At 35.8% G+C, this 72,089-nt stretch overlaps 1 long non-coding RNA gene and 1 other non-coding gene across 3 annotated transcripts; one reads left to right on the top strand and one right to left on the bottom strand.

The window, feature by feature from the left end:
• Positions 1-16,626: 16,626 nt before the first annotated feature.
• LOC144241639 (uncharacterized) lies at positions 16,627-60,952 on the bottom strand. 2 transcript variants are annotated; one of them, XR_013338141.1, is made up of 4 exons: positions 60,630-60,952; positions 59,256-59,366; positions 56,812-56,874; positions 16,627-16,778 (listed from the first exon to the last, which is right to left on the bottom strand). It is a non-coding gene; the product is annotated as an uncharacterized LOC144241639 (long non-coding RNA). The 2 variants fall into 2 exon arrangements; XR_013338140.1 differs by lacking the exon at positions 16,627-16,778 and adding an exon at positions 56,584-56,731.
• LOC144241641 (U6 spliceosomal RNA) lies at positions 43,020-43,126 on the top strand. Its single transcript, XR_013338143.1, has one exon. It is a non-coding gene; the product is annotated as a U6 spliceosomal RNA (small nuclear RNA).
• Positions 60,953-72,089: the final 11,137 nt, after the last annotated feature.

Genomic DNA, 72,089 nt, shown 5'->3' with positions numbered 1-72,089 from the left:
TTAGTATCTTTCAGAGAAAAATTCCTAATGCTTCCATTAGAATTAGTAATCAGTACATGTCTATGATAATAACAATTGAGTTTGGTGACTTTTAATCTTTGGATACAAAACTCCTTTTGATAATTAAAAAAGTCTTGCAGAATTCTTGTACTTTAATTTCCATAATACTGTTTTTGATAATGTGTTAAAGAGAGTGATTAAGATTTTTTTCAATAAGTATAAAGGAAAAGTCAGAAACAAAGTTAGCCTCTAGACTAAAATACTTAGTTTTTGCTATTTATTAATATTTTTAGCTGATTCTCTAATTGCTTCTCTGCGTATGTCATACTTACCCAATTTAACTGTAAGACTGTGGGCAGACACTATATTTATAACTTTTTCTTTTTTTTGTTTTCTTTTGTCATTTTTTGTTTTTTGTTTTATTTCTTTTTGTTTTTGTTTTTGTTTTAATTGGTCATGTAACAGCACAATATCCTATACGTGAGGCACAATAGTAAACTGAATGTCTGTTGAATGGGCCCAAAAAAATTTTCTACATTTATATGTTCCTCTGTTTCTTTTCATTTTCTGTCATTAAACATAATTAGAGTCATCCCATCTCATTTATGAGGAAAAACTCATAAATAGACTTGTTATAAAAAGGATGCTTTCCATCATGTTATCAACAAAATAAATATTTTGAACTTAAAACCAGGGAAATTAGATAAAAATGGAACACTACAAGTTAGAACAAAATTTGATACAGAAGAAATGTATCCCACATAATAAAAGAATTAAAAGGTCAGAACATTGCAGAATAAGAGTGAGATATGAGAGCATGCTTTATTTTTTGTTTATTTTTCATAACTAACACATAACTCATTCTTTTTACCTCTGACAGTAACATTTGTGCAGAAAGGTCATTTTCATTAACCTTAGGTTTGTAATTTCCAGCCTCCCTGCCCAAAGGCATTGCTGTTATTTACAATTTTTCTTAGTCTATGCAAAACCAAACAACCATGAGTGTAAGGCTAATATATGTTAAGTGCCTTAGGCACATTTCAATTAAGTATTAACATAGATTGGAAAATGTCCAAAACATTTAGTGAATATTACTTTCAATCATTTTTATTAAAATTAATAGCAAGTGTTAAAAAGTTGTATACCAGGGAGCTGGGGAATTGAATTCTTAACTTATAAAGGGCGACTTGTACTAATGTAGAAATAATTTTAGTACAATTCAGCCTCATATTACTTTGTTCCATTAAATCCTGCAAAACATAGTAGTTACATGCAAATTAACTTTGTCTCAGTACTTTTATATAGTGACTTCTAATTTTAATGAGTATTTACTAGATACCAAAAAATACTGAACTGATACGTGAACAAGCTGGAAACTACATTCATCCATCATTAATGGAATTTTTTCAAAGATGATTTTTGAGAAAAATCAGTTTATAAAAGTAAGAAAAGAACTGTTCAAGTTAAAGATTATACAAATATAGAAACATTAAAATCAATATAAGATGAGCCAATGATACAGAACTGTGTCTGAGAATCTAAAAAAAGTACTGAATGAAATGGAATATATTATTGGAATATCAAAATAAGTCAGAAATTACAATGGCCCAAATTTACCTCTCAAAATAATATTATATAGAATATAAACTTTACGAGAAAACAAAAGCCATTGGCCTTCTCACTTAGTAACCCTTTATTTTATTTTAAAATAAAAGGTCTCTGGCTATGTACCAGCATACAAAACTGGTATTACGCACATTTAAAAAAGTGATACTTTATCTGATTTAGTCTATAATATCTATAATCTTATATATATCATATATGTATGTAATATATTGATATTATATATGTATAATTTTGAAGTTTAGGTACTAACTTTTCATCTTTTTTTAAATGTTTTATTTATTTTTGAGAGAGAGATAGAGACAGAGTGAGCAGGGGAGGGTCAGAAAAAGAGGGAGTCACAGAATCCGAAGGTAGCCTCCAGGCTCTGAGCTAGCTGTCAGCACAGAGCCCAACATGGGGCTCAAACCCACAAACTGTGAGATCATGACCTGAGCTGAAGTCGGACGCTTAACTGTCTGAGCCACGCACGTGCCCCTAATTCTTCATCTTTTTAAAGATATTACCCATAAACACTGATTTTCCTTCCATTCAACTTAATGCTATATAAAAAACAGACATGAACAAGTTAAGAATTTTGAATAGACTATTGCTGGAATAGTTGCAGCATTTTGTTGTTCTTTTTCCTTGCTTTATTTTTTTTTTTAATTTTAATTCCAGCATAGTCAACATACAGTGTTCTGTTCAAGTGTACAATATAGTGATTAAACAATTCTACTAAATCAGTGCTTGCCAAGACAAGTGTACTCTTAATACCTTTTACCTGTTTCATCCATTCCTCCACCATTTCCTATCTGATCGTCTGTTTGTTTTCTATAGTTAAGAGCCTGTTTCACATGAGTTAATGATAATGTATTTGTCTCCCTCTGACTGACTTATTTCACTCAGCAATACACTCTCTCACTCCACCCATGTTGCAAATAATTTCATTTGCAAATTTTTCTTTTTTATGGATGCATAATATTCCATTGTGTGTGTATGTATGTCTGTATCACTTCTTTATTTATTCATCTATGAATGGACACTTGGGCTACTTCCATAACTAGGCTATAGTAAATAATGCTGCAATAAACTTAGAGGTTCATATATCCCTTCGAATTAGTGTTTTTGTATTCTTTGGGTAAATATCCAGTAGTGTGATTACTGAATCAAAGAGTAGTTCTATTTTTAATTTTTTGAGGAACTTCAATACCATCCTCTACATTGGCTGCACCAGATTGCATTCCCACCAACAGAACAAGAGGGTCCCTATTTCTCCACATCCTTACCAATACTTGTTCTTTCCTGTGTTTTTGATTTTAGCCATTCAGAAATGTGTGAGGTGGTATCTCATTGTGGTTTTGATTTGCATTTCCCTGACGATGAGTGATGTTGAGCACCTTTTCATGTGACTGTTGGCCATTTGTTTGTCATCTTTGGAGAAATGTCTCTTCCTGCCTTCTTCCCACTTTTAAACTGGATTATATTTTTGGAGGGGGTGTTGAGTTCTTTATATACTTTGGATACTAATCCTTTTTTTTATGTTTTTAAAATTTATTTCTGAGAAAGAGAGAGAGAGAGAGAGACAGCATGAACAGGGAAGGGTCAGAGACAGAGGGAGACACAGAATTTGAAGCAGACTCCAGGCTCTGAGCTGTCAGCACAAAGCCTGACGTGGGGCTCGAACCCAAGTACCGTGAGATCATGACCTGAGCCAAAGTTGGCCGCTTAACTGACTGAGCCACCCAGGCACCCCTGGACACGAATTCTTTATCAGATATGTCATTTGCCACTATCTTCTCCCATTCAGTAGGTTGTCATTTGGTTTTGTTGATTGTTTCTTTTTCTCTGTGGGTGCTTTTTATTTTGATGTAGTCCCAGTGGTTTCATTTCTGCTTTCATTTCCCTGGCCTCAGGAGACTACTTAGAAAGGTGTTGGTATGGCTGATGTCAGAGAAATTATTGCGTGTGCTCTCTTCTAGGATGTTTACAGTTTCAGGTCTCACATTTAGGTCCTTAATCCATAATTTTGTATATTGTTTAATAAAATGGTCCAGTTTCATTCTTTTCCATGTTGCTGACCAGTTTTCCCAACACCATTTGTTGAAGAGACTGTCTTTTTCCCATTGGATATTCTTTTCTCCTTGATCAAAGATTTATTGACCATTAAATCAATGGATTTGTTTCTGGGCTTTCAGTCCTATTTCATTGATCTATATGTCCGTTTTTGTGCCAGTACCATACTGTTTTGATTACTACAACTTTGTAGTATAACTTAAAATCTGGAATTGTGATACCTCCAGCTTTGTTTTTCTTTTTCAAGAATGTTTTGGCTGTTTGAAGTTTTATGTGGTCCATATAATTTGTAAGATTGTTTGCTCTAGTTCTGTGAAAAATGCTATTGGCATCTAGTTAGGTATTACAACTACATATGTAGATTGCACAGGGTAGTATTTTTGATGTAATTGTAAATGGAACTTTTTTTCTTATTTTCTCTTTCTGTTGCTTCACTATTAGTGCATAGAGATGCAGTGGATTTGCGTATATTGATTTTGTATCCTGCAGCCTTACTACATTTATTTATCAGTTCTGGGAGTTTATTGGTGGAGTCTTTAGGGTTTTCAACTTATAATATTATATCATCTGTAAATAGTGAAAGTTTTACTTCTTCCTTACCAATGTGGATGCTTTTTATTCCTTTTTGTTGTCTGAATGTTGTAACTAGGACTTTCATTACCATGTTGAATAAAAGTGTTGAGAGTAGACATCTATGTCTAGTTCCTAACCTTAGGGAAAAAGCTCTCAGATTTTCCCCACTTAATATGTTGTTAGCTGTGCATTTTTCATATATGTCCTTAATTATGTTGAGGTACATTCCTGCTAAACATACTTTATTGAGGGATTTTATCATGACTGGATGTTATACTTTGTCAAATGCTTATTTTGCATCTATGGAAAGGATCACATGGATTTTATCCTTTCTTCTGTTGTTGTGATATATCACCTTGAGTTATTTGAGAATATCAAATCACCTTTGCATTTAGGGAATATATCGCACTTGACAATGGTGAATGATTTTTTTTAATGTGTTGTTGGATTTGGTTTGCTGACATTTTGTTGAGGTTTTTTGCATCTGTCTTCATCAGACATATTGGCTTGTCTTTCTTTCTCTCTCTCTTTCTCATTTTGTAGAAATTGATGGTTTTGACATCAGAGAAATACAGGCCTCACAGAATGGGTTTGGAATCTTTCCTTCCTCTTCTCTTTTTTTGGAATATTTTGAGAAGAATAGTTATTAACTTTAAATGTTTGGTAGAATTTACCTATGAAGCTATCTGTTCCTGGACTTTTGTCTGTTGAAAGCTTTTGATTACTAATTCAATATCATTGCTTGTAATTGGTCTGTCGAAATTTTCTATTTCTTATTGATTCAGTTTTGGGAAGTTATATGTTTCTAAGAATTTACCTGTTTCTTCTAGGGTATCCAATTTGTTGGCATGTAATTTCTCATAATATTCTCTTATAAGCCTTTGTATTTCTCTGGTGTTTGTTATTTCTTCTCTTTCATTTGTGATTTTGTTTATTTGGGCCCTCTCAATATCTCTCTTTTTCTTGATGAGTCTGGATAAAAGTTTATCAATTTTGTTGATCTTTTCAAACATCCAGCTCCTGGTCTCACTGATCTGTTCTATAGATATTTTCATTTGTCTTTCATTTATTTTTACTATAATATTTATTATTTACTACTTTCTGCTAGTTTTGGGTTTGTGTTTTTCTAGCTCCTTATGTTTAAGCTTAGGTTGTTTACTTGAAATTTTTCTTGCTTCTTGAGATAGGCCTGTATTGTTATAAACTTCACTCTTGAACCATTGTGTTGGTTTTCATTTGTATCCCTGTATTTTTAAAATTTATTCTTTGATTTCTTGGTTGACCTATTTATTGGTTAATAACATGTTATTTAACCTGTATGTATTTGTGCTCTTTCTAAGTTTTTTTTTTTTTTTTTTTGAGGTTTGTTTATACATTGTGGTCAGAAAGATGTATATTTTCTGAAAAGATGCAAATTCTTTCTGAGTTTGTTCAGACTTATTTTGTGGCCTAATATGTGATCCATTCTGGAGAATATTCCATGTGTACTTAACAAGAATGTATATTCTGCTGTTTTAGGTTGCCATGTTCAGAATATATCTGTTAGATCCATCTGGTACGATGTGTCATTCAAGGCCACCATTGTTGATTTTCTGTTTGGCAAATATAGATATTTACAATTGTATCTTCTTGTTGGATTGTTCCCTTTATGATTATATAGTATCCTTCTTTATTTCTTGTTACAGCCTTAGTTTTAAAGGCTGTTTTGCCAATATAAGTATTGCTACTCCAGCTTTCTTTTGACATCCATTTTCATGATAAATGGTTTTCCATCCCTTCACTTTTAATCTGCATGTGTCTTTAGGTCTGAAATAAATCTCTTGTAGGCAACATGTAGATGGGCCTTGTTTTTTTATCCATTCTGTCATTCTATGTCTTCTTTGGAAAATTTTAGGGGTGACTGGGTGGCTCAGTTGGTTAAGTAGCCAACTTTGGTCCAGGTCATGGTCTTACAGTTCATGAGTTCAAGCCCTGCATAGAGCTCTGTACTGACAGCTAAGAGCACCTGGAGCCTGCTTCAGATTCTGTGTCTCCCTCTCTCCCTGCCCCTCCCTTACTTGTACTGTCTCTCTCTCAAAAATAAATAAACATTTAAAAATGTTTTTAAATTTTAAATATTTATTTTTGAGGGAGAAAAAGAGTGAGTGTGAGTTAAGGAGGAGCTCAGAAAGAAGACAAAAGAGATTCTGAAGCAGGCCCTTTGCTGCCAGCACTGAACTCGATGCAGGGCTTGAATGTACAAACTGAGATCATGACCTGAGGTCATGTTGGATGTTTAACTGACTGAACAACACAGGCACTCCTTTTTTAAATGTTTATTTATTTATTTTGAGAGAGAGAGCGAGGGGGCATGCATGCATGTGAGCAGAAGAGGGGCAGAGAGAGAGAGAGGGAGAGAGAGAATCTAGAGCAGGCTCCATGCTGTCAGCACAGAGCCCAATGCAGGGCTTGTTCCCACACAGTGCAAGATGATGACCTGATCTGAAATCGAGAGTTAGATGCTCAAGCAACTGAGTCACTCAGGTGCCCCACCCTGTGTCTTTTAATCGAAGGATTTAATGTATTTACACTGAAAGTAATTATTGATAGATGTGCACTTATTTTGTTTTATGGTTGTTTTTGTAATTTTCTGTCATTTTCTTACTCTGTTCTCTCACGATTAGTTGGGTTTCTCTAGAAATATAATTGGATTCCCTTCTCCTTATTGTTTGCATATCTTTTATTGGTTTTTATTTGTTTTTACCATTCAGTTTGTATATAACATCTTCTGCATATAGCAGTCTATATTAAGTCGATGGTCATTTCAGTTTGAACCCAATCTTTACTCCTCTTCCCACACAAATTTAGGTATATGGTGTCATACTTTATATCCTCTGATTTTGTGAGTTTTTTGTTTACATATATAATTACTTTACTGTTTTTGTGTTTCCTACTTTTCTTACTTCTACATATTGTCTTTCCTTTCTACTCAGATAGTCCTCTTTAACATTTCTGTGGGGCTGATTTAGTTGTCATAAATTTCTTTAGTATTTGTTTGAGAAACTCTTTATCTCTCCTATTCTGAATGCTAGCCTTTCTGGATAGAATATTCTTGGCTGCAGATTTTTGACTTTCATCATTTTCAATATATCATGCCACTCCCTTCTAGCCTGCAAAATCTCTACTAGATCAGCTGATAGCCTTATAGAGTTTCCCTTGTATGTAACTGTCTTCTTTTCTCTTGCTGCTTTTAAATTTTACTTATTATCAGTATTTTTTGCCTGTTTAATTGCTATATGTCTTGAAGTGGACCTCCTTTGATTGATTTTGTAAACGACTCTTCTTGCATCCTGGACCTGAGTTTCTGTTTTCTTCTCCACATTCAGAAAGGTTTTGGCTATATCCTCAAGTAAACTTTCAGCCTTCTTTTTTCTCCCTTCTCCTTCTAGCATCCCTATAATGTGAATGTTATTATTCTTGATGATGTTGCTGAGTTTCTTAGGTCTGTTTTCATTTTGTATTATTATTATCTCTCTCTCCTTGTCAGCCTGATTGATTTCCACTACTCTATCCTCCAGGTTGCTGATCCATTCTTGTGCTGTTTCTTCTATTTGTTGTGTGTGTGTATGTGTGATTTATTGAGTTCTTTATCTCTATTTTTTATGCTTTCTATCTCTTTAAGGAGTTCACTGAGGTCCTCTACTCTTTTCTCAAGTGTAGTGAGTACTTTTATAATTACTAATTTAAATTCTCTATTAGCCATATGACTTTTAGGGTTTTTTTGTTGTTTGTTTTTGATTTTTGTTTTTTAGCTCTGTTATTTTATTCTGTGTTTTCATTTAGGACATATTGCTTTGTCTCATCATTTTGCCCAACCCTTCTTTTCTCTGTGTTAGGAAAGTGATCTCTGTCTCATCTCTTGAAGGTACTGGCCTTATGAAGAAGTCCTGCTGTGTCCTGCAGTTAAATGTTTCCTGTTCTCTAGAACCTGATGCTTCAGGGAATTCTTCTGTGTGTGTTGCATGTACCCTGCTATTGTGGCTTAGTCACTTTTCCCTTCAGTGCAGTTTTGTGCAATGGCTTTCTTTTCTTGTTTTGGGCAGTGTTTGGTCCCTGTACTTTATTAATGCGTCAGTCTGGGACAACCTTGGGCTTTAATTAAGCCAGACTATGCATTTGCCACAGAGGCGGTATCACTGGACTTCAGGGATCTTTCCCTTCGTTGTCCCCTGAGAAGTTTTTATTGGTGGGTGGGGCCTGCTTTCAATCCAGCAGTCTGCCCCCAGCCCACTGCTGGGCCATAGTATGAATGGTGTGTATGGTTATCATTCTCTTTCCTTGGGACAGGAGTCTCTTTAGGCATAATGCTAGCCCCTGCTGGGATTGCTTGCACACTTCAAAGCTTGTGGTACCACTTCGGATGGGCTCTAGCCAAGAGTATATTTGAGGGATTGAATCCACAAAGTGTGTGGGGATGGGACTCATAATATTAGCAAGCTAGGTGGAGAGTTTGGCCTGTGTTGGTTCCCACAGGTGGCCCTGTGTATAGGCTTGGGGGTAACAGGAGGGAAATGGCACTCACTAGCTATTTTATTACTGAAGAAGTGTCCCAATGATCTCTACTCCTCCAGCACATGTTCTGAGATTCATAAACAAATCTTCCAGTATCTCCCAGGGGTTTTTCAAGCTGCTGGTTTTTTGCTGTATCTCCTTGTGCTATGTGTTGTGCTGTCTCTTTAAGGGCAGAGACTCAGTTTCTTCTTGCCCTCCCTTTCAGAGCTGAGCCTGCTGATTTTTAAAGTTTCAGCTTTTAAGTCCTGCTGGTTTTAAGAACTCATGAAATTTGTCTTGTCTGGTTTTCAAAGCCAAACATTATAGGGATTTTTCTTCCCTGAGTGGACTCCCTGGTGTGAGCATCTGTTTGTCTCCTTTTTCCACTGCCACAGGGTCCCTTCCACTCATGGACAGTCCCATGGGTCTGTTTATCTCCTGATCATGTCTCCACCCAGCCTATGGAAGCCACTTTACATTTAGTGGTAAAGTTTGTTCTGCCAGTCTTTGGGTCATTTTCTTTGTTATGTACGCTGATGTGAGTGTTACCTAATTGGATTTTTGCAGCCAAATTAGCTTAGGGTCCTCCTACTCCACCATCTTCCCTGGAAATCTCTGGGAGTTGTTGTAACATTTCAAATATTAATATCATTAAAATTTTTTGATTTCTTTTTCTAAATTTCCTTCAAATTTTAGAGAAGAAAAAATGTCCTCAAATTTTAGAGAAGAAAAAATAAAAATACAAAGGACTCAATAAAAGAGCCTATAAATAAAACTCATTTCTTTATGATGAGGAATGCCTCAGATGAGGGTTTTCTAGATGTTCACCTTTCAAAAATATCCATTGCATACAATTAAACGGCCATTCCAAGAAGGCAGAACACTGACACCAGAAGAATAATTTGCTCAGAGAAAATGGTAAGGGTAATTATGGCATAACTCTTGAATGAGGTGTGGTAGTCATGGAGATGTACCACTGGCCATGAATCCAAAGAGTGAGTGTGACACCTGCTTTGTGGAATCAGAAGGGTCAGAAAGACCAGACAGTAGACTAGTAACTTATGGACAGTGAGGGTCTAAGAGTGTGAACTCTTAGGTCTTAGGAACATGTGGCTATAAGAAAACAACCTTGAGAAACTACTGAAAGTTATGACATGAGAAAAGCATCCAGGTTCATGTTTCCCACTGTTAATATTTCATAAGGAAACTAAAGCTAGTTATGTAGTGTGTATAGGAGAGACTCCCATAGAAAATGCCATTCCCCATGCCCGGAGTAACTTCTTTCATTCTTGTCCATTATAGAAGCTCATTTTCTTTTAAAATCTGGGGGAATGTGATTTAACTTCACCTTTTGATATTTCCCCTATTTTCAAGTACAGTTACTCCATCCTTTGCCTCTCATAGCATTTGCGCGCGTGCGCGCGCACACACACACACTCTCTTGGTCTTTTAACCATAGATTAAATCTTTCAAATGCTTTCAAAGAAAGCGTTCACAATATCTATTTATCTTTGTGTCTTTGTCCCTAGCACATGGACTGACATGTAATAGGCACTCAAAAATATTGAATAAATAAATTAGTAAGTTAAGTCATATAGACAAATAGAATAAGATTAAAGTATAGCAGGATCAGAACCAAGAGTTTTTAAGACAGTGGCTCTCATACTTGAAAGTGATTCGAAATACATTCCAACAGAACTTGAAACCTTTTGGATTCAGTATGTTTCAAGGATTATTACTGAAAACAGAAAAGATGACTGATTCATATGAGGCTAAGTGGGTAACTCTTAAAATTGGCATTTTGCCATATTTGCCATCATTCAATTAATCCTTAATAGGTGAGATTGGCAAATAAGTAGGAATAGATTTGCATTAAGTAGGTTACAATTAGTTTTAAAGATATATAAATTATAGTTTGATAGATCAGTATAGGAATCTTTCATAATAGTTTGTCCTCAATTAAGCTCTTTCCATAATTCCAAATTTAAAAATCAGAACTTTACAATTGTTTATCTAGTCATGAGCCTGAACTACTAATAAAGTCTACAGTCACTGAAACTTCTAGCATGATTTGGATCTCTATCGATAACTGACTAGAGGCAATTTTCAACTGAATTATCTCCAAAAAATCACACTTATATGGTATACTGTATTTTTTATTATTTTAAGTTAAGAAATGTATCTTTGACACATTAGATGGTTATTAATAAATAAACAACATAAATAGTATGAATTAAGTATCTTCCATCTTAGGTTACATATTGATAACAGATGATGTAAAATTCTTCTTCTTCATGTAAATAGACAGTGGGAACTTGAGCACTATTTGTTTTTTCTTCTGCTCTTGTCTCTAGTTTGATCTCTAGCCTTAGTCCCAATTCCCAAAAAAACTTTTTCCCCTGTGAATTAGGCAATTTTTACTGATGAAGAAAAGACCTCTGTGACATTTTTTCCTGGAAGCTAGCATCAAATTATTGACTTCTTTCTGTGACCTTCAAAGGATAATGATAATGCATAATTATTAATCTATATTGGAGTTGAACTTGTTACCTTTAGACCAAGAATTGTATATTTGACATCTATGTGCATGATTTATGTATTTTATTTCATTTTATTTTTATATTGCTTTATTATTTTCTTTGTGTCAAACTTATTGTACTTGAATGGTGCTTGTTTCCTAATAATTTTTGTACTTACCTCTTGGGTCATTTGTAAGCAGACATGGAGGATTCATATAAACAGTTGTAAGGTGGTTAGGAACTTTAGGATAAAAATTATATGCAATTCAACTACTTTAAAATTGATGATGGCCACAAGAAAGTGTGACACACATATTGTACCAGAACAGTCAATAGCTCTTTTAGTGAGCAATTATGGTGTATAGCCCAGGCAAGTAACTCTTCCTTGTATAAACTTCCAATTTTATCTTGATTCTTAGTAACTTAAAATCAATGAGGTACATATCCCTGGTTCACATGGAAAGGGTTAGCTATTCTTCACTTAGCAACAGATTTGAGTTACTATCAACTAAAAGGTTTAGAAATATAAAACAGATTTTATAGTCTTAGATTCTTAGATTTTTGCCTTTATAAATGAAACCCAGGTACTACGTGGATATACAACTGTGAAGTTATGTAGAAACCATACAGTGGTGAAACCAGTTCTCATTGCCAACCAGAGGAAGTCTTAGAACAGACCTGAAAGACACACACATAGATTTTTTTTAAATGACATCGATTCTTCCATTGAAACTGAACACATTATTCTGAGTCAGGTATACTTGGTTGCTGAATCTCTCATTACTACCTTTGGATAAATGAGCAAAGGAAATGTTTTCTTTCCTGCATTCCTGCAAAAATATGCTCTTATATCTCCAACACTTAGCAGGATGAACTGGCTAATTAATCCCAATTAAACAAAGACTTAAACCAAACATGACAGAAGATCATGTTCACATAAGTGGTTGTCTTTTCTCTCATCTCCAGACGTGAAACATGCAAGAGATTTATTAGAATATTCTTTGTCAAGATCTTCAGAACAGAGGGTTCTGAGAATGGACATGATTAATATATAGTAATCACATACTGTCTGTTTAACCAGCTTTTCTTTTTTCACTGAAAATAATGACTACTTAAACGAAATTAATAATTTTTCCCTATTCTCTAGGATAACCTTGGTTGGTTGGTTGGATTCAGTTACCTGCTATTATTATAGTTCTATTAAAGCACAGATGGTTTAGTGGCTTACAGAAATGCTGCTATAGCAGGAACTACCTTTTCTGAAGTCAAATAGAGCAATTGGTGGGGTTGTTCCCTCTGAAGTCTTTTATTTCCTTTGAAGTAGTAATGTGCTTTGTCATAAACATGCTAATGGCCAACCTATAAGGCTAATTTCATTATCAAATACAGTTTAACAAATATGGATATGTCAATTAGCAATCAGACTGCAAAGAAAGTAATATATTGTAATATTCAGTGTTTGAGAAGCATAAGAAATAACACTTGAATATTCTTCTTGGGGACCAACTTCTGTGGACATATCTTGATTGTGTATTCAACACATGTAAAAATATGTGAACCTTTTGACCCAATAACTTAACTTCACATATATTTATCCTAATGAACAAATAATGAGTGCATGAAAAGATATTTCTAAAACACTATATACCATATCTTTCTTTTTAATAGTGATAATATATAAAACAATGTGAAAGTCAATAGTATGACAATTATGATATCAATTATATATCATAAACAAATTAGTCTTAAAAATAATGTAGAAAAATATTAAAAACCATAATAAGACATTCATGATAGTTTCTATGAAAAGGGTGTGTTAGGAAGCCGTATTTCCAGTGTGATTTTTATTTAAACGGAAATTGCATGTTAAAGACTAAAACATATGCATGTTTCAGAATATTAATTGAAATTATCTCTGGGTCAAGGTTTATTGGGTAACTGTCACCATTGATATTTATTTTATAAATGTTTTCATGACATTTTAAATTAGAAAAAAAAAAGTCCTATTTCAAACCAAAAAAAATGTCATTCTGCAGATAAGTGGTACATTATTGATTGTGTAGAGCCCTGAAAAGTTGACATCACTTTATAAATGATGTGCTTAGAGATTTTGTTTTTGCTTTTATGTTAGAATGTGGAATACAATGGGCCAAACCAAAATGCCATGTACCTGCCTATGAGACAGATAACTTGGAAGAATGTCTTATGGCTTCAGAATTAACTAAGGAGAATGTCCCACAAGATGTGTGCTGTGACAAATTAAGAACCACCCATCAACATATGTAGAATATAGTTATCCTCAGTTTTCACAACTTTCACCTCTAAATTTAGACAATACTCATTGCTTGGATCTTTGGAACCTGATGTGTGGAAAGATCTGTCTTGGGAACAGAGGGCTTGATTTAGGTTTTGAGCCTGGGTCATATGCTTTAGTACATTTATTATAAATCTTTATAATAAAATATTGGGAATAAGGCTAGATAAAAACAAAATAACTTGTTCACACTTTTCATTTGAATTTGCACATACATCATTGATCTCCCTTGGGAACTCTACAGAGAGAGGGGAATGTGGTTAGTGGTAGAATTAATTTATTTTTCAGTTTGCTAGCAAAATACTCTAAAAATCTCATCCGCATTTCTGATACAAATTTAGGAAATACAAGTCTATCAATTAAAGAAAAAACTACTGGAAGTCAGTTTTAATTCTCTGCCTTTCTAACATCTCTACTGGAATATTATTTATTATATGACAGGTGCCAAGAATACTTCTTGGAATTTAGTAGGCATTCCATAATTTGTTAAATAAATTGCATAGATCAATGAAAAATGAATCTATTAGATTAGACAATAAGAGATTATTAGTGACCACTACTAGAATCCTTTGCTGTGCGAGTAGAAATTCTGGGTTGCTGTGAGGTATTAAGTATTTGGGAAATGAGGAATCACTTAGATTTTATAAGATTTTACTATGTATCTCCAGGATGTTTCCACAAACTTTGATTTTTTTCTGAGTCTTATACGTTATTTAAACTGTCTTTTGATTATTCAACTGACTTACTATCCCTCTATTAAATGGCAAGACTTCAGAGCCGCTCCCCTAACATGTGTCCCTTGGGATTGTCCAAAGAGGGAGACATTTATTCTCACTTTTAACACCTCCTACATTGTTATGCTACCTATTCCTTTCTCCAGTGTTCACTCTTCTTTCCATCTTGCAGGGAAATGGCTTTCTATTATGGTATTCAGTGTCTTTGATAGAAGGTCCCACATTAAGGTTTAGTGACTCTAGGGACACAAGTCTTTCATTTTATCATTATCTCTCTTCTTGCCAGGATATCTAGGTGCTCCCTGGGGACTGAACTGAAATGGTTTCAAATATAGCCTCATGCTTGACCTAGAATCTGCTGTCTCTGAAACTTCCAATGCTGGGCTGCTCAGACTAGTCTACCATACAAGTTTACTTCCCAATTTAGCCAGGGGCATCCTTGGAAGTCAGGACTCCTTCCTATATAATTTGGCTTCTTTGGGGAGACATGGCATATCATAGCATATCATCCTGTTTATAATATTATAGTTTGTTCCTCATAGGACTCCTGGGCGTTAAATAAAATCCTCTTATTGTTTTGTTTTTGTTTTTTATTAGGTACCCTTGAGCATTCCAAATCAATTACAGAATCACCATCTGACTGGAACATAGAGAGAGGCACTGTGGTGCTGTCACTTTCTCCAATCAATCATGCATCTCCACTTTGATGCAAGTAAGACATTTTTTTGGATGTTTAAAATTCAAATACCTTTGCTTATAACTCACCTCTCCTGCAAAGGATTTAAGCTAATTTATAACAAAAGTCATATCTAACAAATTAGTCAAATATATGACATCAGAACCAAGTAAAGAGGTATCCAAATAGATCAGCACAGGTAATGTGATCGATATTTATCTCTAAGCTTTCAGGAAGCCACAGTAAAATGAGAGACATATATAAGATGCATGACTCAAGTTATTAGAAAGTAGAAACCATAGCTCTTTGGACAAAACAAATATGTAAATAATTTTAAACTTGATTGTAAATGGATGCACTGAGTGACAGAAAATGTCCTCAATAAAATATTAACACAAATAGAACAATTAATTGAAATGCTTAAGAAACAAGTTGAGTTTGTCAAAAGTATTTTTGCTTTAGAATCATTCAGATTGATCATGATCATACAAAACATTGTATTGTCAAAACTGACTAGCCTACAAAGATTTTCATCTCCTTGTCATGAAGAATTGGCTTATTAGATTCAGTATATATTTCTTGTGTGCTTACTATTAGTCCAGCAGCCTCTTATATGCTAAGAGGGACGGCAGGTAGTTTAAGCTGGGGGGTTATCATATATGAAACTTCCATTTTTTTATGTTATTTTCTCAGTAATAGGAAAGAAGAATTGCATATTTTTTATTGAGTAGGGATTAGTGGTGTATGCAATGATAAAAAGCAAGAATTCATTTTTTTTTTTATTTAAAGGATTTGATCGCTGCAGGATAGAAGGTAAGAGAGTAATCAAGAATGTTGCTCATGATTTTGGCCTTACCTCTGGAAAATGGTAGTGCCAACTACTGAAATTGAAACATGGCTAGGAAAATCACAGAAACCCCTTTTGGGCATGTTATGTTAGAGATGCCTACCAGACATTTATATCCTACTTATCCTTTGTAACATTTGATGGTGTATTGTATTTAATCACTTCAAAAGCTTTCCTTTTTTTTTTTCTTTTCTCTTTTCCTCTAATTGTTATTTCTTACCACTTCAATGCTCCTTTTCTCTTGTGACCATCTGTTTTCCTATGTTATCACAAACACAGGGAACTTCAACCACTGTCTGGATGCTAATGCACCACAGTATATCTTTTTAGCATAGATCTTTCTCGTGAACTCAACAGACCCATTGATTTAATTGAACCTCATACTAAACTTTTCTCAAACTCAACTCACCAACTTTGCCCAAATCCTTGTTATTCTTTTTTTAGTGAGTAATACTAAATATCGAGAATTAACTGTGTATCAGATACTCTGCTAAGCATTTTATGTCCATTGATTCATTTAGCCCTTACAACAACTTACAAGGGTAGATGTCATCCCACTTTACATATGAAGAAATTGAAGCGCTTAGTGACTTACATAAGTGGCAGAGCTGGGGTCTAAATTTAGGTAGGTAATCCTCTCCAGAGTCTAGATTCTTAACCTTTAAGCTATAGAGCACCTTTACTATCACCATCTGTTTAATCAATTATGTTAGGAATCTGGGAATCATTTTAGTCTTCTTACTCTTCATATATATGCAATACGTTACCAAATCCTCTTAACGGATCTTAGATCTGTCTCCTTTGTTCTGTCCCCATTGCTAATGTGTCACTTTAAATCTTCATTATTTCTAACCAGGACTATTTCCACATCTTCCTCTGTCTTCAATCTTTTATCTCTTTAATAGTGCTGCAAACAAATTTATATAAAATGAAAATCTTATCATATTCTTTACCTACTTAAATCCATCCATTATCTTCTCATTGACAAGCAATATGGTCAAGTGGTTAAGAATTCAGGCCAACACATATGAAACTAAACCCATTTTGCTATTTATTTTATTTATATGTAGGTTTACTGAGAGTCTCTACCCTTAATAGCCACATCTTAAAGTGGAGTTGATAGTAGTACCTATGCTGCAGATGTATATGGAGGATTAAGTGAGAGAAGGCATGCAAAACATTTAGGAGAGTGTGTAGCACATAGCAAAAACATAATGAGTGTTGCTGATAATTTATTGTTGCTGTTGTTGTTTTAGTGTCTAAAGCAAAATTCAGTCTCAGCCTGGCATGAGAGCCCCAAAGCATCTATCTCCTCCTTCAGTCTTACCTTGACTTACTGCATTATTCCTTATACCCACTACACCAGTGAAATATCACATGTTTCACACATCTATGCTTTTGCTCAGTTTCCCTTCTTGCCTGGAACTATGTGTCCTAGCTTAGACACATGGCAAAATGTTTCTTATATTTTTAAACTTGATTTAAAAAATATATCACCAAGTCCCTCCTGATTCTTCCTTCTCACTCTACTAAGGATTGAATATTTTCTCTCTGCTGTCCTTTCTCTACACCACAAATTTCTCTACTAGTACCCATGGCATTTAAAGGCAGTGTTTGTTCACATATCATTATTCCTCTTTCATACCCTAAACTCTTCAGCATCAAAGAGTTTTATTGACCTTTGTATTCCCAGGAGAGAGCACAATGCCTAGAATGTAATAGACACAAAAGATTTGAGAAACACACGAAAAATAGCCATGTCACTCCAGATGAGGCCTAGATCACCAACCAAGCTATCAGTTAGTCAAGGACACATGAGTAAACCCATTCTAGAACAATAGCACTGTTAAGTTGAACTGCAGACTTATGAGAAATAATTCATGGACAGTTGGTGTTTTAAGCACAAAATTTGGGGTGTTTGTTTCATGGCAATAACTAACTGAAACAGATCATAAATAAAACACCAGAAAAAGAGAATAATTTAATTTGAGTGCTAGATTTTCAATGAAAACAATAGAAAGAGAGACTCTGGAAGAGACAGTTTGTCTTTGTCTATAGGAAAATAAAAACACTTCATGAAGGGAGTAAAAACTCACAAGATTAGGGGCTTTTCATTCCAATTATAAAAGTTCAAACTCCAGCTCATCACTCGCTCCTCCTCCATTTTCTTAGGCGCTATTGATGAACATCATCAGAGACTCAGAGGCATCCAGTTATTTTGTAATAGTGGAGCGCAACTGTGTGTGATGAGTGTCTAGGGCACAATGGAAGTCAGTATAGCTACATGTACAATGTCAGGATTTTGCACAACGCTTCCCAATTAACTTCCAGCGAGCCTGACTACAATATCACCAGCTGCTCACTCAATCAATTTCGACACATTTTCCTGAGCTAAATGGGGCTTGCATGACTGAATTTGCATGGGAGCTTTCTCCAGTTGCAATGCCATAACTAGCGGGTGAAGTATTTGGAAATGACTTTTTTTCCCTGCTTTGTGGGGCATTCTCTTTGATTTTATATCTTCCCTGTCTCTTTCTCCAACATTGCTTTGCATCTGTAAGACTTAAAAGTTTGGAATGAGTCAAAAACCAGTAATGTGAGGACTGAGATGAACTCCCCTCTTTTCATAATTTATCCATTGATCAATGCATACTTTTTCCAGATACAGACTGATTGCCTATTATGTGTAAGGTACTGTGCAAGGTGCTGGGGATACAATAAAAAATAAGAACATTCAGCCACAGAATTAACATTTGCAGGAAGAGTCTGGAAATATAGAAGTAAACAATAGGTAATGATAGGAAGGATAGTCAGAGAAATCTCCTGTAAGAAGGTTCCATTTAAGATGAGACCTGAGGAACAAGAAAGAGTGATGGGAAAACTTTGGGAAAGAGAATTTAAGGTGGATGGAAACAGTGACAAATCTCTTTTGTGGAGAAGAGCTCATTGGGTTACAGACCTGACGAACAGCCAGTGTGCCCACAGTAGAATACAGAAGTGAGAAGAGAATGGGTTGGAGAAGCTACACAGAGGGTAGTTCATGCAGGGTTCTAAAGACCAGGCCAGTAATTTGGATTTTACATGAGTTGGGCACTCAAATCACTCTTTGTACTTTTATTTATTGTCCTAAGATAGTAGATCAGATGAATGCAAGAGAGGGAGAAAAGAGACTAGCAATTGCAGTGATACACACGAGTGCATGGACAAGAGACATGACAGTGAAGATGAAGGGAATGCACAGGTTATGCTATGTTTTGGAGGCAGGACTATCTAATCTAACTGAAGACATGTTTTTGAGGGTGTTTTGGTAGAAAAATTATGACTATAAGCCTTAGTTTTGGTAACAGTGCTCTACCAGCCTCAAACCAAAAGTGATGATGCCATCCAGCGAGGGACATTACATCTTACCAAGATCAACAAGTGAGGTAGCCTAATTTTTGTATAGGAAAAACTAGAGCCAGATAGGTAGGGGTAAAAGTCTTTTTTAAAATTGTGTTAATGTTTTTATTTATTTCTGAGAGAGAATGAGAGACAGAATGACCAGGGGAGGGTCAGAGAGAGGGGGAGACAGAGAATCTGAAACAGGCTCCAGGCTCTGTGCTGACAGCCAGCTCAGAGCCCGACACGGGGCTCAAACCCACGAACCGTGAGATCATGACCTGAGCCAAAGTCCAATGCTTAACCAACTGAGCCACCCAGGAGCCCCGGGCTAAAAGTTTTTATATGGGCCCAGCAGAAAGAACTATTCATATGTATAGAAATGGCAAAGATGTGCAAACTGAAATATTTCTTCAGATAAGAAATGATTTAAAATTTCCCTCAACCAACCTTTCTTCATATTTGATGTCTACTGTACCTAGGATGAGCAAATGTATGGGAAAACTAGAAGTAAGCCTAAATTAAACTTTACAGATACAGTTCTGGGAAACACATTTGCTCTGTTCATATACATGATAAAAACCACAATGAACTAGTAGTTCCTACTGAGCAATATGCTAAGTGACTTAGTGTCTGCTTTATATTAAGTGCCAAAGTAGCTGACACTTGAATGCAAGGTGGTGCAAGGTGGAGGTGTTAGGGGTGCTGACCTCCCCGCATACACAGTTGAAATTCTGCATATAGGGGAGCTTGGATGGCTCAGTTGGTTGAGCGTACGACTCTTGATTTTGGCTCAGATCATGACCCTAGGGTCATGGCATCAAGTCCCGCATTGGGCTCTGTGCTGAACATTGAGCCTGCTTAAGATTTTCTCTTTCTCTCTCCCTCTGCTCCTCTTCCTCCTCTCCTTCTCATGTGTCTTCTCTCTCTCTAAAAACAAAACAAAACGAAATAATTTTTTAAAGAAAGAAAAAAAAACTGCATATAACTTTGATCCCCCGCAAAAGCTTAACTATTAATGGCCTACTGTTGACCAGAAGCTTATAGATGAAAAACAGTAGATGAACACATATTTTTATGTCATATACTGTATTCTTATAATAAAGTAAGCTAAAGAAAATGGTACTAAGGAAACCATAGGGAAAATACATTTACAGTACTTGCCAGACTTATCGAAAAAAAATCTGCATGTAATTGGACCCACATAGTCAACCCCATATTGCTCCAGGGCCAACTGTAATCAGAAATCAAACAAACCCCAAGATAATAGAAAATTATTTACTAAAAGTAGAAAAAAGAATAACACTCCAACTGCTAGTATTCAGAAACTTTAAAGTTGAGGTAAAATGCATAAATGGAATTAAATTCTCTTGCTCTGCAACTCAACAGGCTATAATACAACTATTGAAAAGATTTATTTATAGAAGATTTGAGATTTCCTCAGGTTTAAAAAATCATATAAAAAAAGACTATGAATACAAAGAACACAGAGACTTCTATAATTGTGGTAAGAGAATAATAGTCTCCCACAGATTTCCATGGCCTAATCCCTGAAACCTGTGAATATGTTACCTTACAAAGAGGATTTTGTAGATGTGAATAAGTTAAGAACCTTGCAATAGGGAGATGATCCTGAATTAGCTAGTAGGGCCCAGTGAAATCATGAGTCCTTGGGAGGGGGTCAGATATACAGAATTAGATGTAGTGACAGAACTAGATTTGAGAGAGAAAGGAAGATTTGGTAATGTTACACCATCATTGTAAGATGAAGGAAGGGGTCATGAGCCCCATGAAGAAATGCAGGGCTCCAGATGCTGGAAAATCAAGGAAACAGATTTTCCCTTTTCAGCTCTGAAGTGAAAGGCAACTTGACGATACCATATTGAACTTCTGACTCCCAGAACGTGAAAAAAACTAAAATTGTATTGTTTTAAAACCACTAAATTTGTGGTAATTTGCTATCACAGTAATTGGAAACTAATACAATAATGAATAAAAGGAGGACATGGGAAAGAAAAAACTATTATAAAAGAATAGACATTTATATAAAACTAAGATTGATGTAATATTTAAATCAATATGAGAAATTAAAAAGTAAAACTATTGGGGCACCTGGGTGGCTCAGTTGATTAAGTGGCCGACTTCAGCTCAGGTCATGATCTCGAGATTTGTGGATTTGAGCCCCGCATCAGGCTCTGTGCTGACAGCTCAGAGCCTGGAGCCTGCTTCAGATTCTATGTCTCCTCTCTCTGCCCTTCCCCTGATCATGCTCTGTCTCTCAATAATAAAATAAACATTTAAAAATAAATAAAACTATTAACAAAAGGATTGTGGAATCTGTACAATATGGTATCTTTAATATAAATGGAAAATATTCAAAGAAAACTTACAATATCAAATAAAGAAAATAATGCATACTAAAAGCATTTAACTAAAACATTTGGAAGTTAGCACGTAGATGTTAGATAACGATTACTATTTAATAAGAGATTGTTTAAAAGACTAGTTTTAGTGATTCAGCCACAAAATTTTCACATTCTATAACCAGACCATTTACAGTGAAAGATCCGAAGGATTTCAGTCCACGGTCAGTAGTAACTGTTAATTGGAAAGTTCCACATAGTCAAGTCATAAAAGGAGACTGGATAATACAGATATAGTTCATAAATATATATAACCTTTAGTGTGTCTTATATATACTTTAAAGATAAATTTTCTGAACATGAAAAGAAATATTAATAATCTACCAACATAGTTGTTTAATGTAGTTTCTAGGGGCACTTGGGTGGCTCAATTGGTTAGGTGTCCGACTTCTGCTCAGGTCATGATCTTGAGGTCCATGAATTCAAGCCCCATGTCAGGCTCTGTGCTGACAGCCTGGAGCTTAGAGCCTGCTTCAGATTCTGTGTCTCCCTCTCTCTCTCTCTCTCACCCCCAACCCCTCTGTCTCTCCTCCACTTGCTCTCTCTCTCTCTCTCTTTCTCAAAAATAAACATTAAGAACATTTTTTTAATGTGGTTTCTTGCATGGTGTTTAATTTTGCTTTTAGAATATCGTGCCATGGTATTATGGTCTGGTCCTCTGATTGAGAGTTCAAGAGTAGTCTGAAATCTATGAAGAAAGAATTTCTAATGGAAAATTTCAGACAAATCTTTTATAGGTCACATTATCCCCACTGCAATACAGCCTGCTCAGCCAACGGCATGAAATACTAACTCTTTTTAAGACAATTACAAGATTTTTCTATTTTCCCTAGTTCTTTTTAATTTCAGACTTCCTGAAATAAAATGCTGAAAATGTACCTGTATATTTTCCAAGAAATGGAAAGGAAGAAAGAGGGCCTTTTATCAACAATTACCAGCAATGGCAGTACAGATCCCCAAAGCTAGGGCAAACATCTGATTAATAAAATTGAATCACTTGTAAATCAGTGGTGAAGTGTCAGGTCCTTGAATAGGTTGGAGGATTTATTCTAATGAAAGAATGGCAATAAAGAACCATTTACAACTGAAATGGGGATGGAAGTAATTAAGAGCTCCTTTGAAAATGGAAGGATAAATGAAGGAGTTGGGTAAGGCTAGAGTGTTAATAGGAGTTAACACAACAGCTGCAGACCATTCGTCTTCTTGATCGGCTAACTTTATGGATTTTTTTAAGGCAGCATTCCATTTAAAACACTATGGTAAACATAAATATTTATCCAAATGGTATGATCATAACTCCTGGAATCAGATGTCAAATATGAAAGTAACACCACATTTAAAAGCCCATGGAAACCAATTTTTCACAGTGGCACATTGAATATAATATTTGAAATTGCTAAATGCTACAATACAGAAACAGAGTATGTCCAGTTATTTAAATAAAAGTTACAGTAATTAAAATGGGTGAGGACAGATTTAAAGTTCCAATGGCTCACATTTTCATATTTAGTTAGTTTAGCTTAAATCTTACTATCTTTTCTGGCCCAATTCAATCCTTGCCTTAGACATCTTTGCCAATGTTGTCACCTCCTTATTGGGTTTATAAATTGTATTATGTTCTTTGTTTACTTGTAATAAATAGCTCATTTTCCAAAGTAGGTGTACATTTCCACACTGGCAGGGAAATAAATGTAAAATGTCCTGGTTTTGTATCCATGGAAGAAGTATTGGTTGAGAACCTTCAAGTGATTGAGAAAGAGACACATGTTTGCCTAAGCAGCAAACAAGAAAAGAAGGGAAGTATTGGCTCACTTAAACAATTTAAAGGTAGATTTTTCAGATATTAAATTAATTAAACAAGGAAGCCATTACACAGATGGCTCTAATTCTGTGGTGGCCTACATAAGCAAACCAAAATCGAACACTGTCAATGATTCAAGGTTATTAAGTCAAAACCCTGAAGACAACCAATCAGAAGTAGCGTACTAGGGTTTAAACTATAGCCAAGCAATAATTCTTAAGTAAACTCTTACAAGTTTTAATATGCCTCATTTTATCTTTAATACAAGTAATGCAGGATTAAGGGCTTAAAAAACCTTTTTATCAAAATCCAAATTTTCTCTATTGTTACCTCTTCTCATTGGAGAAGTTTGAGTTAGCTCTTACTGTATGATCCCAGGGCTCCAGGCTTTCCTTTACATACCCAGAAAGGATAGCTAGAGTATCTTTCCCATAAATATAATTGGAGAAAGATCTCATTGTTTCTCCCTGGCTCTGACTGTGATTCCCTTTGCATTTCTAAACTACTTATTTTGGCCAGAGATCTATGATAAAATGACTGGGAAATCTTAGTTCACATGTATCACATCTGAACTAGGCATGGATATAATCTAGCCTCCAACACAAGTGCTGAGGAAGAGGAGGGAAGGTGGACCCATAGAGAGAAAGGGTAGGTTCATTCATCAGAAAGAGAATGACTGTCTAGATGTACAAAAATTTTGTCTTCTGTGAAAAAAAGCAAAATTACCTACCTATCTAACTGTCTGTCTGTCTGTCTATCTATCTCTTATCTTTTTGGAGAATTGCAAAATATGCATGAAAATGTGTTTTAAGGGGGAAACTAAAGGTGAGGAAGTAGGCTTGGGTCAAACTGTGGACAGGTCTGACTGCCAAGCTAAAGATTTGAGACATTATGTTCTTCTCAGTAGGCAACCATTGATGAAGATTTTAAGCAGAAGAATATCACCTCTAATAGGTATTTTCCCCCAATTGTTGTTAAAATATATAGCAATGAAGATAATATAAATGTTGCAATTACTCTGTGCCTGGTGTACATTTTGTATATATATTTTTTTCTCTTACCACTGTACTAGGTAGGTTAGAATAGTCATTTGAATAGAAATAGAGTCTCAGAAAAAATAGGTGAAAGGCATCAAAAGGTATAAACTTCTAGTTATAAAATAACTAAGTCATGGGGACATAATGTATAGCATGGTGACTATAGTCAATAATACTATATTGCATATTTGAAAGTTGCTAAGAGAGTAGATCTTAAAAGTTCTGATCACAAAAAATATTGTAAGTATGTGTAGTGATGGATGTTAACTAGACTTCTTGTGATGATCATTTTACAGTATATACAAATATCCAATCTTTATGCTGTGTAGCAGAAACTAATGTAATATTAACATGTGAATACCATCTCAATTTAAAAGAAGACATAGTTTGTTGTAATATAGTTGTTAAACATTTTCTGATTGTCAAGACTCAGAGACACAGAACAGCGCTCCAATTCATATATCTTGTTGTTGTTGTTGTTTATTTTTGAGGGTGCATGGCAGTGAGAAGGAGATAGATTCTGAAGCAGGCTCCAGGCTCTGAGCTGTCAGCACAGAGCCCAACGTGGGGCTTGAACCCGTAAACTGCAAGGTCATGACTTGAGCTGAAGTCTGAGGCTCAGCAACTGATCCACCCAGATGCCCTTTTGATTCATACCTCTTATTTCAAACTGGCTCCTCTGGTGTCCCCTGTTCAAATGGAGCCTCCTTTAGAAGTCCTCAGAGGGTATTCTCTGCTCACGTTTTTGGAGGGCCTCCTGCAAACCTGCTTCCCTTTACCTGTTTATTCTCTCTTGTTCCAAAATGTTCTGCTGCTGCTGAACTTCCACCTATATCATTGAATCTGTTTTCTTTAGAGCCTTGGATTTCAAACATTGTTTTCAAGGCATGTTGTAACTTTTCACATTAATAGTGATATTTTCAAAAGTTAGAGACTGCAAAGGCCAGTTCTAAGATAATAATTGTCCGTGTGCATTGTACAGAGTGGTTGAAAGAACTGTTTTGCAGGTAAGGTAATGAAAATAGGAAGGTCAAATAGTTTGCCTAGCAATACCCAGTGTGGGAAGCAGATCTGGAGTAGAGGCACTCGGTTTTCTAGCTCAGTGAGTTTTCTATTCTGACACAATTCTTACTTTTAAAATAAAACAATTTGTCTCTGAGATATTTTCTCTGAAAACCTTTCCTAATAGAAGCTAATGAGTCTGATGTGTAAAATAACATTAAACACAAAGGCAAATTTAAAGAGAACTAGTACTTTGTCCTTTCAGATTTGTACATTTGGAAACAGAATGAAAGGAACTTCTTTTATGTCAGTGCAAAATTTTGTTTTATCAAAGTTTTTGCTAAAGGGAACATCACCAGATATTTTAATTTTTTAATGTTTATTATTTTTGACAGAGAGAGGGTGCACATGAGTGCATGCACACAAGTGGGGAAGGGACAGAGAGAGACAGGATTTGAAGCTGGCTTCAGGCACTGAGCTGTCAGCCCAGAGCCATATGCAGGGCTTGAGCTCAAAAGCTGTGAGACCATGACCTAAGTTGGAAACTTAACCAATTAAGCCACCCAGGTGCCCCCATCACCAGATATTCTATTCTATTTTATTTTTTGAGTATTGGTAATATTTTAAGATTTCTTTTTTGTATATATAATTTATTGTCAAATTGGTTTCCATTCAACACCCTGTGCTCATACCAATAAGTGCCCTCCTTAGTGCCCACCTCCCACTTTCCCCCACCCTTACCCCCAATCAACCCTCAGTTTGTTCTCAGTATTTAAGTCTCTTACGGTTTGCCTCCCTCCCTCTCTGTAGCAATTTTCCCCTTTCCCCTTCCCCATGGTCTTCTGTTAAGTTTCTCCAGGTCCACATATGAGTGAGAACATATGGTATCTGTCTTTCTCTGACTGACTTATTTCACTTAGCATAATGCCCTCCAGTCCCATCCATTTGTTGCTGCAAATGGCCAGATTTCATTCTTTCTCATGGCCAAGTAGTATTCCATTGTATATATAAACCACATCTTCTTTATCCGTTTGTCAGTTGGTGGACATTTAGGCTCTTTCCATGATCTGGCTATTGTTGAAAATGCTGCTATAAACATTGGGGTACATGTGCCCTTATACATCAGCACTCCTGTATCCCTTGGGTAAATTCCTAACAGTGCTATTGCTGAGTCATAGGGTAGTTCTATTGTTAATTTTTTGAGGAACCTCCACACTGTTTTCCAGAAGGGCTGCACCAGTTTGCATTCCCACCAACAGTGTAAGAGGGTTCCTGATTCTCCACATCCTCGTCAGCATCTATAGTCTCCTGATCTGTTCATTTTAGCCCCTCTCACCAGTGTGAGGTGGTATCTCAGTGTGGTTTTGATTTGTATTTCCCATTGATACGTGATGCTGAGCATCATTTCTTGTGTCTGTTGGCCATCCATCACCAGTATTTAAATCCATGTCAAAAATTATCCTGTGATTCAAAACTGATATAAATGATACCTTAGAAATGTAGTGCAAATGGAAACCATACTATTGCTTTGTTTAACTTATTGAAAACATCCATAAGTTTACAACAGAGGACAAAATGTTTTAGAAAATGAGATAGTCCTTAAACATTACCAAAAGATGAAACTCCAAAGCTTGTGAGGATGGCCATTGCTCCAATGTCATAATTATACTGGGCTCACTGAAAAATTCTAAGCGACTTCCATGCTCTGGGAATTTCATTTTCTCATTAAAGTCTAGGAATATCCGCTCTCTCATATGCATCTCCTGTGCTAGGGCCAATGGCAGAAATGGTTGAGGGACAAGAGTTTTGTATTGTGCCAAATGCACGACAGAGGAAATAATCAGATAATGAGTATAGGCCAGCAGTGAAAGTGAATGGAAGAGTGAAGTGAACAATCAACAAAATAACTGCTGTCACTCTTGACATTTCCAATTCTTAGACTTTAAGGGGGTACCAATTAATACCTGAAAATAAAATTTAAAAACCCACTTAAAGGCTATTATATAGTAATGAAAAGACTTGTTAAAGAGCCTGGAGTACCAGTAGCCTTATGACCTAAAACAAGATGACTTGCCATTATCCTGATATTGTACCTCGTGCAATTAGCGGAAGTACCAATTAGTCCCTAGAAATGGCAAATCAGGTATATGTTCAGCTTTCAAATAGGCAACTGAATTGGAAGAAGCAGAGAAAGACTGACATGTTGCAGTATAAAGCAGCAGGAAACAGATTTAGACATAAAACAGCTTCTTATTACAATTTCATAAAAAGAGAAACAGCCAGAAAAGGATTGTTTTAAGTAAAAAAATAAAATAAAATAAAATAAAAACCAGTCTCTAATAACATATTCTATCATCCTGTATCTCTGTCGTGTGCTTTTCCATGTAAAAATTGCCCTCATTTTATAAAATGAAATTTAATTTCTATTATGTGAGTTTGGCTTTGCTCTACAAATTCTAATACAGCACTCAATGCTGGAATAATTATATTCTGAAAGTAAAAGAAGCCCACAACATTATCACACCGTATTATAATCCCTCTGGATTATAATTTTGTGAGGATAAATACATAAAGGTAGGTCATCTGCTCTAAAAACAATCACACTTTCCAGTGGCTTAATATAATGAAAGTTAACTTCTCATTCATGGCATAGTCCAAGGTCGGGGGAGGTCAGGGGAGACTGCTCCATGCAGTCATTAGAAATTCAGGCTTTTCTCATTTGGATTCTCACAGTCCTCTTGATTACTCAGGCATAGAGGAAGAAAAACAGAGAAGGACTGAATGGGAGAATTTTATGGGCTCAGCCTGAAATGGCATAATTTATTTCTATATGCATTCTATTGTCCAGAACTCAGTCACATGATGAATTCTGATTACATGGAAGACGGAGAGATGCATTCTAGCTAAATGCCAGGAAGGAAATGAAATGAGATTTGGTGAGCACATGGCCATCTTTGCTATAGCCCCACCTCTATTCATCAAATGTTTATTTTACTCTATGCACCACAGCTCAGACAATGCTTAGCACTATGCCAAGTAAAAGATACCCAACACATGCATGCTATCATTTCTTGAGAACTTTTACATGACGAGCATTGTGCTTAGATGTTTCAGTCATTAATTCATTCAGTCCTTCATCCAAATATTTATTTGGCATTTATATGAGGGATTTTCTGTGCAATATGCTAAATATGATAAAGACAATGTCTTTGCTTTGCTCCTTGGAGTTTATGGTCTTAAGGGGAATATACATTTTAAATGTGATTGATTGATTGATTGATTGATTTAGAAAGAGTGAGCAGGAGAGGGGCAGAGAGAGAGGGAGAGAAAGAACCCCAACTAAGATCCACACTGTCGGGATGGAATTGGGTGCAGGGCTCAAACCCATGATCTGTGAGATCATGACCTGACCCAAAACCAAGAGTCAGATGCTTAAAGGAGCCACACAGGGGCCCCTAATATGTGTTTTTAAAATACAGATTGAGAAGTTCTAAGAATTTTTTATAGTTGCTAATAGAATAATTGGGAGGAAAAGCTATCTATTTTTAAATTTTTATTACATATATTTTAAGGACAAGCTATTTTTTGCCTATTTAAAATAAGTTTTAATGCTTATTTTTGAGAGAGAGAGAGAGAGACAGAGAATGAGTGGGGTAGAGAGAGAGGGAGACACAGAATCTGTAGCAGCTCCACGCTCTGAGATTTCAGGCACAGAGCTCAACATGGGGCTCGAACCCACAAACCGTGAGATCATGACCTGAGCCAAAGTCAGACACCTAACTAACTGAGCCACCCAAGTGCCCCAAGGACAAGCTATTTTTTAAGAATAAGTTAAGAACATTCAAGTAAGATCTTTGTGGAGATGTTTAAAAGGAGACTTGAAGGGTGAGAAGAAGCAGTTTTGTGACAAGTCCAGGGAAGAGCATGGAAGGTAAGGGAGCAGTAAGAGAAAGGTCTTCATGTGGGAATATGAGCTGAGTGTGCCAGAGGAAAAAGGAAAGATCTCTGGTGCTAAACCACCATAACTAGGAAAAGGCTATCAAGGTGAGTGTGAATATATCAAAGACCAAGCCAGGTTATGGTATAGAGACTGGATTTTATTCTAAGGGTAAAACAATAAAAAAAAAAAAAAAAAGAACATTTCAGGCAAGGGCTTGATCTTACATATTCTTTTAAAGTCTCTTCAGGAGTTTGTGAAAAGGGTTGAAAGAAGGGCACAGATGGAAGTTGGAGATTTTAGTAGTTCAAATACATTACGATAAACATTATGGTTTGTACTTGGCAGTGGAAAAATTGAACAAATTAAGACTCACTGGTTCATTCATACAGAAGGCAAGGGAACTGAGGACAGCTATCATGTTTCGGATTTGCTCATCTGTGGGAATGGTGGTATCATAGTGAGATGGGTAAAAATGAAGAAGGAAAAAGTTTAGATTTGTGCCCCTTGGAATATAGATATAGTTACAGAATTAACAAAAGACTTCACCAGGATGTATCTATAATCATCAATATGTTCAATGATAGACTTATTGGAAGATTTCTCTTTTATTTCCTGGAATTACAATTAGAAGTGACTTATTAAGGGGGGATTCTTAAGGGAAGTGCATGACTCTTAGTAGACTAGAAAGTAACCTTTCTATAGTTCTGGTGGCCTGAAGAATAGTTTGCCTTCAGGGTCAAAGCTTGCAATCTCCTTTCTGTCTTATGGAGAGCTCCAGTTTAGCATGGGATATGGACAAACATAAAAGTGAAGAAAGTAATAAGTTCAAAAGGAGTTGGAATGGTATATATATTAGAAAACTGCCATTTGAGTTGAGCATTCAGTAGGAGTTCATTAGGGAGAAACAAAGAAGGAAATTTATTTATTTATGTTTATTTTGGGGGGAGACAGAGACAGTGAGAAAGTGAGAGTGAGAGAGAGTTGGGGAGGGACAGAGAATGACTGAGACACAGAATCTGAAGCAGGCTCCAGACTCTGAGCTATCAGCACAGAGCCCAATACTGGGCTCAAACTCATGAGCTGTGAGATCATGACCTGAGCCAAAGTCAGATGTTTAACTAAAGGAGCCACCCAGGTGCCCCTAAAGAAGAAGATATTAATTAATGTTCTAATAAAACTCTTCTAAAAATAAGAATTATGTGGGGTGCCTGGGTGGCTCAGTTGGTTAAGCGTCGGACTTCAGCTCAGGCCATGATCTCACAGTCTGTGGGTTCCAGCTCCAAATCGGGCTCTGTGCTGACAGCTCAGAGCCTGGAGCCTGCTTCAGATTCTATGTCTCCCTCTCTCTTTCTGCCCCTCCCCCACTCACTCTCTGTCTCTGTCTCTCAAAATAAAGTAAAGACATTAAAAAAATGAGAATTATGTAACTTTAAAAATCACTCTATCATGTTACCCACACTTGTTATTTTTCTTTGAGGTCTTACTTTTCTCACTATTTTAAATAATCCTGTTTTTTCATTTAGTAGTCTAAGAGCTATCCATGTATGTGAGCACTTATTGTTTTGAAATAATATACTTAACTGATTTTTTTATCTGATCTTTGAATTATTAGGCAGAAGTTGAAATTCCTCATGATGATGATCAAATTATTTTCTTTTTATAAATCTGCCACTTTTCTCTTTATATGGTGAGTCTATACTATTAAGTATGTACAAATTTCCAGTTACAGTTGGCCCTTGAACAACATAGGGGTTAGGGGCACTGACCTCCTACACAGTCAAAAATCTGCATATAACTTTTGACTTTCCAAAAAGTAAATTACTAATAGCCTGCTATTGATTGATTTAGAAACCTTCCCAATAATCTAAACAGCTGATTGATACATATTTTGTATATATATTATATGCTGTATTCTTACCATAAAGTAAGCTTGAGAGATGGTAATGTTAAGAAATCATAAGGAAGACAAAATGCATTTATGTTCTATTTTTTTTTAAATGTTTTATTTATTTCTAGGAGAGAGAGAGAGAGAGACAGCATGAGCAGGGGGAGGGTCAGAGAGAGAGGGAGTCACAGACTCTGAAACAGGCTCCAGGCTCTGAGCTGGCAGTCAGCACAGAGCACAATGCGGGGCTCGAACCCACGAACTGCGAGATCATGACCCAAGCGAAAGTCAGACGCTTAACCGACTAAGCCACCCAGGCGCCCCAATTACTGTATTCTATTTATTGAAAAAAAATTCACACATAAGTGGACCTGCATGGTTCGAACTAGTGTTGTTCAGGGGCCAACTATTTTATGTTCCTGGTGAACTAAAACATCTTTATGTTTTAGAGATGGCTTTTATAAAAAGCACACATCTGGATTTTTAAAGTCCCATCTAAGTTTTGTTGTTGTTGTGGTTCCTGGAGAATTTATTCCATTCATACATTGTAATAAGTGAGAGATTTGCACTGAACAGCATATCTGATTTTGCACTTTGTCCTTTCTTTGTCTTAGCTTCTTTTAGATTGATTATTATTTGTTATGCCATTTTTGCCTTACATGTCAGAAAGCTGTATACACTATTTCTGTCAATTTAGAAATCACATAAGAGTTTCTTAATCTAAATCAAAGGTTAATGGATATCTGTGCTCTCCTTAAGAATAATAGAAGGTCTTTTAAACTTTAAATTCAATCACTCCCACCTAAATTGTTCCTATGTTCCTAATTATTTCATTTTTTTAAATATAAAAGGCAGAATTTTCTTGATTAATACAGTCAATATCTCTTTAGATTTATGTAAAATTTTATTTTCTTATTTATCATTCAACTTTGATCTCAGATTTCCATTCTATGTTTCACTGTCTTCTAATGAAATTAAATCCCTTAGAAATCCCTCTTATCAGGAAATATGGCAAAGTCTCAACTCTTGTCCGAAAAATAACTTTGTGGTATTTGGTGTTGACAGTTGCCTTGATAGATATGAAACATCTGTAATCACATTGACAATGTTTTTCCTTTATTCTGATTTTTAAAAATTAGCTAGCAGTCATTATTTCGAGGTATCATGACTTCCATTGCTGACATATTTCTTCCACTGTGCTGCATATTTAGTATTTATTTCAGGTCTTTCTTTCACGTTATTACTTCTCTTGTAGATTCTTTATGATATGTTATTCAATATCACACTGTTTATAATTTTCCTTACACTATTTTTCATATCTTAATGGAGCATACAGTTTTTGAACTGAACATTTCAAAAACGTTTTGCCCGAACACTTTTGTGATCTCCTTCTCCATTAGTTTATTTTGTTTTCCATTTTTACTTTTTAATTAAAAAATTATTTTAATGTTTGTTTATTTTTGAGAGAGAGACAGAGTGCGAGTAGTGGGGCAAGGGCAGAGAGACAGGGAGACAGAACCCGAATTGGGTTCCAGGCTCTGAATTGTCAGCACAACTGTTGGATGCCTAACCAACTGAGTCATCCAGGCACTGTTCATTTTTATTTCTTTAAATAAATCTTCTTTTCAAACATTCTAAACCTGGTAATTCCCATACCTGAAGTGTTTGGATATCTGGTCTGGTATTGGCTTGTTTCTGCCTGTTGGACTCAGGGTGCCTTGTTTTCTGCCACATTTACAGTGTTGATCCTGTGAACTGTTGTTGTCCAGGTATGAAGTGAGGGCTGTGGATTCTTTCAAAAAAGATTTGTGGTTTCTTCTAACATAGCCCTATGGGTACTGTCAGTCTAGTACTTCTTTCAAATAAGCTTTTCATTTCAAATCATTTTAGTTTAAGTAACAGGTGTAAATTTAGGCTGCAAACACTTATGCCCTAGAGAATTCTAAAAATAGACTTTTTTTTATATGTGTAATTTTTCTTTACTCCTCTTCTCTTTTTTTCTCTTTCTTCTTTCTTCTCCTTGTCCTTGTTTGGCTTCTAACTATCTCTGGGTATGGAAAAAGCAGGGTTATTGCCAGTTCCCTCAGTGAGATTTTTTGCCCGTGTTTCCTATTATTCACCATAAACTGGATAAACTCTAGGTTTTCTTCTATTCATGCTCTGTAGAGCTTTAAAAATAAACTCAAAGTTATAGGTCATTGGAAAATGCCCTCACAATGAAAGCCAGCTTGAATAATTCTGTTGTTTCTCTTGGATCATGATCTCATATTGGTTTTGGCTAAAAGACACCTTACTATATTGCCTGCTTAGCAGTTAAATTTCAAAAGTTCATTCTAATATTTTCCCTAGAATTTTTACACGTTTTCTGGAGGAAGGTCGATCAGACGATATATCCTGCAATGCTACCAAAAGGATAATTTGGAGGACAAGACCTTCATGGTGAATTTGAATTCATTTTTTTTTAAGTAGGAGGTTTAAAGTATAGACAAATCTCTTCTACTTTGAATTTTACAATTCGAAAAGAGCAGAGGAAACTATACTCGCTTGGGAGAAGTAATTAACAATAAAGTAAATACATATATATGTAGCGGCGAATAACGAATGGGTTTATGTAGCTGAAAGCAAAATAAATTTCAACTGAGATTCAAAAGGATCTTGCTCTCATAAAATCGCTGAGCCTCTGCATCCTTTTGTTGTCGTTTTGCTGTTGTTATTGTTCCTGAATTATAGAAAAAAAATTAAGACCAGGCCAGCAGCTTGAAAAATTATCAATTACATTTTCTCATTAGCTATATTTGGCTCCTTAATTGGCCTTTTTGACTGTGTAATTTCAAGTGATAATTATTTGTGGCACTAGCCCATTCCTATATCAATGTTATCTCTTAATTAATTCAAGAAATTGACTTAACATTTTTTTCTATCTTCAGACACAGAAGTAATTTGTGAGTTACTATTCCTTAGACAGCACAGTCAGCAGCACTTTGAAAAATGACAGTAAGAAAGTCCAATCTCACAGACTTATACCACAATAGCATTGATAATAATCTCAGAGAAGCTCTGCTAAGGAAGAATTGTACATATTTGGTGTAAAATAGAAAATCATGGGGTTATAGATTAGAGAAGGAGAGAAACATGAGAAAAAAATAGAATGTTCATTCATCTTCAGCAGAGAACTTTCAAATCTCAAAACTATAGAATTGTAATGAATGCAAATAATTAATATATATGAATACTAAATATATACATATAAAATGCTGAGTGTTTCGGTTTTAATAGAGAAAGCTAGCAATGAGTGCTTTGCATTCCTACATTTCCCATTGAACTGCTAAAATCAGGGAAACATACCAAAGGAAGCAGGGTCTCAGTGGACAGTAATTTTCCAAACCTGAATAGGAATTTCCACTCCTCAAGGTAAAAATGAGATAGTGAGGAGACAAAGTATATGGTCATCTAAGGAAAGAAGGTAGGAGATTGCCACTCAGTCACCATGACTTTGGATTCTAACTTCAGAACCTACTTCCCTTACTCAAATCTCTTTCTAAAGCTGTCCCAGTCCCTTGCTCTCTTCCCCAATTCATGACTATTACTTTTCTTATATCCACTCTTCAAGTATTTTTAGAGGTAACTCAGTACTACAAAGGGTGGAGATGTTTCTGTAGCTGCTAAATTGGCAGTAAGGAGAGATGAGCCCCAGAAGTTTCCTCAGAACAATGTCTTGGGGGATTAGTGTTTTAGAGTCACTTTGGTAAGGAAGGAAACCCAGGATGCTACAGAGTAGCCAGGAGAAATCTTGTTAGAGCAAGATGTCAGAAGACCTCACATTCCCTCTGTAGTCTAGCAAATATAAATCAGAAAATAATAAATTAGAAAAAGAAACCTTTAGAGTAAACCTGTAATATACATCTCAAATCAAACCCTAACATAATGAGAAAATGTGATACTATAGACAAATTTTCATAAAATCTGGAATAAGACAAAAATTGAACAATGAGTTAGAAGCAAAATCCAGTGTAATAAAGAAAAGTGGTGTGTACTAATTGAAAAGCAAGGACCAAAACTATTATTATTGAGAAAATGACTTTATACTGAGGACAATCCAATGGAATCAATAGAAATTATATTTATATATGTACATATCTTTAAAATACAGAATTTAGCAAGGGTGCTGGTAATAAAGTGAAAATAAAATATAAATGGCTATTATGTACATTCATTGTAGCTAAATGATTTCCATAAATTTATAAGAGGTAAGTCTTGGGGTGCCTAGGTGGCTTAGTCAGTTATGCCAATGACTCTTAATTTGGTTCAGGTAATGATCTTATGGTTCATGAGTTCGAGCCCTAAATCGGACTCTATGCTGACAGTGCAGAACCTGCTTGGGATTCTCCCTCTCTCTCTCTCTCTCTCTCTACCCCTCCCTTGTTTATGAGCATGTACACGTGCACTCTGTCTCAAAATAATTAAACGTTTAAAGAAAAAGCAAGAAGTCTTTAATTTTGTAAATGAGATAATAAAATCCAAGAAAGAGAATGACTTTAATTTGTAAAAGGCTCATAGCCAGTAGGTGCCATAGATGCAGCTTGTACTGATTTCTTGGCCTCCAAACAGAGCAACAGAGGGGGATACATTTTTCTAAAGGGATAGATGAGATGTAAATGTGAACGAAGATTAAGGTACGCACAAAGGAGCCCTTCAAGTGTTAGTATTTTTATTATTTTTTTTCAGTTGGAGTGCAAGGGCCCTGTATTTTTGTATTCAAAGGAACACCTCACTTTCTTCCAAAGGAGTGACCAAGAGCTTTAATGTTCCCCTCAGCTTGACCAAACTTTAGACAGCCTCTGCCTGACTCTAGGTCTCTAACCTCCCTTTTCTTAGAGTATTTACTTTAAGAAACTTGTCAATGTAAATTTTCTCACTCTACCTCTGAGATATAAGCCTTTTTAAAAGCCTCTTGCCATTTCCTCTCCCAGGACTGTCTTTCTCAATGACTTGGGAGACATCATTTTGAAATATAATCATCGAGGAAGAGGAAGATGAGGCCTCTGTCTCCCAGCCTCTATGGGAGAATAAGAGCCAGACTTCTGTGGGCATTCTGCTTCAAGCTGTAAAACTATCTCCTGTCAGGAAAATACAAGGAAGGATACTCTTCCTTTGGGTGAACGAATTAGCAAGCACAGATGGCCTAAAACCTTCCCATTCTGCCCTTTGTTGCAGTGAGTTGAAATCAGAGTTCTGGTCTTCCTCTCCTATTACAAGAGCCTCCAGTAAAATCTTCTCTGGCTATTTAATAGTCTAGTACAATTTACTTTAACGTATCATACCACCTCTTATTTCCACAAAACATCCTGCTTGAAAACATATTTTTATAAATTATTAAAGCTACTTACTTCATTTGATCTTACCATGATTTTGTTAATAGGAAAATAATAGTTACCCTTAACATTATTTCTTTTTGTTTCTGTTTCATTGGTCTTCCTCTTGCTTCTTATGAGTTCTCTCAATCCTGCTGCAGCTGCTAATTGCAAAGGTGACCTAAAATCTGATTTGCACAATTTTGCATTTGAAAAGCCACTGTCAAATGGTCAAGTTCTTTAACAGACTAGCAGATCTTCTACCTTGTTTTCCTTTCTTAAATATCTGCACTAACACAGGCCTTAATGTTCCTCTCTGACTTGCACATGAAGAAAAGTGATATGAAGTTAGTGGGCCAACATCCTGAAAGATTAGTGTGTCCACTCTATGCACATAGTTACAACTAATTGAATTAGTCCCATGCCCTAACAAAGAAGTAAAATCAATATTATGATTTAAACTGCATTCCTGTTTAATTGGATTTTCAAAGGATACCTGGAAGAGGAGAAGAGTGGAAAGTATTTTATGTGTAAAAGTAATTAATATTTGTATTAAGTTTATATCTTCAAAATAATCATGCAGAAATTTGTGGCAATAATGTCAATTTCATTAGCCAGAGTTGATTACAGGAGCTTACTCCTTAATGACACCACTCTTCTAGCCAAAGGCTTTCCTGTCTGTTGCCACTGGGCTGTCTGGACCACTCGCTTACTTTTCTAGCTCACATATTTCAGTAAGATTCAGCATTAGGATTTTCAGGGGCCATTTTATTAAGTGTGTTTGTTAAATCATATCCGCGATTTTTTTTTCTAGCTCAAAAGAAATCCATCTGAAAGAACTGGATTTATTTATTATTTTTTTTTTTTATATTTTTAATTTCTAGGAGAGAGAGAGACAGCGTGAACAGGGGAGGGCCAGAGAGAGAGGGAGACACAGACTCCGAAACAGGCTCCAGGCTCTGAGCTGCCAGGCAGCCCAGAGCCCGACGCGGGGCTCAAACCCACGAACCGCGAGATCATGAGCTAAGCGAAAGTCGGACGCTTAACCGACTAAGCCAACCAGGCGCCCCTGAAAGAACCGGATTTAAATAGTTGAACTGCTAGTTATTTCTCGGAGCTCACCGCCTTCCCATCAAGTGGTTTTAACCATAATTCCAAATATACATTGAACTCCTTTTCATGACGTGATGTTAGAAGAGACTGTGAATTTATTTAAAAAAAAAAAAAGTGGCATGACTGGGACCACATGCATCATTTGGCATGGTGGCGTGGCTTCTCTCTTAGAACTAAGAAATTTAGGAAAGTTGAGTAAAGTAGCATTTCCAGTCACATCCCTGTGTCAGGAAGACTGTGAGGGCCTGAGCTGGAAGGGGGGCAGAATACATAGACAAATTAGACATTGTCTTTAGACTCAAAAGTATTGTCTTTAATTGGGAAAAGCATAAGTTATATACACAAAAAGTAAAAACAACAAATAAGACAGTGTATGCCAAATAAGTGGAGTAGACATGAAAATATGCAGGTATGATGAAGTAGATTTCTTGAAAACGAAGACCTGGTTCATGTATTACATGTATAACTTGACGACTGTGTTTCCCAACCATATAAGGCACTTCATCTTTGTAGGCCATAATTTTCTCATTTCTAAATTGAAAATGTTGAACTAGATTAGAATGTCTCATCCAATTCTGAAATTCAATGAAATTCAGAAGAGGGACATCATATGCTGGGATGATGTGGGCATGGATGATTATCTAAGTGCCCATGAAACATGAGATACCATTGAAAGGCTAAGTGGATATTGTTAGATAGGATACAAAAGAGGGACAAAGCATGAGCAAAAGCCAAGTGTTACTGTGTTTTGTTCAGTTTTGTGTCCATAGCGTTATTCATAGTACCTGAAACACAACAGAAAATGTCTAATACTTACTGAATGAATTAATTGGGTGGTGTGACATCTAACGGGGGGGGGGAGAGTGACATCTAAAAGATCACATTCTGTATTTGTTTAATGAAGTTAATCACTGAAAGAAAAATTTGTGCAGAAACTTTCTTTAGTGACTTGTAATGGATGAAAGTGAACATTTTCCACCTCTATCCCAAATTTGTATAATTTGAATGTCAAGACCTTGTTTCAAAATTCCCAAGGTCATATATTTAGTAAATGGCAAAATTCTAAGTCAGCGTATGCAATTCCTTCATCTCTGTCAGTTTCCAATCCAGAGTGAATTTCCTAATCTGTTTCTTAATTGTCCGGTGACATGCACTTCATGTTCCCCATTCTCTGCTGTGTTCCTAACTTGGGTTCTGCATTCCAGTGCAGTTTTCTAGCTATTCAGTTTTCAGAACAAATTCTCACCTGCCTGATACATGGACCATCTAATGAACTGCTTCCCATGCCCACGGGTTGTTTTTTTTTGTTTTGTTTTTGTTTTGTTTTGTTTTGTTTTTCCCATTCCTGTGCCACTTTTAAAACTTTGATGCCCCTTGCAAATTCTTTTCTCCTCTGAGGCTGCCTTGGGGGTGCTTTTGACCAGTGACCTCCAGGATGAATTTTGGATACTGGAAAAAGGGGCACATTGTTTTGATTTCCCCTGAGCCTGCTACAGTTGTAACGTTCAAAATACAAGTGCCGGGAGAAGACATCTTTGCTTGCATATCAGTTCTTGGCAACAGATAAATTGTTTCTCTATAGTTTTCTCTTTGAATTTTATGTTGGATCAGTTTTTAACTTGGAGACCATTCTCTTTTGAGTAATACTTTTTCAATGTGTCACACCTTGAGATTTATTATACCAATACATCATCAGAGTGACAGCTGGCCCTGATGATGTATAGCTTAATACATCATGAAAGCAATTTCTCATTCAGGTTACATATTACATAGGAATGTTAGTGCTTGTATTTTAAAAAAATATAAATTTATGGTCTTACAACAAAAACTTTCTAAGAGTTTGTAAAACTCTTGTACCTGTCCCAAATCTAACTGGGCAATAAAATTAGCACTGGATCTCACAAATACTGAGTGCCAACCCTTCTCTGTATAGGGACAGATACCTTCTTTATAAATGATTATTTTCTCAATAGGAAATATGTGAACTTGATAAAAAACTTTTTAAATACAAAGGATATACAATGAAGACTATCTCTTCTTTCTGTCTATACCTGGAAGCTATCTAGTACCCTTCCCAAGAGCAAAAAACTTACCGAATTTTTAAGAGATAATATAAGAATATACTGACACCCATGTGTATATGTGTGTGTGTGTGTGTGTGTGTGTGTGTGTGTATAATTCCCTTCATATGCAGTCAGCAACATATTCTTCATTTTCCCCAGTAACCAGTATAAATCAGAAATAGCTTCATGTATTTACAAATAGACTTTTATTCTTTTTTGTGAGAGCATACATCATCCTATCATTCTCCCATATTCTATTTTATTTTTTTTAAAATTTTTTATGTTTATTTATCTTTGAGAGAGAGAGAGTGCGCAAGCATGTGCAGAAGTGGGGTAGGGGCAGAGAGAGAGAGAGAGAGACAGAATCCAAAGCAGGTTCCAGGTTCTGAGCTCATCAGCACAGAGCCTGACGTTGGGCTTTAACACATGAACCACAAGATCATGACCTGAGCCGAAGTTGAATGCTTAACCAATTGAGCCACCCAGGCTCCCCTTATTCTCCCACAATCTAAAGAGATATTATTGCTTTTCTATAGAATAGCCACTTTTCCTTACCATGGACAGAGTACAAACTAGAACACAGTGGAAAAAAATGACTCAAAAGAAAATGGAGTTACTTTTAAGTTTTTCCTCATATATGATACAGAACTATATTACTCTTTTTATGATAGCATACTATTCTACTGATTTCTTTTATGATTTTGACTCCAGGAGAACTCATTTTCATTAATAAGGATTTAAAAAAAATTTTTAGTTTACATGAAAATTAAGTGAATCTTACCAAAAGTGATAAAAATAGTTTTTAAGAGATGAGCTAAAAGTGGGAAGAAAGAAGAGAAAGAAACCAGAGAAACTGCAGTGTGATTAAGAACATAATACATTTTAAAAATAAATGGCAACTCTTAATAGAAGTGTCCCAATTGTTACATTCCATTCATCACCTTCTTTATTTTTACTTATTAACTTCCCTGTAAAATTTAGCTTTAGTTTCTGTCATGGACAAATTAACTATTATAGGGAAAACAGATTTTTTTAGTCTCTCAAATAAGGAAAGGTAATGAAGAATATGAGGAATTCTAAGATGGAAAGTATCAGTCTTTAATCCATGTTGTGAAAGCAGTTACAATTGAAGGCCATATATAGAGTAGCTTGAAAAGAATAAGTCTGTCCTCAAAATCAGGTTTTAAAAAAACCTTGTGGCTATTATGATGATGATGATAAGCAAGTTAGCTCTTCCCTGTCAGTCAGGCATTTAGTTTTTGCCTTGCCACCTCCATGATTTATTCTGTATTATCTATTATGAATGCATCAGTTTCTTCCTCTAGTATTTGCCAAGTCACTTCTTTTAATACTTAGCTGTAAATATAAGTCCACAAAAGACAGAAATTTTGAAACTGTGTAAGAGATTAGTATTTTTTTGGCAAAAATACCCAGATTTTATTTTCTCCTTTCTCCTTCCTTTGACCTCCTTGGCTTATCCAACTTATGAATGCGAGAGTATATAGATATTTAACCAGAGAATTTTTAAAAATCTCCTCTTAAGAGAAGAAGAACTCTCAAGAACTGCTGCAGGACAAGTTTACATGGTGTGTGTACACATGGGTGTGTGGGCACACATGCACTTACTTCCAACCTTCAATTCTCTTTTTTCCTTCCTACTCTTCTGCAAAAGATATATTTCTGAGTAAAAAAAAAAAAGAAAAGAAAAGAAAAGAAAAGAAAGAAAAAGAAATATTGGAAAGACGTTAGAAGAATTTAGTTTGGAGAGGATGGGAGAGAAAGCATTTCATCTCAAAGTAGAGAAAGTCATTCTTGAGAGTAGAAGGTGTTAAGAAACAGGCTTTCAGAGAGAGAGAGGAGATGATGGAGGGGCTTGGGGAAGAGTAAAGGAGAGGAAGAGAGATGGGAGAACCATGTCAGAAACAGCGTTGACTGCCAATTTGAATGGACTGGACATTCTGTAGTCCTTACTTCTTAAGTAGACTTTTAAAAAGTTTATTTTATTTTATTTATTTATTTTTTAAATGTTTTTACTTATTTCTAGGAGAGAGAGACACACACACAGCGTGAGCAGGGGAGGGTCAGAGAGAGAGGGAGTCACAGACTGAAACAGGCTCCAGGCTCTGAGCTGGCGGTCAGCACAGAGCCCGACGCGGGGCTCGAACCCACGAACCGAGAGATCATGACCTAAGCAAAAGTCGGACGCTTAACCGACTAAGCCACCCAGGCGCCCCTAAAAACTTTATTTTAACAGACAGTGCTTTCAGAGTAGGGTCCAGTTGAGTGATTATTCTGACGATAAGGTGGAATAATTAAAAGCAGTTATTAAGGCCCAGCCACACAGTGCTACTTTTGGAAGTAAATAACTTTTGTAAATGACATGTTTAATTGCTGCTTTAAGAAGCTAAGATCCACTCCTTACCAATGTAATCCGGTAATCCTCAAAAATAGAATGTGTGACACCTTAGTGATCTTTGTTTTCTATGTCTGCTGATTTTGCAACGTCAAACAGTTCATAGTCAAGCTGGAACTGTAGAACAGAATGACTGATAAATTAAGTAAGTCAGGTTCTGGTGTTTAAACTCTAACACCAACACTTAACAGCTTGGGACAATTATCTAATCCTTACCCTAATCCTTACTTTATTTTTTAAAGGATTAAGTAAAGTATTATAAAAGTTTAATAAATCAGATTTTAAAATTAGGGGCACTTGGGTGATTCAGTCAGTAAAGTGTCTGACTCTTAGTTTTGGCTCAGGTCATGACCTCACAGTTGAGGAGTTCAAGCCCTGCATAGGGCTCTGCACTGATGGTGTGGAGCCTTCTTGGGATACACTCTCTCCCTCTCTCTGCCACTCCCCTGCTTCCCCCCCCCCCAAAAATAAATAACATTAAAGAAATTAAAGTTAATTTGTTAATCAGTCTTAAAGCCACCTTTTTATTTTGGTGATCCATAGTTGGCAAAGCAAGACGATGCCAATGGGATAGGACAACTTATTTTGAGTTGACTTGATAAAGTTTTAGGCAGCACCATTTTGCTAGGAAAATAAAGTGCTTATATTCTGCAGACTCTGAAAAATATTTTTTGTTTAATGTACTCGGCTACATTGTTGCTGTTTATGTACCAGGGTTCATCAATAAAAATTGGACCACACAGTGCTCACTTCTGCAGCAAATATACTAAAACTGGAATGATAAAGATTAGATTAGCATAGCCCCTGCCTAAGAATGACACTTCAATTCCTGGATCATTCCATATTAAAAAAAGTGGACTATACAAATTGACTTAGTTTTCATTTAATTAACTGGATCACTCACCAGTTTGGCTTTATTGATGTTGGTAATCTATGAACATTAAATGTATTAATGTTAGTGACAATAATGGCAAACTTTGAATGAGTCATTACTATTTATTTGACATACACATTTTTCAGTGCTTTATGCATGTTATTTAATTGTCCCAACAAGTCTGTAAGGAGAGTACTAGTGTCCATATTTTTACATAAGAACAAGAGACATTAATGCCTCATCCAAAGTTATGTAGGTAGTCCGTGACATGGTCAGGAATCATAATGACACAATCTTTCACATGAGGTCTAGCAGTTAATCAAGCTTTTATACATACCATCTCAGTGGGTATCAGACAGGTCAGTTTTACAATAGGATCTATTTTGAAGTTATTATGGGATACTATATTCAATATTGTTTATGATTTTCTCACCTTTTCCAAACAGTAAGATGTTTGAAAGATTATTATACTAAAATATTTACAGTATTCTGAATGCTTTTCTAAGATATATTTGCTTGAATTATATTAATATTTTTGCTGGCTAAAAAAAAAAAAATGAACTTTTCAGTGACTCATCATTTCTGTTTCAATTAGGTTCTTGTCTAAGGAAAAATAAATAGAATGAGCAAGGGAGAACCGTTTTCATTTCTGCAATTGCTATCAATTCTCAATATGTTTGAAATGTCACTGCACACTGCTTACCAACCTGTTGGTACCAAGTGAAGTCAGAATTATTAATGAGAGACCTTTGCCAACAAATGCTAGGGATAGTGAACAAAACCCTCTGTAAGTACAAATGAATATGCATTTTCTGGAATCGCATATGAAATGACAAAAGTCCTACAATGCTGTTGGGAAAGACAAAAATAATGAAGACAGTGGAAAATAATGTTCTGGTCAATTATTTTCTATCTGAAGGATAGAATTCTGGGAAAGGAGAGAAAAGATGGAAATTAAATGGGGTGAGAAAACCAAGAAATTGAGGGAAAGGACAATTCAACATTAGAAGAGACAGTGTGGGAAGATATAAAGGAATAGAAATGAACTCAAGGAAAAGAATTGGGAAAGTAAGGAAAACTAAATATAGAAAAGAGTATAAAGAATTCCATATTCTTAGCTTCATTATTATTAATTATTATTATTATTTTATGAGAGAGAGACAGCGTGAGCAGGGGAGGGGCAGAAAGAGAGGAAGATACAGAAACCAGAACAGGCTCCAGGCTCTGAGCTGTCAGTACAGAGCCTGACGTGGGATTCGAACCTACAAACTGTGAGATCATGACCTGAGCCAAAGTCAGACGCTCAACCGACTGGGCCACCCAGGTGCCCCATCCATATTCTTAGTTTTTTCCTCATCTTATTTGAACAAACCTTCCCAGCATCATGTTACAACATGTTTTCTTTTCTACACTCTGTAATGTTTGCCATTTGGATTTCACCAGGAAATGTTTTCAGATCTTTTTTTTTAATTATTTTTAAAACCTGTTTAATTTTTCATCATGGTAAGTGTACTCTTTTATCCCCATGACCAATTTCACCCATCCCTCTACCTACCTCCCCTCTGCTAACCATTGGTTTGATCTTTATAGTTAAAAGTCTGTTTTTTATTTGTCTCTCACTTTCTCTTTTTCTTTTTTCCTTTGCTCATCTGTTTTGCTTCTTAAATTCTGCATATAAGTGAGAAGAAATTTGTTCTTCTCTGACTGACTTATTTAGTCTAGCATTATGCTCTCTAGCTTTACCCATGTTGTTGCAAATGGCAGGATTTTATTCTTTTTTATGGTTACACAATAGTCCATTGTTTACATGTACTACATCTTCTTTATCCATTCATCTATCAGTAGACACTTGGGATACTTCCTTAGTTTGGCTATTGTAAATAATACTGCAGTAAATATAAGGGTGCATGTAATTTCCTGAATTAGTGTTTTTGTGCTTCTCGAGTAAATACCTAGTAGTCAAATGAATGGATTGTAGGCTCTATTTTTAACTTCTGAGGAATCTCCATATTGTTTCCCACAATGGCTGCACCAGTTTGCATTCTCACCAACAGTGCAAAAGGGTTCCATTTTTTTCTATCTCCTTGCCAGCTCTTATTTCTTATGATTTTGGTTTTATGTACTCTTGACAGGTGTGATGTGATATCTCATTGTAGTTTTGATTTGCTTTTTCCCTATGATGGGTGGTGTTGAGCATCTTTTCATGTGTTTGTTGGCCATCTGTCTGTCTTCTTTGGAGAAATGTTTATTCATGTCTTCTGCCTATTCATTAATTGGATTTTTTTTTGTTTTATGAGGGTGTTGAGTTCCTTATATATTTTGGATACTAACCCTTTATTGGATATATCATTTGCAAATACCTTCTTCCATTCCATAGATTGCCTTTTAGTCTTACTGATTATTTCTTTCACTGTGCAAAAGCTTTGTATTTTGATGCAGTCCCAATAGTTCATTTTTGCTTTTATTTCCCTTGCCTCTCTAGACCTATCTAGAAAAATGTTGCTATGGCTGATGTCAGAGCAATTACTGCCTGGGCTCCCTTCAAGGATTTTTATGGTTTCAGGTCTCAGGCTTAGGTCTTTAATCCATTTTTAATTTATTTTTGTGTATGGTAAAAGAATGTGGTCCATTTTCATTATTTTTCATCTAGCTGTCCAGTTTTCCCAACACGATTTGTTAAAGAGACTATTTTATTCCCATGGCATATTCTTTCCTGCTTTGTCAAAGATTAATTAGCCATATAATTGTGGGTTTATTTCTGAGTTTTCTGTTCTATTCCATTGATCTCTGTGTCTAATTTTATGCCAATATCATACTGTTTTAATTATTACCATTTAGTAATATAACTTAAAATCTGGAATTGTGATACCTCCAATTTTGTTTTTCAAGATTGTTTTAGTCATTTTGAGGCTTTTTGTGGTTCCATACAAGTTTTAAAATTGTTCTAGTTCTCGGGGCGCCTGAGTGGCTTAGTCGGTTAAGCGTCCGACTTTCGCTTAGGTCATGATCTCGCGGTTCGTGGGTTCGAGCCCCGCGTCGGGCTCTGTGCTGACTGCCAGCTCAGAGCCTGGGGCCTGTTTCAGTCTGTGACTCCCTCTCTCTCTGACCCTCCCCTGTTCACGCTGTCTCTCTCTCTCTCCTAGAAATAAATAAAACATTAAAAAAAAAATTGTTCTAGTTCTGTGTAACAAAATGCTGTTGCTAGTTTGATAAGGGTTGCATTCTAACATACAGATTGCTTTGGGTAGTAAAGACATTTTAATGATATTTGTTCTTCCAGCCCATGAGCATTGAATGTCTTTCCATTTCTTTGCATCATTTTAAATTTCTTTCATCAGTATTTTATATTTATCGGGGTATAGATCTTTCACCACTTTGAGTAGGTTTATTCCTTGACATCTTATTGTTTTTGGTGCAGTTGTAAATGGGATTGTTTTCTTAATTTTACTTTCTGCTGCTTCATTATTAGTATATAGGAATGCAACAGATTTCTGTACATTGCTTTTGTATCCTCTGACTACTGAATTCACTACCAGTTCTGGTAGTTTTTTTATTGATGGTGTTTTGGTTTTTTATATATAGTATCATGTCGTCTGAAAATAGTGAGAGTGTTACTTCGTTCTTACTAGTTTGGATGTCTTTTATTTCTGTATGTTGTTTAATTACTGTGTCTAGGGCTTCTGGTACTATGTGGAATAAAATTGCTAACAGTGGACCTCCCTATCTGGTTCCTGACCTTAGGGGGAAAGCTCTCAGTTTTTCCCCACTGGGTATGATATTAGCAGTGGGTTTTTCATATATGGCCTTTGTCACGTTGAGGTCTGTTCCCTCTAGATATATTTGCTGAAGGTTTTTATCATGAATGGAGTTGTACTTTATCAAATGTTTTGTCTGCATCTACTGAAATGATCATATAATTTGGTAATACTTTGTTGAGGATTTTAAAATCTATGTTGGCTTATAGTTCTCTTTTTTCTTGCGTTTTTATCAGGTTTTGGTATCAGAGTGATGTTGGTTTCATTGAGTGAATTTAAAAGTTTTTGTTCTCTTCTATTTTTTGGAATGATTTGAGAAGAATTAGTAAATTATCTTTAAATGTTTTGTAGAATTTACCTATGAAGCCATTTGGTCCTGTACTTTTGTTTTTTTGGAAGTTTTTTGTTTACTGCTTCAATTTCATTGCTAGTAATTGGTCTGTTCAAGTTTTCTATTTCTTGCTGCTTTAGTTTTGGTAGGTTATATGTTTCTAGGAATTTCTAGGAATCTCTTTTAAGTTGTCTAGTTTTTTAGCACATAGGTTTCCAAAATATTCTGTTACAATTGTTTCTTTTTCTGTGGTGTTGGTTGTTATTTCTCTTCTTTCATTTGTGATTTTGTTTATTTGGGACCTCTCTCTCTCTCTTTTCTGATGAGTCTGGCTTGAGGTTTATCAGTTTTGCTCAACTTTCAAAGAACAAGTTTCTGATGTCGTTTATCTTTTTATTTATTTTTATTTTTTAGTTTCTATATAATTTATTCCTCTGCTCTAATCTTATTATTTCCTATCTTTTATAGGTCTTGGGTTTTGTTCTTTTTCTAGCTACTTTAGGTGTAAGGTTAGGTTGTTTATTTGAAAATTTTCTTGCTTCTTAAGGTAGGCTGTATTACTCTAAATTTCTCTCTTAGAACCACTTATGCCGCATCCCAAAGATTTTCACTTTCATTTGATTCTATATAATTATTGATTTCTTCTTTGATTTCTTGTTTGACCCAAGAAATTACTGTTTAGTAGCATGTTATTTAAACTCCATGATTTGTGCTCATTCCATATTTTTCTTGTGGATGATTTGTACTTTCATAGCATTATGATCAGAAAGGATACACGGTATGACTTTAATGTTGAGACTTGTTTTGTGCCCTAATACATGATATATTCTGGAAAATGTTCCATTTGCATTTGAAAAGAATGTGTATTTTGCTTTCTTAGGGTAAAATATTCTGAAGATGTCTGTCAAATCCATCTGGTTTACTGTGTCATTTAAGACCACTGTTTCCTTGTTGATTTTCTGTTTGGATGATGTCCCTGTTCATGTAAGTGGGGTGTTTAAGTCCCTATTATTATTTTATTAGTCTCAATTATTTCCTGTATATTTGCTAATAGTGTGTTAATACATGCTATAGGTATTTGGGTGCTCCATTTTGGGTACATGAATATTGACAACGGTTACAACCTCTTGTTCTTTTATCCCCATTATGATTGTGTAGTGTCTTTGTCCCTTGTTTAGCCCTATGTTTTACAGTCTATTTTGTCTGATATAAATATTGCTACCCTGGCTTTCTGTTTTATCCATTTGCATGACAAATGTTTTTCTGTTCTCTCACTTTATTTTTTTTATTTTTTATTTTTTTAATGTTTTATTTATTTCTAGGAGAGAGAGAGAGAGACAGCGTGAGCAGGGGAGGGTCAGAGAGAGAGAGGGAGTCACAGACTGAAACAGGCTCCAGGCTCTGAGCTGGCAGTCAGCACAGAGCCCGACGCGGGGCCCGAACCCACGATTCGTGAGATCATGACCTAAGTGAAAGTCGGACTCTTAGCCGACTAAGCCACCCAGGCGCCCCTCTGTTCTCTCACTTTAAATCTTCAGGTGTCTTTAGGTCTGAAGTGAATCTGTTGTAGGAAGCATATAGATGGGTCTTGCTATTTTATCCACTGTCACCCTATATCTTTTGAATACAGCATTTGTTCTTTTACATTCAAGGTAATTATTGATAGATGTGCGTTTATTGCCATTTTATTACTTGATTTGTTGTGATTTCTATAGATTTCGTCTGATCCTTTCTTCTCTTTCATGGTTTGCTGGCTTTCTTTAGTGATATACTTGGATTCATTTCTCTTTATTCTTTGCATATTTATTACTGGTTTTTCACTTGTGGTTGCCATTAGATTTATATATAACATCTTTTGCATATAGAAGTCTATATAAAGTTGATAGTTGTTTAAGTTTGAACCTATTCTTTTACTCTTCTCCTCACCATCTTTTAAATAAATGGTGTCATATTTTACATCTTTTATTCTGTGAATCCCTTGACTGATTTTACAGAAATACTTATTTTTACTGATTTTATGTTTTTTTCTTTTTGCTTTTCACATTATCATTAATGGTATTCCCTTTCCACTCAGAGTCCCTTTTAATATTTCTTGTACATCTGGGTTAGTGGTCATGAATTCCTTTAGTTTGTTTGTCTGGGAAACTCTATAATCTCTCCTACTTTGAATGCTAGCCTTGCTGGATAGAATATGTTTGGCTGTAGATTTTTCCTTTTTAGCACTTCAAATGTATCATACCACTCCCTTCTGGCTTGCCGAGTTTCTGCTCAAAAATCTGCTGATAGCAACATGGGGTTTCCCCTTATAAGTAATTATCTACTTTTCTCTTGCTGCTTTAATATTTTTTCTATATCACTACTTTTTGCCATTTCATTTACTATGTGTCTTGGTGTGGACCTCTCTGGATTGAATTTGGGGGAGGATTTTTGTGTCTCCTAAATCTGGATGAATGTTTTTTTCCCCCTAGATTAGGGACTTTTTAGCTATTATTTGTTCAAATAAATTTTCTGCCCCTTTTTCTTTGTCTTCTTCCGATAGCCCTATAATGTGAATGTTATTACACTTGTAGGAGTCACTGAGTTCCCTGAGACTATTCTTAATTTGCATAATTTTCTTTCCTCTCCTTTGTTCAGCTTGGTTACTTTCCATTACTCTGCCTTCAGGTCATTAATTAGTTCTGTTTCATCTAACTTGCTATTTATTCTATCAACTATATTTTTAATTTCATTAATTGTGTTCTTCATCTCTCATTGGTTCTTTTTTATTCTTGTGTTATGGGCCTCACTGATGTCCTTTACTCTTTATTCAAGTTGGGTGAGTATCTTTATCACCATTTCTTTAAATTGTCTATCAATCATCAGGCATACTATATGTGTTTTGCTTAGGTCTCTTGCTGTGATTTGGTCCTGTTCTTTCATTTGGGACATATTTTTCTCTCTCCTCATTTTGTCTAACTCTCTTTGTCTGTGTGTGTTGGGAAAGTAGGCTACTTCTGTTGCTCTTAATGGTAATAGCCTCAAGAAGAAGAGGTCCTGTAGTACCCTGCAGTGCAGTGTCCCCTGTTCCCCAGGGCCTGGCTCTTCGGAGGGTATGCTCTGCTCATGTGCTCATGTGCTCATGTGCTCTGCTATTTAGTCATGGCCTCTGTTTCCTTCAGTCCAGTTGTCTGTCTGCAGAGGCTGTCTTGGCCTATTCTGGGTAGTGTTTGGTCCCAAGCAGAGGTGGGGTACAGTTTAACAAGGTGTGCAGTAGTCTGCTTGTGAAATGAGACCTGCTCCCATTGCTAGAACTGAGGTCCTGCAAAATGCAATAGGTTGGGAGATGTGGTATTGGAAGAGTTTGCACTGATCTTCTGGGGGAGGGGGACTGCAGTGCAGGGACTTTGGCACATGTAACTGGGCTGATCCACAGAAGCACTGGGGGAAGAATGCTTGGTGTATGCAAGTTAGGTAAGCAGAGTTGGTACGGTGCTGTTACCACCAGTTGGCATTGTTTATGCTGGGGGTGGGGTTGGCAAATGGCACCTGCCAACTCTTTTATTCCTGAGTAGGTCTCCCTGTGATCTCTGTCTCTCCTTGCCATGCTCTGAGATGAGCAAATAAGTCTCTCACTCACCTGCTTTGGCTTTTTTCGAACTGCTGGTTTAGGCTGTATCTGCAGGGACCATTTGTCATGCTTACTCTTTAAAGGCAGGAGTCAAGTTCCTAACTTTCTCTGGTTCTCCCAAAGTTGAGCCTACCTGTTTTTGAAATTCCAGGCTTTGAGTCCTGCTGGTTGTAAGTACTCACAAAATTTGGTTCCTCTCACTTTCAAAGGCAAATGTTATGGGGATTTGTCCTCCCCATTCATGGGCTCCCTGAATGGGAAAATCTATTTTTCTCCCTTGTGCATGCCATCAGCTCCCTCCCCACCACAGATGCCCATGGTACCTTTTACTCCCAGACCATGTCTTCACCCTTCCTACCTTCTTTGATGTGGGCTCTTCTCTGCCTTTAGTTGTAGTGTGTGTTTTACCAGTCTTCTTATCACTTTCTGGGTTATTTACATTGATGTGAGTGTTTTCTAGTTGTATCCATGGCACAGGGTGAGATTAGGGTTCTCCTATTCTGCCAACTTCCCAGTTTACCCTGATCTATCCCCTTCAGACTTTTTATAAGGGATCTTGTTTTAGTTGTCAAAATCATAGATGAACAATTTTAAAAAGTGTTAATCACTTAAAGCTCATGAGAAAACATCTTTCTGATCAATGATTGTTCAGAACTCAGAAAGAGAGGCACTTGGGTGGCTCAGTCGGTTAAACATCCAACTTCAGCTCAGGTCATGATTTCGTGGTTCATGAGTTCGAGCCCAGTGTCAGGCTCTTTGCTGACAGTTCAGAGCCTGGAGTCTGATTCGGATTCTGTGTCTCACTCTCTCTCTGCACCTCCTCTGTTTGAGCTCTGTCTGTCTCTCCGTCAAAAATAAATGAACATAAAAAAAAAGAATTCAGAGAGAAATGTTTTCTCCCCAAAGTTAACTAACTCTATACCAAAGCAAAAACATAAATAGCAAAAATAGAACTAGTAAGCAAAGCACTGATTTAAAAGTGAAATGTCCAATCTAGAATTTTCAAGACATTCTCCTCTTTGTTATCAAGAAAATCCTCTATATGTCAACTTACTTAATCTCTGAAAGAATTTCCTTTTTACCTTATTGCTACTAACAATGTGGCTCTATCATGAATGCTGCCCTCTTTTGTAGCTTTATTACATAGATGTATATGTTTACTATGTTTATTTTATGATGTGGAAGTTTACTTCCCTGGGGCCTAAAAGTCTAATGATTCCAATATCTCTATATTGCCTCTCTTCCTCTTCATGTTCTCCCAGTACTTCTCACCCAGATTGAATTTATTGACCATCACTAAAACTATCTCATTACACACACATGTCACTCCTTTGTCTCCCTCTCACTTTCTTTACACAAGTGACAAAACACCAATTCTGAAAAATACAACCACCTACTGATATTTGCATTCATGAAGTTGACTATGGCTGGCAAAAGATCTAGAACCATGCTGGTTGTTCTCACCTAAATTATTAACTACTAACTTCAAATGAACCCTTGACACTTTCAAGGTTCTTAGTTCAGCTTTCCTTCATTGTCTAACTGCCTTATGAGACAATATCAAGTATCTGTTTTATCCCAAATGTGCACATATTTGTAGCCAATCATTTTACTTCCCAATTCACTGAGAAAATTCAAAGTTACAAGAGAAATCCTACAACCTCATCCCTCAAATCCTCCTCCACGTGTAAATCTCCATTTTTCTTCCTATAGATAAATTCCCCATGCTCCTATAGGAGACCTTTTCATTGATTTGTAGACTAGAGTCATCCTTTCCTGCCTCCTCAAGAACATGACTGTAAGCAGTCTCCACACCTCTCTTACCCCATCATTAAATGTCCCCTTTCTATTTTCTCATCATTCTACGATTCCCCCAGATAGCATCCTGCTTTTTTAAAAAAAGGGGAAAAAAACCTTTCTTACCCCCATTACCTGCAGTTATCACCTCACTCTTCTGTTCCTCCTTGTAGAAAAATTTCTCAGAAGAGTTATTTACACTTACTGCTCCCCTTTCCTTCTCCTGTTCCCTCTGGAATCCTCACTCTTCTCCTGGAAAACTGCTACTGACTTGGTTATCAGTCAGTATCAGCCCTCATATTGTAAATTCAGCGTTCCAGTTTTGATTCTCAAATTACTTTTCTCTAATCCACATAGTACACAGCTAACAGTTTTCTTCTCCTTAAAATACTCTCGCCGCTTCTTTACTGTCATATTCTTTCCTTCTGATTTTTTTTCTTTATATTCTGTACACTTTAAATCTCTTAAATGGAGATTAATCATCATCTTACTGACCTCTTAATGTTGGAGTTTCCAAGTTCCTATAAATCATCTTTTCTCTTTTCTATCAATAGTGTGTTGGGGACCTTATTTTGTTTTGTGTGTTAAATACCATCTATATATTGATGGCTGACTACTTTGTATTTTTCATGTATCCCTCACAAGTTTGCAAATTTGCTGTAGTGTCTTAAAGGCATTTATACATAATGGGCAGTATAAGCCAGAGCCCCTGCTTTTCTACTCTCATACAATTCAGTTAGTGGTAATTTTATACTTTTAATAGCTCCAGTCAAAATATCCTGAAGTGAGTGACCCAGGTGTGGTGTTTGTTGCTTAATTTTTTTTTTCTTTTTGTTTTTGGACTTATACCTCACATCAGAAAATTCTGTTGTCTTTCTCTTCAGAATATATCTAGAATCTTATCATTTTTCATCACCTCTCATTATAATCACCCTGAATCTATCCACACTCACTATGAATTTTTGCAATATTCTCCTATCTCTGTCCCCTGATTTTGATTCTCAACAAAGCATTCTGAGTAGATCCAAAAGTCAGAATGAAAGCCAACATCTTTAAAATAGCCTAAAAGCCCTACATGATTTGTCCTCTGGCCTTTAATTACCTCTCACTTCCTCTTTCACTACTACCTATTCTCCCTACTGTTCTTCAGCCATGTGGATATTCAAATACTAGGCAGACTTCTATCTCAGCAATTTTGCTCTTGTTTATATCCTCTCCCTGAGATGCTTTTCTTATACATTGAGGAATCTATCCCCAAGGTGAGCTTTCTCACCTTCTTTATGTTTTTGCTTAAATGTTATCTTCCTGAGAGTTTTTCTCTTGACCATCCTATTTAAATTTTACACCCCACTCCCACACCATCCCAATGGGGCCTTTGGTCTTCCTTCCCTGCTTTATGTTCTCAATAGCACTTTGTACATTCTAACTTACTGTATTGATTTATCAGCTTTTGCGTTGTCTTTTTTCAGAAGCTCCATGAAGTCAAGGATTTCTATTTTATTTATTTACTAATGTATTCTCTGTACCTCAAAAAGTACCTCGTGTATACTGAGTAATTCAATATGTGTTTTTAGCAGCTGAGTAAAGGAATGAGTGTTTGAATAAATGAATACTCTTAATTGAAAGCTGCCTTCATTTAGAATATAACTGATACTGAGCTTTTATTTTGAAATTGTGTCTCCTCGTACTATCTATGAACCATTGGAGGACAACTTACTGTTACCTAATTGTGTAATTGCTTTGGATAATGACATGTTTTAGAGAGCTAAAACTTTAAATTAAGAGTCACTCTTTTCAGTAGAGATGCTGATTTAGCAGACCTGAAATAGACTTCAAAATCAATGGCAATATATGATGGCACTTGAAAAAGATACATACGTGTACTCATACATACTCGATGATGTTATTTTAATTCACTTTTATCTATGTTTTGGAGGTCCATAAGCACCATTTACTACCACTCCTTTTATTCTTGTTAGAGCACTTGAAATAGGTTACCATGGGGCGCCTGGGTGGCTTAGTCGGTTAAGCGTCCGACTTTCGCTTAGGTCATGATCTTGCGGTTCGTGGGTTCGAGCCCCGCGTCGGGCTCTGTGCTGACTGCCAGCTCAGAGCCTGGAGCCTGTTTCAGTCTGTGACTCCCTCTCTCTCTGACCCTCCCCTGCTCACGCTGTCTCTCCCTCTCTCTCTACTAGAAATAAATAAAACACTTAAAAAAAAAAAAAAAGAAATAGGTTACTATGATACCTGATGGTGANCCCTCCCCTGCTCACGCTGTCTCTCCCTCTCTCTCTACTAGAAATAAATAAAACACTTAAAAAAAAATAGGTTACTATGATACCTGATGGTGGCTTTTTTCCTCTTTTTTGTATTTCTCTTCTCGTCTTGCTTCAGACTTCTGAAACACACTTTTCTAATGTAGACTATTACCAGTGTGGTGAGGTCTTGAGGTGGAGCCAACTGTCTTTACTGTTTACACTAAAATATATTTATTAGGCAGAATACATATTAAGATTTCTCCTCCTTTCCCCTGCATTAGAAAATATAGGAATCAAAATGCCAAAAATAAAGAGAAGTAAAAGGAAAATGAAGACACAGCTAGAAAGCCTGAACACAGGCTCCTGAGTCAGAATATTTAAGCTACATACCCAAGAAATCCAGTCCACATCAAAAGAGCAAGTACTGCTATGAGGGAAAGAGATTTTTAGAAGAGTTCCATTATGAAGGAGGGAAGTTAGTTACTTCTGATGTCACTGAGAGTTCAATGTTAGAGAGAAAGTGGAGTTTGAAAAAAATATTCACTGGACTTCTTGAGATGTTTAAAATTCTGTCACCTAGCCTAATTACTTCTGAGTCCTTAATCATGGTCATGAGCCATTTTGTACTGGTATATATAGTTAAGTTTCATCTAGTTTACAGTATTTCTGACTCTTATGATATATACTTATAAAAATATTTAGTTTCAAATCTTTGCTGTTCTTGGCCATTATTTAAAAGCCCATTGTTCATCAAGTAGCTATTAATTATCTTTGGTTTATGATTAAGTAATCGAGTATGCATTTTTTTTCAGTTTGGGAACTAAGGTTCATTTTGTTTCAAAATCTTGCCTTAAACCACATTGAACATTCAATTTAATTAATAATTGAGGGAAATTTGCATTTCTTCAAACCAAGAGAGATGTAGTATCTTGGTAAGAAAAGCTGCATGTTAGCTAATAGTTATCAGGGAATATTTTACAATTTCTGTTATTATACTTTCATCTAAAGAAAATCTGTAAATCTCTGGCCTCGAGGAAAATATAATGGTGAAATATGGCAGTGATTTTCAATTATTACCGGTACTTTGTCTGCAAGACTCTGTCAATCTGATCTTGACTTATTCTGTCCTTAAAACAAACAAAAAATAAAAACCAGAAAAATAACTATCCACATAAAAGATGCATTGCAAGGATAAGTTAAACTATTTCTATTCATAATATTACTGAGTTTTGGGCAAATGCTGCTGAGCTATTGTTACTTTTACAGACTGAAAATAGTATACAGATGGATGATGGTTGTGAACAAATAAAATGTTCATGTTACATTTATTTCTGAAGAAAAACACTTTGGAAATATGTAAGCTTAATCACACTTGCTTTTTCCTCCTCATAGTTCAGAAGGCATTTATCTTTGTTCATCCACAAAGCAAAATAGTTCTTTCTAGCACTTGCTCAGGATCTTGATCTCAAGCTCATGAAAATGCTTCAGCTCTCTGCACCAACAGAAGGAGCCATTTGACAAATTGAACATTTGAGTTATCACAGTCTTATGTGATCTCCCCACAATGCTGCACATCTCTTATCTGATTCCAATAGCTCAGGGACAACTTAACACATTGCATTTATCTTTATTGTGATTTAATTTTGAGCAGTCAGGATCCTGAGTGCAAGGAGAAACTGCTCAAATTTCAAAATCAGGCCTCTTCTGTTAAATGTTTGGAAAAATACCCACCATGACGTTTTGACACTCAATCCATTAAAGTCTTGCCTCAGCAATCCTGACCTCAGCTGTTGTTGTATTCTTTGCCCTGATTTTTTGAAGTGATGCCAGCCCTTAGAACAAAGAACCCCCCCATCATGAATCAGAGTTCCCCAAATAGATGAGTAACAAATAGCCGTGGAAATAATCTCACCTGATTTCTCGTAATCCTTTGTGTTCACCACCACAGGTTCTCACCTCAGCTTCTAGTGCATACCTGAGGTGAGGAAGAGTAAGAATTTTTGTGCTTAGGTATTGACAGGCTGAAAGACAGCCTTCATGAGATAAAACCAAACATAGAAGAAGAATAAAGGATCCATTTATTTGGAGGTGAATGTATACTCTAGTGATAAGTGGTAGAAAGTACAGGAAGCTGAAATTCAAGAGATATGGATACTGATAATGATAAGATCATAGGAATGTGGTAACAACCTTCAATAAATTGCTTTTTAAGTCCTCTAGAAGTCCTTGACGTAAGATGAAGTTGGACTAGATAAGCTCTCTGGTAGTAGTCTTTGATATCTAGCAGATGAAATAAATGCATGTTTGTGTAAATAATTATAAACCAAATGAAAGTTTAGTGATCCAAATAGAGCTTTTTACTTTAAAATACTCAGAGATAAATGAATTCATAGTTTACTCAGATTTACATTTTAAAGTCATGTATTTAAAGGTGGTAAGTGTGCATAACCCAACTGAACCTTAATAGTGCCTTTAAATTGTTCATTTTCATAAGTATAGTGCACATAAATTTATGTAAGTACAAGGCCACCGGATTGTGTTTAAGATTCCTATGGTTAAAGGGGGAAGTGATTTAAAATAGTAGAGCTACATTCAGCTTAGCAAAATACTCAAAGCCATACAAGAAACAAGATCAGAATTACTATCTCCCATTCCATGATCACTCAGAAGCATATGGGCTCAATTTGATACTTTGTAAAGTACAAAAATGGTGGTTCATATAGTTCAACTTAGTGGCTAAATTGCTCACACTTTATTTTTATGATCGCATGTAGTTGAATAAACATAAACTAAGTCGCAGATATGATGCAAATTCCTCTGCAATGGTTTTTAACAATTTGATGGCTGCTTCTGCTTTTAAAATGGCATTTAATGCATTTTCTTACTATGAAATTATTGCATGGTAGAAAAAAATTCCATTTTAAAAGTATCTTTAAAATACTTATGAAAGATATGAGGCTTTTCAAAAGCAAATGATTTTCGGAAAGAGTTTTATTCTGATTATTGTGTTAGAGAATTTTTTTGGGGAAGTGAGAGCAGATCTTTCACATGGTGCACACTGATGGGATGGGATTAAACGTTCTTATATGCTTCACTGCCCGTCTTAAGATTCTGATTTTAGCATTCTGGAAGAAATGGCAGAGTAAGATTTTTGATGCCTCTAGAGTAACTGAGACATACACGAGGGCACACTTTTTTGAAAAAGCCTAACAACTACATTTCAGTTATAGATCTGTTACTATCTTCTTGTATGATACTGAGCAAATCACTTTAACTATATAAACTAAGGGAGTGGTATTTGGTGATCATATATTTTCTTTAGCTCTAAAGTTCTTGGGATACATGACTCTTTGAGATAGACATGAATTTCCTATCACTGATAACTGTGTGGTTAAAGTCTCTTGGGAAAAACTTGTCTTCTACTTTCTTTTTCCTTAATCATTTATTGTTCTGTCAGGAAAGAGGATGATCAATATTAAACCCTTCAGAATGAGCTAATTTTAGTCCTCAGAAAGAGCCCCTAAATTAAAATGAAAATATATTTTTCAATTTATTTTATCCTTCGTGTTCATATATTGATGTTAATAGCCACCCAATCTCCCTAAGCCAAATAGTGTGGCCATTCAAAACTGAAATTTTCTAAAAAAGAACATTTTGAACAGACTGACTCAGAGATTATACAAGTATATGTAGCATGAGAAATATTTGTGAATAAGTTTCTTTAGATAGAGCTGTTGGTCTGTGAATCTCTGCCTGCCAATTTCCCATTCTACACAATTTTAGGGGGTGTTAGCTTTAGTTTAGCCTAGCTCTATTATATTCTTTCTGTTTCTCTTTTGTCTATGCTGACTAAGGGTCACTTTAGTGTGAGTATAGTTATTGCTTGATAAAGTAAGGTTGAATTTTGGAAAGGAAATATAACCATATGCTTACTTTTTCTGATGTAACACTTCATTTGAAAATACGCATTTTAGTTAATTCACCCACACAGAAACCACCAATCTATTAATGATGCATCTTGTTTCTCAAGAGTAAATTCACTTGAGGAAAGGGGACTATGAAAACCTTTCATAGTGGTGGGATTAAGAAAATCTGGTTTCCTAAATTCATTATTATGCTTATATTCTCTAATATCCCTTGGTTGCTCGTATTTTGTGCCAACGCAGGGAAGCCTTCAATAACACATAGTTTCCTAAAGTGAATTGTTCATGTTCTTCTATATTTAGAGGTATATTCTAATTTTAGTAAGCATGTAGATTATCCTCTGAAAATGATAGTGGATATAATAGTGGATAATATCAAATAGTTCCAAATATATCTAAGCATAAGGAGGAAAGACCCAGTGGGAACACTTACATATAAGTATAATTCCTATAGAATTGAATGTGCTTGCTCACTTCCAAATAAGAAGTTCAGGTCCAAAAGTCATTTGGCTTTAATTTAGTTGCACTCGTAAATTGATATAAACTGTAAAATAGAAGTTATGTTCTTAAGGTCAAAAGATTTAATATTACCGTGATACTTCCTTAGTAAGTCCTGTAAATACTAAGATGTATTAGGGTCAGATTGGGCAGTAGCTTAGTATAGCAGAATTAACTGGTAGGGTTCCTGGCTTTGTATTAAGAGTGATAGGAAACAGGTGACAGAGTGAAAGAAAATGATGAACCAGCTAATATTGACATGTGATAGGCCTGTGGAATCATTATTGCAAACACATGCATACACACACTCAAGGTACCTATTTTTCCAAAGGAAAACAATTGAGAAGCAGCTTCTAGCATATTCAGGGAGTTTAGTTTTTTTGTTGTTGTTGCAAGTGAGGAAGAGTTAACCCAAATTATCTTAGGGGGAAAAAAAAAGAAGAACGTATTTTCTCATATAACTGGCAAGTTTGATGATATATTTGCCTTTAGGGGCTCAGCTATACACAGAAACTCAAAAAATACCCTTTCTTGGATACCTCTCTCTAAACATTGACTTTAATTCTGCAGATAGATTCTCTTCAGACTCTTATCCCCAGATTCATATTCTTCCCTCTTATGAAATCCATGGGGAAAAAAATGGCCCTAGTCTAAAATATCTCATGAAAAAATACATTGATTTGATTTTTGGTTTGGGGCTGTCTTTGTGTGTGTGTGTGTGTGTGTGAGAGAGAGAGAGAAAATAGGCCCCTGAGATATGGAAAGAGCATGAAAGTCTCCAAAGAAATCAAAAGAGAATGGAAAGCTGTTATGGGTAAACAAAAACTATAGTAAGTAATCTTGGCTAGTACATTTGACCTCAGATTGCTACATATTATTACCCAAACTCTGTTACATGGATCATCAAAGATACATGAAATATTAATGTCCTTGGGGAAAAAGTTTCTATAATCAAATAATTTTGGAAAATGTTTAACATGATATTTAAATTGCTTTTTTCCTACCTTGTTATTTCCTAAGCTGAAAAGATGATATCAGATCCTGAAGGAAGAGGGAGATTTCCATATGCAGACTTTGCAAAGGAAATGTCCAAAAACAAGTTCAATGGCCTTTAAACCCTCTCACTTAGAGGGTTTAAACCAGTACAAAAGAGGGAGGACTTATGAATACATAACTTTGACAATAGCTGTTGCTATGTTGAGAGTCTCCACCGATCAATACTTCCATGCTGCACAATTCTAGGGGGTGCAGTAAATCTGCAAATGACTCCCTCATTCTCAACCATCAGTCATTCACATAGATTACATACCACATCACTTCCTTTGTTGGGCAATATTGTGTCTCTGCCTGCCCTGTACTCAGCAGTGGGGAGCACTGTCTTCTTATGTGCAAGTCTGGTGAGAGGACTTTTATGGAACTGTGAGAGCTTGAAATGTGTTCCCTGAAGTCTGGTGACTCATGTGTGGGAAAGCAAAAGTGGCCTGACAATATAGAGCAGGCTGTACTGGAACTGACTTGTATACACAGAGGTTATCAGTGCACAAGATGTGTGTTTCCTGTAGATAGATGTGATCATGTAGGATAGACGATCAGGGTGGAGTAGTCTTGTGTCCAGCTGGTAGAGCCACCCAGTGAGGCAGACGGGCCCAGTAGTAAGAGAATGGATGTAACTATGGGATACGTGGAAACTGTGGAAGAAGTCATAATGACCCCCCGGAATTTAGTGGGTCTAGTAAACTTTTAGTAAGATTCCCATCATCAACAACAACAAAATGCTTGTGAGATGAAGAACTATAACCTCTGCCAGTCTTAACATAAGTTGATGTTTAATTAAGTCCTTTCCTATGCTCTTATCACTCTTTCATTCACCCCTGAATCCCCAGAAAGTTCAGAACCTGGGGGAACGAAGAGAATAGTAAGTTGAAGAAAATAACTTTCAGTCTAATGCAGGCTTGGGCTGGAGTTGGAAAGAAAATATGTGTTAAATAAATAAAATGACTTTGATTCATATCTTAGAATAGACAATCTGATTATATATTGAAATGCTTTTTTTTTTTTTTTTTTTTACTAAAAGTAACTTTAGGAGTATCTAACCATTACTTATTTGTAATTAACAGACAAGAGTCATGGGCCTGCTGAAGTTTTCATTTAAGAACTAGGTAAAGTTAATTTTAATGAGTAAATATTAAATGTACAAACAGTAGTATATTTTCACTTTGATTTTATCATGAATGCCATGTTTAATGTATCAGATGTACAAACTTAAACAGTTTTTAGTTTTCCATATTTTTAAATGTGGCATTTTCCAGAACTATTCATATACTATTCAGCTTGAGAATTCTTAAGAAGTTAGAGTAGATGGTGTTTCCCAAATTATTTGACCTGGAATCATTTGTTCACAATATGCTCACATCTCAAATAATATAATATTGCATAGAACTCTGTACCATGCTAAAATATAAAGAACGAGTGGTAAGCAGTGCCTAGCTGAGATTATAGAATAAAATGGTGAATAACCTCTTTAGTATTCTCCAAAACTCAGTAGGATAGGATAAGAATACACTAAAGGAAAATTATGCCCTATTCAAAAGAAACATCTGTTATATCAGAAGGCAGAAAAACTCTGGAAGTCAAAACAATATACACATTCTCAGAAATCCATGAAAATTCAAGCAGGAATAGAGGATAGAAAAGATGTGATACCTCTATGAAAGATACAACTACAGTCTAAACTGCTGTATGGAGTGAGTAGAAATGTTTTTGTGTGCAGAGCACACATTTGCTAAGATGCAAATTATAATAGCGATTCGTGGCTTTAACCATCTGGACATTCACGGAAGTCTCATTCAAATACAAAAAAAAAAAAAAAAAAACCCTAGCACATTCTTGACTTTTTGAAATTTAACATTTCAGAGGTTAGGGGGGAACTGATCAAACACCTAGAATGGAACTAAGTCTTTTAGGCAGGGAAGAATTGTGCTAACTTAATAGGAATATTGGGGGAAAAGAAATTATGTCATCTTATAGTCTACATGATACTGGAAAAGTAGGCTGCAGAGTATAGTTAGAGGTACATCACAGATTTTAAAAAGACAGTTTTAAAATATTGAAATAAATCTGAAGCATGATTCTTGGTATGAAATTCTGGAATGGACAATGACTCAAGTTTAGGAAATTAAAAAAAAAATTCTAACCTATCCCTCCATGAAAATGATACCAATAGAAATTTTTGGTTCACTAAAGAATCTGTGAAATGACCTTAGATTTAGAGAAGTTATAAACAAAATGCAAATGGGAAACATACAGTCTAGATATGTGTGATATTTGTATACTAGAAAAAGGTGACCCAAAGGGCAAAGTACAAAATGAGCTAAGGTGACTACCAAAAATAAACACAGCAAAAGATCCTTTTTGTAAAGTTCTGATCACAAAGAAAGTTAAATGCTACACATGATCCAGAATTGTATTTTGCTATTAAGAACACTGAAAAACAGTTAGCAAAATCTGAATATATCTTGGGGATTGATAATAGCATTATAAAAGTATGATTAAAAAAAATAATTGTACTTGGCGTTACATCAGGTAATGTCCTTGTGATACTGTGTTAAGCCATGACACATGGAAAAGAAAATGTGATTCAACTTCACCATGATACTGAAATGCAAAAGGTTTAAGCATTGGACTTCTGGATCCTAAGCTAATCTTTTCCCATGTATACATGTAGATAACACCCAAATGAATGTAAATAACCCAAGAAATAACCCAAAGTCTTTCCACAGCTAATAGTAGAGAAGAGGCCACATCAAAAAGGAGGGGTGGAGATGCTGACAGGGACTAAGCTGACCCATGAGACTGCAGGGGGGGGGGCTGCAGGCAGGAAGAAGGAAGAGGAGCAGACCCTACACTGGATGCCCCAGGCACAGGAAACTGCATCGGGAAGATGAATCCCCATAAAGATTGGCTTTGAAAATCAAAGGTGCTTAATTTCATTAGTTTTTACCATGAGTGGTGCTCAACACCAGGAACTTCAAGATCATAAGGCTTGGCTTTGAAAGGACTGGAGGTTAGTAGGAAACTTAGTCCCTGCTCTGAAGGAATTGCATAACAAACAACCACTCTGATATGACATAGAAGTAGCAGTTGGAAAAACACCTAGGGTATATGGGAAGGAGATTTATTTACTAATCTCAGACTGTGCAGGAGAGACAGGGGTCTTTCTTTAGGCTTTTCCAATGACAAAAGAGCTAGCAGGCATCATTTTCCTTCCTAGCTCCACAGCCTAGATACATAGACACCTGCGGGAACCAGGTGGGGGAACACCCTCCTCCTAGCTTATTAACAGTATCTTCCACTCTGCACTCTCTGTGGACTCTCCCCTCCAACCTGCCCTAGGCTACGGGTTTCCTCTCAGAGCAGACACAGGCATGCCTTGTTAACATGGCGAGTGCTGCCCCAAATTCTTTTGCTGACCTGCCCCCTCCAATCTGCTCCCTGGAGGAGTTCATCCAAACTAATACTACAAGTGTGGCAATGTGCAAATAATCCTAACTGTAGCCAGCACCACTCCAAAGTGACTCATGCCTTAGGGATGGGGGAAGATAACCATAGACACCAGCCCCACTGCAGCCCCAGCAGTAAGCCACCTGGTCTGACCGCAATCCCTGCCTGCCAATGAAAACCTCACAGGGGAGAACACAGGGAGAGCACCCTGCAGTTTGGTGTGACCCAACTCAAGCCCAAGGTGGTCCTAGATTGGCCCGTTCCCTGCCCACAACAGGCAAAGGCAGCCATTGCAGATGACTTGACTGAAAGCAAATACACCTCAACCACAACAGAAAGGCACTACTACACATACAGGAGACATACCTGAAAAGGCAGGTTCTGGTGAACATTGGACATTGCATTAAAGGGCATTATAGGACCTCTCTTCATAACACCACTACTTTCAAGAGTAGGGGACACAGCTCACTTTCTTAAAACAGAGAAATAGACACAGAGAGTTGGAAAATATGAGCAGACAGGAATATGTCTCTAGTGAAAGAACAAGATAAAAATCACAGCAAGAGAGCAAAACTGGACAGAGATAAGCGATATATCTGATAGAGTTTTAAAGTAATGGTCACAAGATAGAAACTTATATATATGTATATATATATATATATACACACACACACACACACATATATATACACACACACATATATATATACACACACATATATATACACACATACATATAACTTATAAAATCAGAGATGAAGAACTCAGTAACTGAAATTAAAAATACACTAGATGAAAAAACAAAACAAACAGAAAACAAAAATACAAATACACTAGATGGAATAAATAGTAAACTAGAGAGAATAATGGGTCAGCAACCTAAGGGACAGAGTAGTGGAAAGCAATCAAAATGAACAGGAGTGAGAAAAAGGAATTCAAAAGTAGAATAGATTAAGGGAACTCTGTGACACCACCAGGTGTAGAAACACTGGCATTACAGGAGTCTCAGAAGGAAAGGAGAGAGAAAGGGGACAGAATTTTTTTTTTGAAAAAAATAATAGCTGAAAACTTCCTAAATCTGAGAAAGAGGACTTACTTTCTAGGAAAATTCAGATCCAGGAAAATCAGAGTCCCCAACAAAATCAACCAAGGAGGTCTACACCATGAAACATAATAATTAAAATGGCAAAAAGTTAGGGGCGCCTGGGTGACTCAGCCCATTAAGCATAGGACTCTTGATTTGATTTCAGGGAATAATCATCTTGTTTGTAAGATCAAGTCCCATATTGGGCTCCATGCTGACAGCATGGAGCCTGCTTGAGATTCTCTCTGCGCGCGCTCTCTCTCTTTCTCTCTCTCTGCCCCTCCTCCCACTTGTATGCTCTCTCTCTCTCAAAATAAATAAACATTTTAAAAAAATAAATAAAATGGCAAAAAGTAATGATAAAGAGAATTTTAAAAGCAGCAAGAGAAAATGGTTACTTACCAAGAAACTCCATAAGGCTACCAGCTGATTTTTCAGCGAAACTTTGCAGGCCAGAAAGTAGTGGCATTATATATTTGAGGTACTGAAGACAAACGCTTGCAGCCAAAAATACTCTATCCAGGAAGGCTCTCATACAGAACAGAAGGAAAGATAAAGCGCTTCCCAGACAAATAAAAGTTAAAGGAATTTATAAGCACTAAACCAGCCTTACAAGAAATGTTAAAGGGGATTCTTTGGGTAGAAAGGAAAGAACGTAAGCAGGAGTAAGAAAGGTAGCAAGCACAAAAGCAGGAAAATTAAGTCTATCTATAAAAATCAATGAAGATATTCACAAAATAAAAGGATGTAAAGTATGACACCATATATCTAAAATGTAGGAGGAGAGGTATAGGGAGTAAAAATTTAGTGCTTTTAGAATGAGTTCAAACTTTGGCAACCATCATCTTAATATAGACTGCTCTATGCATAAGATGTTTTATATAAACCTAATGGTGGTCACAAATCAAAATCCAAAAACAGGTATCCAAAAATTAAGAGAAAGGAATCCAAATCTATTACTAAATAAAGCCATCAAAACATGAGAGAAGATAAAAGAAATGCAGAAGAACTACAAAACACTGTAAAACAAGTAACCATAAAATAAGTACACCCCTATCAATAATTACTTGGAATGTAAAAGGACTTCATGTCCCCGTCATAAGACATAGAGTGATGGAATGGATAAAAAAACAAGACTCATTTATATCCTGTCTGCAAACAGAGGTGAAAAGAAAGCCAGGGGAGCAATACTTATACTGGACAGAATAGACTTTAAAACAAAGACTGTAACAAGAGATAAAGAAGGACCTATATAATCATATAAGGAACAATTCAACAAGAATATATAACAATTGTAAATATTTATTCATGCAACATAGAAGCTCTCAAATACATAAAGCATCTATTAACAAACATAAAGGAAGTAAATGATAGTAATACAATAATAGGAGGAGACTTTAACACCCCATATAGATCAATGAATAGATCATTCAACAAAATCAACAAGGAAAGAGTGGTTTTGAATGACACATTGGACTGGATGGATCTAACAGATATATTCAGAACATCCCATCGTAAAACAGCAGAATATATATTTTTTTCAAGTGCACATGGAACATTCTCCAGAAAAGATCACATATCAGGCCACAAACCAAGTCTCAACAAATTAAAAAAGATTGAAGTTATATAATGCATCTTTTCCAGCCTAGGAAACTATATAATGCATCTTTTCCACACTAGGGAACTAGAGATCAAACACAAGAAATACATGAAGGTTAAATACCATGCTAAACAATGAATGAATCAGCCAAGAAATCAAAGAGGAAATCAAGAAATGGAGACAAATGAAAACAGAAACATAATGGTCCGAAATCTTTGGGATGCTGCAAAGGTGGTTCTAAGTGGGAAGTTTATATTGACACAGGTTTACTTTATGAAGCAAGAAAAATATCAAACAAACAACCTAACCTTATACTTAAAGGAGTTACAAAAAGAACAAACAAAACCCCAAACCAGCAGAAGGAGGGAAATAATAGATTAGAGCATAAATAACTAAAAAAGAAAGTAAGAAAATAATTGAATAAATCAATGAAAAGAGTAGCAGTTTCTTTGAAAAGATCAACAAAATTGATAAAACTTTGGCAAGACTCAAGATAAAGAGAGAACTCAAATAAAATTAGAAATGGAAGGGAGAAATAAAAACTGACACCACAAATACAAAGGATTATGGAGATTATGAAAAATTATATGTCAACAAATTCAACAAATTAGAAGAAATGGATAAATTCCTAGAAACATATAATCTCCCAAAACTGATTCAAGGAGAAATAGAAAGTTAAAACAGACCAATTATGAGCAATGAAGTTGAATCAGTAACCAAAAAACTGCCAAAAAATGAAAGTCCAGGACCAGATGAACTCACAGGTGAATTCTACCAAACATTTAAAGAAGAGTTAATATCAATTCTTCTCAAAATATTCCAAGAAATAGAAAAGAAAAACTTCTAAATTCATTCTATGAGGCCAGCATGACCTTGATACCAAAACCAGATAAAGACACTGAGAGAGAGAGAGAGAGAGAGAGAGAGAGAGAGAACTACAGGCCATTATCTCTCTTGTATATAGATGAAAAAATCCTCCACCAAATATTAGCAAACCAAATCCGACAACATATTAAAAAAATCATACACCACAATCAAGTGAGATTTATTCCCAGGGTGGTTCAATATTTGTATATTTGCACATCAATCAATGTGATATACCACATCAATAAGGAAAGGGTAAAAGCCATATGATCAATATCCATTCGTGATAAAAACCCTTAACAAAGTAAGTTTAGAGGGAATACACTTTAACACAATAAAGGCCATATATGAAAAACCAACAGCTGACATCATACTTAGTAGGGAAAAACTGAGAGCTTTTTGTGTAAGATAAGGAAAAAGAATATCCACACTCACCACTTTTACTCAACATAGTCCCAGAAGTCCTAGTCACAGCAATCAGACAAGAAGAATAAATAAAAGGTATCCAAATTGAGAAGAAAGAAGTAAATTTTCACTATTTGCAGATGACATGATACTATATTTAGAAAACCCTAAAGAGTCCACCAAAAAATGTTAGAACTGATAAAGAATTCAATAAAGTCACAGGATACAAAATCAATGTATAGAAATCTATTGCATTTTGATACACTGGTAATGAAGTAGTAGAAAGAGAATTAAGAAATCTATCCCATTTACACTTGCACCCTAATCAATAACATACCTAGGAATAAGTCAATGAAGTAAAAGAACTGTACCCTGAAAACTATAAAACAATAATGAAATAAATAGAAGATAGCAAAAACAAATGGAAATGTATTCCACACTCATGGATTGGAAGAACAAGTATTATTAAAATGTCTGTACTACCCGAAGCAATCTACATACTTAATGCAATCCCTATCAAAATACCAACAGCATTTTTTACAGAACTAGAACAAATTATTTTAAATTTTTTATGGAACCACAAAAGACCCCAAGTAGCCAAAACAATCTTGAAAAAAGGACAAAATCAGAGGTATCACAGTCCCAGAATTCAAATTAAATTGCAAACTTCAGTAATCAAAACAGTATAGGAGTAGGCCCCAAAACGGACACATAGATCAATGGAATGGAACAGAGAGCCCAGAAATAAGCCCATGATTGTATTGTCAATTAATCTTCAACAAAGCAGGCAAGAATACAATGGAGATAAGTCTCTTCAACAAATGATGTTAGGAAAACTGGAAAACTACATGCAAAATAATTAAACTAGTCGACTTTGTCATACCATACACAAAAATAAACTCAAAATGGATTAAAGACCTAAATGTAAGACATGAAACCATAAAAGTCCTAGAAAAGAGAACAGGCAGGAATTTCTCTGACATTGGCCATAGCAATATTTTTCTAGATATGGCTCCTAAAAGGCAGGAGAAATGAAAGCAAAATTAAACTATTGGGACTATGTCCAAAAGTTTTTGCGCAGCAAAGGAAACAATCAACAAAACTAAAATTGCATCCTGCTGAATGCCTTCACATGTGAAGATATTTGCAAATAACTCATCACCAAAATAATAAATAATCCAATTTAAAAAATGGGCAGAAGACATAAGTAGACATTTCTCCAAAGACATGTAGATGATCAAAATACACATGAAAAGATGTTCAACATCACTCATCATGGAAGAAATGCAGCTAAAAACCACAATGAGATATTACCTCACACAGGTCAGAATGGCTAAAATCAAAAACACAAGAAACCCGTGGTGCTGAGGATGTGGAGAAAATGGAAACTTTGTGCACTATTGATGGGGATGTAAACTCATGAAGCCACTATGGAGGATGGTATAGAGATACCTCAAAAAAAGAAAATAGAATTTCCACAGGATCCCGTACTTCCACTACTGGATATTTCCCCAAAGAATATGAAAACACTAAGTTGAAAAGATATACACACCCCTATGTTTATTGCAGCATTATTTATGAGAGCCAAAATATGGAAGTGACCTATGTCCATCAGTATAACAAAGAATGAAATATTGCCATTTTTAGTGATGTGGCTGGAACTACAGGATATGATGCTAAGTGAAATCAGTGAGTCAAAGACAAATACTCTATGATTTTGGTCATAAATGGAATTAAAGATACAAAACAGATGTATAAAGAAAAAAACAGACAAGCCAAAAACAGCCTCTTAACGACAGAGAACAAACTGGTATTCACAGAGGGGAGGTAGGTAAGGTATGGGTGAAATAGGTGAAGGGGATTAACAGTTCACTTATCATGATGAGCAATGGGTAATGTATAGAATTGTTGAATCATTATATTGTACATGTGAAACTAATATAACACTGTTAATTATCCTGGAGTTATAAAAAAATAAAAGAAAAATGTTTTAAGCATGAAGTAAATTTTTATCATTTATACCTTATATATTTTTTAATTCATGGCTTATAGTAGTTTGGTTCATAGTTGAAGCATGACTCATTTGTATATTTTTATCCACAGAAGTTTCTAATTTTCTTCTCACTTTTTTGTTGAGTAAAGTAGTGTGCTCTTGTCCTATTGTTAATATCACAAAGATTCTTCATTAGACAATTTGAAATGAAATCTGTGACCCTTCCAAGATAGTCTTTATGGAGATTTTTACTTGCCTTTGTAATATAGCTCAATTGTATTCTAAGGACGTTGGAAAGTTGACAAGCATTTGCATGCATTCTTCTCCTGGATTAAATATACTACTTCTTTGGACCTCTAACTTCCTCTTCTAGTATTTGTGTTCCTTCATGGTAAGTACATAAATGCATATATTTCCTTCTTTCAGAAGTTGGGCACTGAGGTCTATGGCCGTACCACCCTGAACGCGCCCAATCTCGTCTGATCTCAGAAGCTAAGCAGGGTTGGGCCTGGTTAGTACTTGGATGGGAGAAGTTGGGCACTGAAGGTTGATATCTGAGTCTTTTACACTTCAAAACACCTTCATTTGGGGGCTCCTGGGTGGCTCAGTTAGTTAAGCATCCGACTTCGGCTCAGGTCATGACCTGACAGTTATGTGGGTTCTAGCCCTGCATCAAGCTCTGTGCTGACAGCTAGCTCAGAGCCTGGATCCTCCTTCACATTCTGTATCTCTCTCTCTCTCTGACCCTCCCCAGCTCATACTGCCTCTCTCTCTTTCTCAGAAATAAATAAAACATTAAAAAATTAAAAAAAAAATACATTCATTTGCTCTCATTCTTGATTGTTACTTTTGCTTGCTATAGAATTCTAGTTTAAAAATTCTAGAGCAAAAATTTTTTCCTTAGTCTGTGAAGCTATTGTTCCATTCTTTTCTTTTTTCATTTTTCTTTTTATTCTCAAGTTAATTAACATACAATGTAGTTTTGTATTCTGGAGCAGAATCCAGTAATTCATCCTTTACATATAACACCCAATGTTCATTCTAACCAGTGTCTTCCTTTATGCCCATCATCCATGTAGCCCATCCTCTACTGACCTCCCCTCCAGCAAGAGACTCTTACAGTTTGCCTCTCTGTTTTTATTTTTCTTTTCCTTTGCCTGTGATCATCCGTTAAGTTTTCTTAAACTCCATACATGAGTGAAGTCATGTGATATCTGTCTTTCTCTGGCAGATTTATATTGCTTAGTATAATATCCTCCACTTCCATCCACATTGTTGCAAATGGCAAGATTTTATTCTTTTCTTCCATTATTTGCAAGGATATTGTCTAATATCAATCTGATTCATATTCTAAGTAAGCCTTCACACAACCTTCATCTGACTCTACCCAAAATATTTATTGATGCATTTTGCACCCTTGAAACACTGAAATTCTTAAGACTGTGTCTCTTGAGTTTACAATCCATTCATATTCAGATTAGCCCTTGGGACATCCTTGCAGCCTGAAAATTGAGTTTCCCTTTATCTTTTTTATTTTAATTAAAAAAAATTTTTTTCCCGAGAGACAGAGAGAGAGAGTGTGAGCAGGGGAGGGCCAGAGAGAGAGAGGGAGATAGATACAGAACGTGAAGCAGGCTCCAGGCTCTGAGCTAGCTGTCAGCACAGAGCCTGATGCGGGGCTTGAACCCATGAACCGTGAGATCATGGTCTGAGCTGAAGTCGAAACCCAGGTGCCCCGAGTTTCCCTTTATTTTAAGGGAACTTGAGATCGATTGATCAATCTATCTATCCTACTATGTATCAATCATTCTATCAATTATCTATCATCTCCCCTTCTATCGTCTTACTGCTATTCTTCTAAAATATAATAATATTGCATTTTTACTTAAAATTGTTTTTATTCAATATCTTCAAAAAAAAGCTATTGAGTATTCTGAATTCAGTCTCTGTGTCTCACTTTTTTTCTCCTTTTTTCTACCTCTTATAGTTTCCTTCAACTTATCTTCCATGCAAAATAAAAATATTATGTATTATTTCTGAATAAATTTTATGTGTATTAGATTCAGAGACAACATATTATGAATAATAAGAGATTTTTGTAAACTTCCTTTAGAATCATAGCTTTTAAGATGGATTTCTATTCCTTACTTTTAGAGAAGCAAACATTGCAATAAGGTGCTCCATATTTCTTTGAGGGAGAGGCTTTGGATTGGTCTAGGAACACGCAAGGCACAGAAAAAAACAAATGCATGGAAAGTAAAAGTATAATGAAGTATTACTACTATCTATAAGAAATTTCTAGTCATTGAAACATGAGAAGAAT

The sequence above is a fragment of the Crocuta crocuta genome, unplaced genomic scaffold, assembly GCF_008692635.1.
Source record: "Crocuta crocuta isolate KB4526 unplaced genomic scaffold, BGI_CrCroc_1.0 scaffold878, whole genome shotgun sequence".
NCBI classification, from domain to species: Eukaryota; Metazoa; Chordata; class Mammalia; order Carnivora; family Hyaenidae; genus Crocuta; species Crocuta crocuta.
Note: the sequence above shows the minus strand (reverse complement) of the source record. Positions and strands in the feature narration are given on the sequence as shown.